General features: G+C 41.0%; 1 protein-coding gene across 1 annotated transcript; it reads right to left on the minus strand.

Moving 5' to 3' along the window:
- Window positions 1–3521: 3521 nt before the first annotated feature.
- Window positions 3522–33334, minus strand: abhd17c (abhydrolase domain containing 17C, depalmitoylase). Its single transcript, XM_056412848.1, has 3 exons — window positions 32480–33334; window positions 18283–18462; window positions 3522–6190 (listed from the first exon to the last, which is right to left on the minus strand). The coding sequence occupies exons 1-3, from the start codon at window positions 32962–32964 to the stop codon at window positions 5971–5973; spliced, it is 885 nt and encodes a 294-aa protein (XP_056268823.1). The 5' UTR covers window positions 32965–33334; the 3' UTR covers window positions 3522–5970.
- Between the last annotated feature and the right edge of the window lie 17736 nt (window positions 33335–51070).

Genomic DNA, 51070 nt, shown 5'->3' on the forward strand with positions numbered 1-51070 from the left:
GTTAGCATTAAGTTGAATCCACGTCGGACTTTGTGACACAGAGACATGTGAGCGTTAAGCCTCACCTGAGGCCAGCGGTAGGGATGAAGTAAACTGTTCTTTCATGTCGCTTTTCATGAACTTTATTCTACAAAGCCGCTCAGCTGGCTTTGTTGTTAAATGCACACGATGCCTATTGTCACTGCTCACCAGTAAGTGGGCGTTGCTGCTGGATCGAACGGGGAACACCGTTTGTTTTTGATGTTGATTTCGCAAAAAAAAAACTTGAACTATTTGGATCCAATTGTGTTGGAGGTAACTTGTGTACGCATTCGACTTGTGAAAAGTCATTATTGGTCGTACGAACAATGTTATGTTGTGTTCACGCCAAACAATTCAACATTTGCGTGCAATGCAACGACATCATTGCAAAGATGGGAATAGACTCGAGTCACGAAATTCACGTGACGCTGAAAGCCTGTTGAGCCTCTCTTGCAGATATGTGAAAAGCGGTTTGCTTATTGTCTTGTAAACACGCAGAGGCCTGTGGAACGGCATATGGGGGAAACTGTAAAACATGCAATACCATCATATGACACCAAGACAATAATTTAACACAAATATTGATTTGGCTAATGTCTTTGTTCCAGAAGTGTGAAGGTAGGTTACCTGGTCTAAAGATACCTGAGGGCCGAGCACCACAGCAGCCGCGAAACACACCAAAAGTATAATTGAATATTTCTGGTATCCATACGCATACTTGGACAATAACGCGGATTCAGATTAATTTTGGTTGAGTTATTTTATATACAATTTCTCTCTCGCTATATTGTCAATCAAAACATTCTTTTCAACATTTACAATATCCAAATACAGTTGATTTCTCGCTTCAAAGATTTGAGCTTTGCAGCTAAATAGTTGTAGAATATTGACATGCAGAATTGATTCAACCTCTCAACTCTGTTGATCACAAACCGATCTCTAAGCTTCCCTTCCTCTCCAAGATCCTTGAGAAAGTAGTCACAAATCAGATGTGAGACTTTCTACATTATAATAGTTTATTTGAGGCGTTTCAGTCAGGATTCCTGAGAGAGCACTGGGGGAAATTACAAATGACCTAATAGCATCAGATAAGGACTCATCTCTGCACTGGTCTTGTTGGACCGTAGTGCTGCATTCGACACCATTGACCATGACATCCTATTACAGAGACTGGAGCAGTCGATTGGCATCTCAGGCACCGCACTAAGTTGGTTTAAATCCTATTTATCAGATCTATCTCAGTTTGTATTTGTAAATGATGACGCCTCGATAACCACCAACGTTAATCATGGAGTTCCACAAGGTTCTGTGCTTGAACCAATTTTATTTACATCATACATGCTTTCTTTGGGCAATACTATCAGGAAACACTTCATAAACTTTTATTTTTACGCAGATGATACTCAATTATATCTATCAATCAAACCAGAGGAGACCAACCAGCTCAGTAAACTTCAAGCATGTCTTAAAGACATAAAAACATGGATGACCTGCAACTTCTTGATGTTAAACTCAGACAAAACTGAAGTAATTTTACTCGGTCTTGAACACTTCAGAGATCAATTATCTGGTGATGTGGTTTCTGTAGACGGCATCCAATACCGCTGTAAAGAATCTTGGCGTTATCTTTGATCGGGAGTCGAGACTTGGCCTTTAACTCCCACGTGAAGCAAATCTCAATGACTGCATTTTTTCATCTTTGTAACATTTAGAAAATGAGGCACATTTCATCTCAAAGCGATGCAGAAAAAATACTTCACGCGTTTGTTACTTCTACCTTATTGTCAGGCTGCTCTAATACGTCTCTTAGGTCCCTCCAGTTGATGCAGAATGCTGCAGCTCGTGTTCTCACTAAACTAAGCAAAGAGATCACATCACTCTTGTATTAGCTGCTCTGCACTGGCTCTCTGTAAAATAAAGAATCGCATTTAAAAATGACTCCTAACCTTCAAAGCCTTGATTGTTGATGCGCCATCATATCTTAAGGAGCTTGTAGTACCATGTTGCCCCACTAGTGAGCTGTGCTCACTAAATGTGGAGTTACTCGTGGTTCCTAAAGTCTTAAAAAGTAGGACGGGCGCCAGAGCCTTCAGTTATCAAGCTCCTCTTTTATGGAACCAGCTTCTACTTTCAACCCAGGAGACTACATTATGACTACACACAGTCACCTCATTTAAGACTTTCCTCTTTGACAGAGCTTATGGTGAGGGCTGAATCAGGTTCACCTGGTCCAGCCCCTGGAGTTGCTGCTATAGGCTTATAGCTGCTGGGGGACGTTTTAGAATACACTGAGCTCCTATCTCTCTCCTTATTGACACATCTACATCTATTAATTGCATATTACGAAATCTACTTCTTCCCTGGAGTCTTTGTGCCTTCTCACTTCTTAGTCCATTGGAATGGCCCGCGTCTGAAGCCGGTTCTACATCCAGACATTCCCTGCCTCCTTCGTGCCTCCTGCCTCTACGGCCTGGCCTCATTGGTCCAGCCTCTTTCTCGATGCATTCAGCCTGGTGGTCCGGCCTCCTGCCTCCTGCCTCCTGCCTCCGTGGTCCCTCCTCTCTTCCTCCTTCCGTTTCATGGATTGTGGCGGTCTGGATCATGGTCCATGCCGACTCCGAACTATTGCTTCCGTCCATCTGGGGAGAGGGATCCTCCTCTGTTCTCCTGAAGGTTTCTTCCCTTTTTGTCCCGTGAAAGTTTTTCCTCATCCGACGGCGAGGTCCTGGGACAGGAATGTCAGATTGTAAAGCCCTCTGAGACAAATTAGTCATTTGTGATTTTGAAAAAGAAAGGAATTTGTAAACTTCTCCACTGGCTGAGCGAATGCAGTCCTGAGGACAGAAGATTAAAAAAAACAGACGATAGAATATAGACAACATGAGGACAGAATAGATACCGATTGATCGTGTTCCTCATTCTTCATAAACTTCTCAGAAATGTCAATCTTTTTTTACATTTAACATTTGTTTTCAATGAGACATTACTTTCTATTGTGAACATAAAATCTGGAAAAAATATTTAGTTGTGTATTAAAATAACTTATAATCCTGTTCGGAATGCATTTGTTGTTAAAATATATCTTTTTAGATGATTTAGTCACGTAGAAGAACAGAGCATTGCAAAGAGTCGCTCTGGTAGGAATACAATTCTCCGACCTGCTTGGAAAGGGAGCAGACCCAAAACCACTAAATCATACACACTGGACCTTGAAGTGCTTTATAATGACCACAAAAACAAAAAAAATGCTAACAATATGCATACTAAAAAAGCAACTCGTTAATTAATGCGTTTACCTTCAGGGAATAGTTCAGGTTTTTTGACAACTGGTGGTATACGGTAGATATTTCTCCTCCAGATATATTAGCGCATGTGTTTTAGCACTGAAGAAATAAACATAAATACCTACCACTGGAGGGAGAGGTGCTTTTTAAGATAGTCACCCACCCTCCGTTTGGATCGTAGCAGGAGTGACACAGAATCAATCAGGGGCGACACACTGCCATGCATCCTTTATTCCATTATAAGCATTTAAAAACATCCATTTTGCTGCCTTCTTGCTACTACCACATGTATGACAATCAGTTCACGGCATGTTTAAGGCTCATTTCATCCGTTTTACACGTGATAATCGGATTCTACAGGATTCATCTGCCTACCATTTGCATATTGCGATTCCAGTGTTTAAGCAATGGGACTAGACGACCCTGTGTGAGGGCTAATATGTATAGAGAAGATATATACTATCACAGTGGGTTATTGTACAAACCAGCTTCAGAGACAGTGCACCCATCAACATTTAGACTGGAAAACCTCATAAAAATGTCAGTATCAAAACAATAATCAGCAGCACTAAAGCAGGATCTTCATTTCCTTGAAAAAGAGTCGCGAGAGGAAATATACTAGAGATGACCACGGGCTCTTCATCCCAAAACATCGACCCGACACTAGAATAAGAAAACACCAAATACGTAACTGACAAACCACTTCACAGCAACACACAGAGCGATCAAATGACCGCCACCAATCGCTATGCAAATACGCCTCGGACGCCATTCTCCTCTGAAGACGTGTTCTGCGTTTGCTGCAAACGGGATCGCGTTTCTCGTTTCGCGTTTCACTTTGCAAGGTAAAAGGACAAACGATCAAAATGCAGCGGCTACAGGTTTGAAATGTCTACGACTAGAAGAGGGGATTTGCATATCTTGCTTTCCCACAGCATTCCAATCCCCCGCCGCGGTTCTTTCGGACGACAGCAAACCGCCACAGGGCTCGGCCGACGTCGCGCTGGTCAGAGAGGACCCTCCGGCTGCCCGCAGGAGCACACGGCCGACTAAAAGGAATGACGGTGGACCCCGACCTGTCTGGCTTTCACAGCGATTGACTGACCGACTGATTTATCTGATGGTTAGCAGCAGCCCCCCCCCCCCCCCCTGCCGTCGTCAACAGCACTGGGTGAAATGTTTACGAACATAAGGCTTCGTTTGTAGCGTGAATGTACCAACACAAGAACCCAGCGGAGCGTCCTCCCCAGCACCGAGCTCCCGGCTTCAGTCCAGAGCACCGAGCCAAGTGTGTGTCTGTGAGAGTCTGATCCCTACATGATCTCCAGTTTATTGAAGTACGGGCCCGATGCCTGCTGCTCTCCCACTGAGGGACGCTCCCGTCGTCCATGGCAACGGTACGACGCACCTGGTGCGGTACACTAAGTGAGAATGTGTATGCGTACACAACATTAACACACCAATTAGACCCGTGTGTAACAGACCAATATTAATGTCTCCATCAATGGCTTCACTCGTGTTTTATATTGTGAAACACATCAGATTATATCAATGACCTGTAGAGAACCATTACATCATATTGAGAGCGTTCATCTTTACATCTCGATGATCCACCAATCACAACATATTCCAATGAACACTTGCTCTTTACTGCAGCCTTTTGTGGTGTTTATCATTATTAAAAAGCCAATTCTAAATGTTGGCTTTTTCATGACGCATGTGCTGACTGCTCAATTTACTAGTGGCTCTAAAGTATTCAAGTATTGAAGTAATAATCTCCCAGATTTGTATGGGTGCCAATGAGCAAGGCATATGATATTTCTAAATGAAGCTTGGCATTATTGTCTTCCTGTATGAGAGAGAAGCATGCGTCAGGAAAACAACGATCACAACGACAAAGGCCAGATGTGCACTGTTTAACAGCTTATAAAAACACACAACCCCAACTGAACAAAAGTGCTACCGGCATTAAAAACATGGAATGCAGATTACAAAAAAAGAATCAAATACACATCTTCCAAAAGGGAAAAATATTGACCTGGAAATATCTGCACAATAAAAGTGCAATCGTTTGGTAAACCCTGAATGGTAACTTAAAAATACAGAAAAAGTGTAACACTTCAATTGTATTTCATGGTGTAAAATTGATACTTCTTTACTTGGTATAAAAGAATATAAAAAAATCAACTTGAACACTGCAAAGACTCAGTTAAAAAAAAAAGGAAGAGGGAAAAACAAAGATGGGAGTAACAGCGGAAAGAAGAAGGAAATGTGACAGACTGAAGCTCACAGTGAGAGACACAGGAACACTCAGGGAGGCCGAGTGAGTAGAGGAAGGGAAGGAGAGCTGGAGTTGAGAAGGAATTCAGTCAAACACTGCCTTGGCCTGGGCTCATCGATGCGTGTCCACGTGTCGGAGCACCAGCCAGGTTTTTGGGCCAGTATACATTAACTCCTGGCCGGTACTGGCCTCTGACTCTCGCCTGGACCTCAACAATCTAAACCCTTTTTTCCCTCTTCCAGTCCACTACACATTCCTACCCTATAATGCCTCCAAGGTCAGGGGAGACCGGTGTGATCAGCCGACTCCAGTCCTGTTCCGATGCGAAGAAGAAGAAGAAGTGGGAGATGAGAAGGAGGCGGCTTCTTGAGTGCGGCGCTCTCCTCAGGATGTGGGAAGCTCAAAGGAGATGAACTGTTTGAGCCTCTCCAAGTACTGGGCGTACAGTTCAATGTCGTTGTGCCCGGCGCCCTCCACCCACAGCGGCTCGACGGCGCGGGGGCAGCGCTCGTACATGGCCAGGCCGTGGGAGAAGTCGATGACCTCGTCTTCCGTGCCGTGGATCACCAGCACTGGGGACGCCACCTTGGACATCTTGTCAATGCTGTGCAGCAAAAAGAGACAGAGGGATATACAGGTATCGGTAAGCGGTGACAATAGGCCATCGAGAAGAGAATTGACCAGATTCAAATGGAGGCCATGTTGCTCATGTTACATTTGGGGTGGAAGTAGGAAGTTCTCCAGAAACTAGTCAGACTGCCATATAGCTATGGTGAAGTGGTCCACATATTTGACTTGTGTACTCCAGCTAAGTATCGAGACAATGGAAACATGTTCTGTAAAGATCCCCAAGAGTCCACACAAAGGAATACAGTGACTGGATTGAAGGGAAGACCATCTACACCCGGCATGTTACAATTGGACAGTACTTGCATTCAGTTGGGGCGACTGTGGGTCAGTGGTTAGCAGGTCCGCCTTTCAATCAGGGGATTGGCGGTTCAAGACACTTGACCCTAAATTGCTCCCTGTAGCCGTGTCTACGGTGTATGGATGTAACACGATTGTAAGTCACTTTGGATAAAAGCTTCAGCTAAATGACATGTAATGCTGGAAAGTAGCTAACTTATTAGCTAAAGTTAGTATAAGGGATCAATGCCTCGACGGTGTAACATTCAATGATGTAATAAGAGACTTCTCCAGCGTTTAGGCCTGGTCTGATTTAGAAGTGACAGCAGGCTGCTACCCTCAACTGTGACCAAAACCAAGATTTTATACAGACGGTTTGAGCTGACAAACACTTCATCTGAGAGCTGAATGAGTCATTTCTCTGAGTCACATTTCTACCCTCAGTTTGAGTACACAAGTCAAATGTTGGGACCAATTTACCAGAGACATAAAGCAGTCCGACTACTTTCTGGGAGATTTCTTCCCACACCGAGGGTGACGCGAGGGCAAAATATCCACCATGTGAATCTGGTGAATCGGTTAAAGCATTCTCATCTTTTAACGGTCTGTTGGATTACATTGCTGATATTCAAACTGTTTTGACTCATTGTGGTAGAAAAGGGAATTCAAATTAAAACATGCAAGAACAGAAGAATGGAAGAAACCTGTACTTCTATAGCACTTTTCTAGTCTTCTGACACCATTCACCCATTCACAACCATTCATGCACAGCAGCAGCTAACATTCACATACACCGTAGGCAATTTGGGATTAAGCGTCTTGCCCAAGGACACATCGCCATGGGCTAGCGGAGCCAGGGATCGAACCGCCGACCCTCTGATTGAATGGTGACCCTGCTCACCTGAGCCACAGTCGCCCCATGCTATACATTTGAAATGCTTGGGAGACATCAGAGCCACTGGTAAATTACCAATAGGCTGCTGAGACCGGATTGTTTCTTCAGGTAACCATTTGTAATCTCTGGAGCTGGCCTGGTGCCGCCAAAGATGATGGATGGTTCTTGCTCGTCTAGCGTGCCCCTGCATGCCTAAAAGCATCATAGCAATGATTCTGATGACTAATTGTTTTAAGCAGTTAATTGATTGCTAAAAACAGAATAAAACTGCGGCCATCGTAAATTAACTTTGCGTTGTCAACGGAAGGAAAAACTGCTCAATTCTGAAAACTTGAATAAAAGATGATAAAAACAAACATTTCAACTCAAGCGGTTCTCTGATCGTGTACTCCAATATGACACGGTGGCCTTTGCAGCAGCTCTTTTTCCTTGTTGGAAATACCCTATTAAAATGTTTTTTCTTCCAACATTTTTATTATATAGATAAGCCGAGTGGGAAACTGTGTCTTGTTCAAAAGACAATAACATGATGTGTTAATGTATACTTCTATAAACATAGCAGCAATAATTGACATAAATAATCAGCTCTCTCTTGTGGCACTGGATGTAATCGTGTAAAGCTACAGTCCCTGCTGTGAATAGACATTATGTACTGGTCATCCTCGTCCATAACTAGGTGTGGGAGTTCAGCCTTCATGGGGCGCTGCTGTTAAAATAGAGGTTAGTTGGAAAATTAACAGAGAAATCATTGTGAGCTAATGTGGTTCCAGATGGAATATGCCATTACCATTCACTTCTTCAGCTGCGGTATACGGGCTGAATTATGGCAGATGTTTCTGTTCCACGTGCACATTATCTCTTAATATTACTATAAAAATTAGCTCAAAGCTGTACAGCGAAATCTCTTACACAGTAACAAATAATGCCTGTGACTGGCAAACATTTGGTTTGCAGATATTGACTATCTGGGATGGGGTTTTGTAGAATATTCATTAAAGTATACTTTACCCTTACAATGACCATTTGTACATCAATAACTCAGTGTGTTACCTTGAAATCTGATCCAGGTCTCATTTTTCGAGTAATATGCTCATGGTTTCAAAAACACTACACATTGTATAGTTTAAAAACAATTTCCATCACGCCATCTATCTGGAAATGTTTGTCAAATGTTAGGACCAGTTAGTTCTGCGTCTGTTGATTGTTCATTCCCTTCACCTGCCCTCAGCCTCCCTGATTGCTCATGCCCTACACCTGTGGGTTTCCCCCCTTTATATGTATATATACTTCCATCATTTCCCTTTTCACTTGTTAGATTGTTGTAGTTAATCTCTTGTGTGACTTTGCCTTCTAGCCTGAGTTTTTTGTTTGACTTTTCCTCAGTAAAAAGAGTTTTTGTTTTTACTTTACCTGGACTCCCACCCGTTTCCTCTGCGCCTGAGCTTTGCCCCACCACACCCTGTGATTGAATCCTGTACTATAGAGGAACGAGCTATTCATCCATTATTAAAACTAACAAAACCAAGTATAACATGTGGGAAGTGTTCTAAGATACCCGTCAACCTTGAACAACAACTCGAGCACTGGTGTGAGATACAGAAGACAAGAAATGGGCCAAACCTCAGCATCACACTTGATTGGGGAAGGGCTGGTTTATGACAACAGTGGGCTCCTGCTGGTTACCATAGAGGTCCAGCTGGGAAGCTTTGAAACCAGATATTTTATCATCCCACTCACACAGTTATAGTTCAGAACGGAAAACCTTGATTAAAGAACTGCAGCAGTCAAACATGCAATGGTAAAAGTGGCACCACTGACACTAGATGAGGGTTATAACTGAAAAATAAGCTATTATATCTCTGACAAATGACACCATACAAAAGCTAAATCAGGACTAAACCCAATATCCAGCTTGTAGAATTTTGGCTTATAACTGTATCCGAGGACAGGTTTCTTCCAGTATCAATGTGCACTGTATATAATTGTTGGTGTGGCAGTAGACTTGTGTTTTAGGGTTCCTTAAGAGAACTGCATAATTTTGAAGAAAATGTCTAATTGCAAGTTTTTTGACCAACACTGCGACAAGAAATAAAATTTGCCATTATCAACAAACCTTCATAGATTTAAACATGAACCACTTGTGCCAAGCACAACGTATCAGTGGCGGTTCGTCCATAGGGGGCGCTAGGGCGCCGCCCCTCTTAAAATTGAGATTTAAAAAAAAGAAGAAAAGAAAAAAAAATCTGTCAAAAAACATTATATGCCAAATCATTTAAATAGTAAATATACCGTGTTGACGCGCTAAATGTGTGTGGGAGACCGTAAGCCCCTGTCAACAATCACTTAAGTTAATGTGAAAAAATATAATATATCGCCATTATCACGGAGAGAAGCCCCTCCCCTTTTTCGAGGCGCTGGTCTAACGTGTGTGTACGGCATCGATACAACATTTCAGTCGTTTTGGCAATGACCGGCTTCACATTGGCGGATGAAACCGGGAATCTTGGGGCGCACAAATGTGCGCACGCGATTGGATTATTCGGCAGATCAGAGACCCGTATGTTCCCTCAGCCCCTAGAGCAGTGTTGCCAGGTCTGCGGTTTTCCTGCGGAATCGGGCCACTTTTGAAGTGTTGCGCGGGTTGAATTTGTTGTCCTTGGTTCGGGTAGACCTATTTTGCATGCAAATTACATGAATATCTTTCAATAAAAATCCATATTTTAAATGAAATAATTTATTCATACCCAAATCCTACCAAACTGACTCCAGATCAGCACGTACACACATTTTATTTATGATAATATACTGTATCTAATTACACAAGGCCATTTTAGGACCTAGGTGAAATAACTTGAGGGAAAACTGCTTTTAATGCTGGCAAACTAAACATATGTTACTTTGTAGATATTACAATACATTTGGCAATGATAGCAATGCTGTTGGACTTTAAAAGCAGTGTATATGGTTTGGCACGGGCATATTTTGAGTTCTGATATTGGGCTGGTTTTTGGGCTGGTTGTGTCACACAGACCTGGCAACCCTGCTGTCCAGAGCTCCACGGAGGTACGCGAGCAACATAGCTAGCAGAAGCTTTATGTTAGTATGGCGTCGGCGACTGAAAACTCTGGTATCTCTACACCAAACACCTTTCAATCGACGGTCAGATATTGACAAGAAGAGGCTGAAAGAGTTGGGACCCGAACATCCGGATTTAAAAATTCTGCAGCAAAGCGCTGACCGCGGGAGGACGTACACCCGGAGGTTCTCCTCAAGCCGATATGCTAACCGGAGCTGATTAGCTGAATGCTCCATGAGTAATTCGTTTTTTGTTTCCCCTGTCTGTTTTCCAAAGTCCTGGGACGGAAACTCTCTGGACTACAACGGGGTGAGGGATCTACAGAGCTTCAGACAAGTGTAACGCACGAATCTTGCCGAAGTTATCTAGCTAAGAACATGGAGCTAACTCGCTAACAGCATGAAGCCAACCCTGTTTGCAGACCGAACTGGCATCGAAAACACAACGAAGAAGTTCTGAAAAACAGACACATTCCCTCCAGAATAATGGAAACAGACTGGTTACAGACATGATTGACTTTAACCAGAGTTATTGAGAAGTTTGACCACTTTAAAGAGAGGAGGCTACTTTTCTTTACATATAGTGGGTCTACTCTGTCAAACAGTTAGAAATGCACTTTGTCATTTCTTGTTTTCAATGTATTGTATTTTATTTTTGTTTGTTGTTCAACGATATTATTGAGTGTTTGTGAATTTTATTTTAATGAGCTATTTTTATTTAGCGTTATTTTTAAAAATCTGTTTCCTGCGGAAATTGCTTTCCATCTGCACTTCCTGCTCCTGAGTCCGTCTTTCCGTCACAATGGTTTTATATTGCCGAGGGTGAGTTGAGTGAAAAACGATTTTGCACTATTTTGGCTATATTCTTTAATAAAAATTAACCGTTTATGTTACATACAGTAATGGAATGTTAATACGATCCCGGCGTCCAGCTGTCGTGTCATTTAGACTGTCAAAATATACGTTTGGTGGGGGTTTCATTGAGCCACTTTCTAGCTCATGTAGTTATTTATTTTGTCCATTAGGGGTCTCTGTTTTCCCCTTGTATGTTACATGTCATGGTTTTTGATGAGAATTGTTATTTAGATTTAATGTGGTCCTGTCTTCCATGGACAATGTTTTTTTATTGCTGAGGGAAGTGGAAGTGCAGAGACAAATCAGAAGGCAAATGTGTGTGTTCTGTTGTCTTCTGCAGAATAAATAAGTGCTGGGAAAATCCACCATCTGAGCCGACTTCTTCCATGCCCGTTCCACATCAGTTACATCTGCTCTGAACCTCTTTCATGTGAGGGTGAAACTCTTTTATTTTGCAAACCTCTGAAACCCAACCCAATGTTCCTTAAAGCTGCTCTGAACCTCTCATGCCCAAAGTTACAGTGTGTTGATAGTTGTTGTTGGACAGTGTTGAGCACGCTGTGTTCTTGAAATAAAGCTTTGTATTTTACAATATTCTACTCAAAACCTCTCTTCTTCTCATTGTTGAGTGATATTTAAACCACGTCGCCCAACTGCGCCCCCCCCAAAAAAAATTTCACCAGCCGCCACTGCAACGTATCATGTCACGACATAAACAGAATCTGATGAAATGCTGTTGCTTTTTGAAGATACATTTTTCAAACCAAGTAAGAAAAAGTGGATTTATAAATCGGTCTAGTTTTCTCGAGAAAAGAATGACCAATTTAGCTAAAGATTTACTTGACATCAAGTGTAAATGACCGACACTAGCATGCAGTGAGTATACGAAAACATTTGCTTTAGCTGAGTAAATCTATCAGTGACAGTATCGTCTTAAAAAATGCCAAGTTGGACACCCACATTTTTCACCCGACACGGTTAAGTAAAATATTTTTTAAATGACTGCACTTGTGATTTGGAAATAGCACCAATAAAATATTTCAATATAAAATAATAAATCGGATAGATATATGTACTCCTGAGTTTATAAGGAAAAACTAGCTCAATCTGATGCATTCCTGCCATAAATTAATTTCAATTTGAAACGGGTTTTGACATGTTTATTCAACTATATGGTCATTTGGGATGATGTCGTTTGTGGAGCGATGGAATGGTTTCACATTAGAAATCGAGGCGTTTCTGTTATTTAACTTATCAATGATACAAATGGGGGTTGACCAAATTATAGAAAGACCTGCTCTCTACATTAGAGCCTTCATGAGGGGAGCCCTTATTGCAGTACTGTTGTTTTACAACATTATTTGCATTAGCTTTAGCTCTTAGTAGATCTTACTTTTAATGGAAACGCAGTGCTTGCTTGAGACTGAAGATATAATGAAACCTGATGAAGATTATATAGAATAATAAATAGTATTATTCACTAGCTCTCCTCACAGTCCTGTCATCACACACAAACAATCATGTCCCAATGTGTCGTCCAATCTTAAAACACACCCTGAAATTCATGCTTGATATTCCTTACCATGCAACACTGCAGACTACAAATCTGCAGAGAGAAAGCACTCATTTCATTTTAACATCGCCTGCCTGTTCATAATTTTCTCACAGGCAGCGATCCCGTGTGTGATGAAATTATGAACCCAGTGAGGTGGCATGTTACTACAACACTGTCTTAATGAAGGGGCCTAAGCACCAGTTATCGATCAAAACAGGAGCGTAAAAACAGATTGATTTGTTTTTCTCGACAACCCAACAACAAAATAAGCGGAACAAACAAATTCCCCACAGAGATGGTTTCAAACCGGTGCCTAAGCTTTTGCACTGCTAATAAGGGCATTAACCAATCGTTTTGTGCATAATGGACACCAATAGTGAGGCTCCGTAGATCAAACTCAAAGCACGTGAGGAACTTTGGCTTCAGGGCTTTTGGCCAGAAATCTCCTCAGCTTCAGGAACAAAAAAAATGTGGTTGAGTTTACTTACTGATTGCCAGTTACAGAAACACTCCCGTGTGTAGTTTAAACCAAGTAATAACTTCTTTTAACCTTGACAAAGGCCAGAGACACTCTGTAACAAAGTCTCTGAGACAGACACTGCTCTGGGTTGATAGGATCTTGGTAGTTGGTTCTGCCTGCACAAATCTATTCCAACCTTTTATTGAAAAAGAGGAGCAATCTGCATCCTGGATATTTGCATTGCTGCAGGTATAAGTAGTTTTAATTCAAAATATTGTCAGGAGAGTATTTAGCATGATGATGAATGAACAGACATGCAAATGAAATAGCAGAGCCGACTTCGAATTCTAATGTTATGAATAAAGCTTTGAGCGCTTTTAACTATTTGGTATAACCCTGAAAATACTTCTGTGCTTGGTTCACTTGGTGCTCGTGTTATTTTGTGCTTGGTTCAACCAAAACAAATGCACGAAAAACAAATGCTAGCAAATGGCTGAATTATTTGCAGTTGGTTTCCCACAGACACCACATGGAGCCGTGTGTGATTTCTCAACTTGCAGATACAAGACAAACACAAGCACTCACTAGTCATTACTTGACTCATCAGTTAGATTACATAAACTAAGCTGACATATGGCTAGAGAGATCAAGAAGATGGCTCTCAATTTCATGTTTGATCAATTCCTGCCTGAGTTAATGACAGATTCATCATTTTTGCACAGCTTTATTTTCAATGTTGCGAAAATGGTAAAGTTTGACATCTCTCCTTTTACTGAGACTCTTCCTGAACCACATCTGGCAACTTATAACAGGACTCCTCTTTCAGCAGAGATAAGAATCTCCTGAAGGTTTCTTTCCTTTATCCCTGTGAAAAGTTTTTCGGGGAGTTTTTCCTGATCCGATGTGAGGACCTGGGACAGGGATGTCGTGTGTGTATGTGTTCAGCTTGTAACGCCCTCCGAGGCAAATTTGTAATTTTGGACTAAAGAATAATTTTTTTTGAACCCCAGAAATTAATTTAATTTAATCGGAATGACCAAGGTGAAGAAAGTTGATAAAATACTTTCACAGACAGATAGCCCCTCCTAATCAGGCGATTAACCGACAAGATTAAAACAGGTTGAATCCATAATTTAGCCCAACAGGAAAACAGAGTCTTGAGTTCACCTGTTCGGGAGAGTTAGCAGCCAAGATGTCGTGTGCATTGTCGCTCACATTAACACCGGGAGTGTAGTCAGGAACTGGTGTAAAGTCAAAAACTGATTGAGAACAATCTGTTATCAGCTCGGGTACGGACTTCGGTAGTTATTTCCGTGAAAAATAGGGAACGCTTTCCATCTGCATCGGAATGATGTAAAACCGCTTGAAGCTCTAAACCACACATGTCAAACTCAAGGCCCGCAGAATCATATCTAATTACTATAAGATTATGAAAAATCGTCGACCCGTATTTTTATATTCATATCATAAAAACATTCAGAGCTACCGGTAATTTTCATTGGGCATTGCAATGCACTACAGGAAGTGCTGAGGGCAGTATCGCAACCATTATCTAAAGTTACGCTCACCAAGACAAAGAAAAAGAATGTTTTTAAACAAGTATGGCAGAACGGGACGTGTGAGGCGCAAAAGGCGAGACCGAGAATTTCAAAAGTATGGGAGCATTTAGTCGCCAAACGAAACCGTAGAATGCCGCATCTGCAAAACGGTATTGACACAATTCCGAGAGATCTACTCACAATTGTATAACATAAAACAGATACTATAGGCTACATAGTGATCGGGAAAGCTTGGTGTGTTTTCCTCTCTTTTAGTACTCAGCAAAGGCGGGTGGACGAGTTTGTCCTGAGGGGAGGCTCATGCACCCCTCAGATGGCAGGAGTCTTGACAGAGCATCCTCAATGTGATGTGAATGACATGAGACCTTATCTAGTGGAACATCATGGACTATTTTTGCTATTGGACTTTGAATGTCACTTCCAGCCCAGTTATTCTTGAGTTATTTTGCACTTTCAGAGGCTTGATTGCTGTTTTGAGTTATTTAAAACTTTATTTGTACTTTCTTTACTTTTAAAGCATATTTGCACTTTAATTTGTATTTCTATTTAATTTATTTGTGATGATATTTATATCTTGTTATTCAAAGTTCAAATTCCAAGATCTTTAGTCATTTTAAATTACTATGGGAAATAGTCATTAGATTAGTCGACTAACTGAAAAAATAGTCAATAGATTTGTTGATTATGAAAATAATCGTTAGTTGCAGCCCTTATCCTTCATTAGAAATTACTCTGGAAAAGCTGCAGATAACAAATCAATGCAACTGATTTTTCAATTATTTAATGATGTTTTTATAGGCAATAACTTAAGCTTTGTGCGTTCCAGGTTCAATATGTGCAATGAGTTCATTTAAATACGTTTTGCAAAAAACATTGAACCAGCCCGGCCCTCGACTTTTATTTTGGCCCACTGTGTATTTGAGTTCGACACACCTGCTCTAAACCATCAATAAGAGCCATTGGTGCTGAAGGTGGTGAAGATAAGGCCAAAAGTATGAGTTGTTCCCCGTCAGCCAGGTATATGTCAATCAGACAGCTATCCTCTTTGCTTCGGGATTATGATGTCGAGACAGCGCTGATGAAATATTGAGCGGCATATTTGAGTTGGCTTATCTCTTTTCCAATTAAAAGTTGCTTATGGAATAGTTATGGCTCATTAACACCATTGCGCTCTAAATGTTTATGATAAAGTGGATCTTGCCTACACTTTATTGGAGGTGGTGATGTTTCCCTTTGTGAACTATAAGATACATGCTGACATTCATGCCTGTTCAGAAAGGAGTTCAGTTGGTTTATGTTCAATACAGAATGACCACTGCATTCTTTTTATTTTCGGGATTAATACGTTTTTTTCCCCCCCATCTTATCTTTCGTATTAGTATTTCTCATTTACAGCAACATGGTAAATGATGAATCATAATAATGAATCCTTTATTAATCCGGCAGTTGGGAAATTCTTCTGTGTTCAATCCATCCCTGGTAATTAAGGAGCAGTGGGCTGCGGTGAGGCGCCCGGGGATTCAGTGTATTGCTCAAGGACACTTTGGCATGCAAACCGTGGGGAGGACGTGGGGGTCGAACTGGCTACCTTGTGGTTTCAGGACAACCACTCTCCCCACAAGCTACAGCCACCAAAATGATTAGCAAGGCTGGCGTAACGTTAACGAGTGTGCACGTGTGATGATGACGAGTATTGGGATAGAAGTGCAGTGTGTGTAATGTGTGTCTTTTAGAGACAAGCCAAGCTCCTGTGTCTTGTTGCTACCTGCTGATGTAAGTGAGTGTTTGAAGGGAGTTAACCCCGACAAGATATGTTGACCAGCTATTCCTGAGTTATTCTGAACCGTCTTTTTTGTCTAAAATATTTATTTCAAGTTACAAATCTTAAAACCTTTATAATAATGATTAACATCCCTAGTTCAGTCGTGTTTGCACTGGCATCTCTCTTTGAGACGATGGCAAAGCAAACCACTGGGGGGTGAAAGCTAGAACTGATTCAACTGATAATGAACCTGAACTAGACAAACAAAAAGGAAAAGTCTTGGGAAAAGTAGTACCGTGGCATATTTGATCTGTATTTCTTTTTTTTTTATTGTAAAAAACTTCAATAAGTGACACATCAAGTTCATGCAGAACCACAGGGAAAGACCAGCACTGGAGCTCGAAGCAACACGAGGTGGAACTGGCACACCCATAGATGAAAACATTCACAATATTTCCATTATCAAGGTGACTTCACATATTTTGAGTTGGGCAACCAAAAGCTGATGCAAGCACATTTAACCCTGTGGAGCCCTGATGGGGCTAATTTCTGATTTATTTATTTTATAACTGTAATCTGATGGGCTCTGGGTTCACTGGGTTGCTGAAGCACCTCAACTAATTCAGTTAAAACCCTTCCCAACACAGCCCTGTGAGCAACAGAACCATACAGATGTTGTACTTCTTATGCTCCATTTCTTTTTAAAAAAAAACCTAATAATTTAAGTGATCTTTTTACTGATGTCATCAATTATCAATCATTGCAGATATTCTAATTTGAAATCACTCAATATGCAGACACGGAACACTACCTGCTGAGATGGACCATCTGCAGAGGGAAAGATGGATTTGATTGAATCTGTATATTAAAGCCATTACGTTTTAGTGGGAGTGCTGTAAATTCCATAACTTAAAAGATGGTGCCTTTTTCAGTCAACCGTTGAAAAAATAAATCCCCAGCCTGCAGTTTGAATAAAGTACAGTTATTTAACTTAACAGATCACAAACGTATTTCTGTTATCACCGTCACACTGACGTTAAAGGATGTATATGAATATAGTAACAGTTCTGAAAACAAGTTAGGATAAAACTGTGCACGGTGTGCTGGACATGCGTGGTTATGGAAGAAACCGAATAAACTATCAAAATATTTCAAATCATTGTGCGGCAAGCACATGCATGTATTCTCTGCACAGTTGCAATAAGGAGAATGTTGATTAGTCAGCTCCAAGAGAGTTTGAAAACAGGACGAGACAAGAAGCACATCAGGGGGGCGAGAGTGAAGGTTTGAGGACTTCTGCAATCTGCTGCTTCAGCATCAGAATGACTCCAGTAACTATGGCAACTCTACAAAACAGATGGCGACGGCTGTGGCCTCAACATTTTTAGCCGACAAATTCTAAAATACATGATGGAAACCAGGGTTAAACTAATTACAAATAGAACAAAAACACTTTTAAAGACCAAAGTTTAATCAAAACCAGGTGCCAAAATTAACATTGCTCGAGAATAAGACTGCATACCGACATCGCGAAGTGGCACGAGTCTGATTTCCAACAGTGGAAACGTTGTTTTTTTTACATTACGGTTGCTAGTTTCCCCGGATAACCGTTGTTATGGTGAGCCTCACCTGGGGAAGGCATCAAAGCAGTAAGTCTTCCGTGTGTCAGGGAAGGCCACCCGAAGCCCCGACATGAGCGGTGAGTGGAGGATGACAGCGGCACATTCATAGCGAGCAGCCAGGTCGATGGTCGGCACCGTGCCGATGCTCTGACCGTACAGGATGATGTTCTCCGGTGTTACACCGTACCTGTACAACACAGACAAGCCAGATTGTCAGGAATTCATTTCATTTTTCTTCTTTTTTTTTTTTTACATAGCAACACAATGTTTTCTGTACAATAAAACAGCACCGTGTTCTAGGTGTACGTTGAGTCTTTAGCAGAGATGCACCGGTTGATACCGGTTCTCACCTAAATTTGGTCATGACCAGTGAACGGCCAGTCGGTCACATATTTCGGATTGTTTAGCCAAACACATTTACGCTAAAGAGAACGCACACAAATGCAGCGATGTTAACCCATGACGAGCAGTCTGTGAATGCAGGTTCAGCAGTTTGTGTAGAAATTATACAACATCCCAATTTTGCATTTTATGATTCCTTAAAAAAATAATGATAAAAGAATATGTGAGTGCATCTGAAAAATTTGTGAATCTTGTTTTTATAAGGGAATTGTGGTTACTATCATTATCATGGTAACTATTTGTGTGCATTGAAAGCGTGAGAGGATAATTTAAATGTATATCACCAAATACAGTTTGTCTTCTATATGCATTCATAAATATTTAGACCGATATGACCCGATAGTTAATATGCTCAAATTAACTCTTCAGCGAGAACATAACAGATACGCTCCTCATGAAGACAGTGAGTTCGTCAAAAGGTCCAGAAAAACAAAGAGTTCAGATTATGTTGTCAAAGACAACAGCACGACTGATGAGCATTTATAAAAACTAATAAAATCACTAATATTTTGGGTAAATGTCGAAATTAATTGCTGGTCAATATTGGCAGATATAGTTCCCTTTGTCGTTCGATTATAGCAGCTTGTCTACAAGACTCGAGACGATGTATTGCCACTGTCCCACTGCATGACTTCAGCTCAGCGTTCAACACCATCATCCCGGAGGTTCTACAACACAAACTCTCCCAGCTCTGGTGCAGACTCCACCCGTCAGTGGAGCACTAACTTCCTGATGGAAAGGAAGCAGCAGGTGAGGCTGGGAAGAAGAAAAAAAATCAAGCATCCGGATCATCAGCACTGGCGGCCCCCAGGGATGTGTGCTCTCCCCACTGCTCTTCTCCCTCTACACCTCAGGGTACCCGTCTGTTTCCTCCTGAGGTTCGCTGGATGACACAGCGGTCATCGGCCTCATCGAGAACGGTGACGAGTCTGCAGACGGGAGGATGAACAGCTGGTCCTCTGGTGTGGTTACAACAGCCTGGAGCTGAACAAGCCCAAGACTCGTCTCTGCGGTGGAGACCTTCAGGTTTCTGGGAACCACAATCTCTCAGGACCTGAAGTGGGCCGCCAACATCATCAGGAAAAAGGCCAAGTAGAGGTTGTACTTCCTGCGCCAGCTCAGGAAGTACAACCTGCTGATCTTGTTCTACTCCGCCATCATCCAGTCTGTGCTCTGTCCCGCCATCACTGTGTGTTTTGGATCGGCCACCAAGCAAGACAGAGACGGACTCCAACGGGTGGTCAGGTCTGCAGCGAGAACTATTGGCTCCAGCCTGCCCTCCATCCTGGACTTGTACACCTCCAGTCAGAAAGCGGGCTGGAAACATCACTGCAGATCCTTCACATCCCGGACACAAGCGGTTCCAACTCCTCCCCTCTGGCTGGCGCTACAGAGCACGGTATGCCAAAAACCACCAGACACAGGAACAGCTTCTGCCCACTGGCCGTCACTCTGATGAACAGTTAATCATACACGTTCACAGAACTGCACCATCACCACTTTCTTCTGCACCAACATCCACATTCACTGTTCCTTTATATTATATACATATTTGTGTTGCTATTCTGTTGTCTCCAACTTCTTTTTGTATATTTATCCTGTTATTTGTAAATGTATAAATTACATGTATGTATGACAAGAGTGCAAGTAAAAGTCAAATTCCATGTATATGCACATATACATGGCCAATTAAGCTGATTCTGATTCAAATGTTACAATTCAAACGATATAAGATATAAAAAGATTGCATATTCATTCTTTAAAACAAATCTTGTGATTAGTAGTACATTTTTTATTATAAGATGCTCACAGCTTGTGGTAACATTGGGTAGACTGGGTGCACTGTGTGAGGAAACTATTTGGGAGGCCGTACTCTTTCAGGTGACGCGACTGAGCGGTTCAGCGGCAACATTTAGAAACAAAAAACTCAACTGAACAGAATCACTGGCCGACATCTGGGGGCGCTTGTAAAAACATTCCAGGGCCCCGGGGGAAGCCGGGCATCAGGTATGCACTGGGTGGTTGATGCTAAAGAAACATCTGATTATGTGAACTGGCCAGTGACATGTCTTCTCTTCCAAAGTAGGGCAGGGTGGAAGGCAGTGGTGACAGAAAACAGGCCAGTCAGGGAGAGAGGGGAGGAACCGGACGGCATGTTCCCCCGCCAGCACTCCCAATTTGGGGAGGAAGCCGTATCAAACATTCCCGACAGTGCTGGGCAGGCAGAGGAGAGACTGAGCAGAAATGTCCAGCAGCCGCCGGCCACAGCGGTCCCACAGAAGGATGAGACTCTTGCTTTAACAGACAACCACGACAAAGGGGTTGGCCAAGAAGTGATGGGTTGTAATGTGCGCTATGAAGCGTTGCCATCATAAAAGCTCTTCAGATAACAGCTTACGTGTGACTCATCTTCCGACAGCCAAGAGAAGCACAAGCTCTGATAAGCAGCAACCAACCTGAGCAGTCGTCTCTTGACAGAAGGCTATGATTAGACTGCAATAACTAACCGGCTCAAATCTAATTAAAAATGAGTTTCAAACTCATTTAACATAGATTAGTATGATCAATATTATGATGCTTCACACATCTGTGGTGTCAGTAACCATGCCAAACAAAAAAAAGAGGAATTAGACTCAAAGAAAAGCAGTAATGGTGAGAAAATTATGAAATATAATAAGAACCCATAAAGCCCAGTGTTGGACATAATTATGTGTGGAAATGTGTTGTGATTCAAAGATCAATTACATAAATTCCAAGTACATGCAATATCGTCAAACATTTCAATTAGATGGAAGTTATCAAAGCCAGGAAAATCCTCACCACAAATAACAGGAGCTGGATACATTCCCTACCAGAACTGACACGCTCTCATCGGCACAGCCAGAACAGAGAGGTCGTTACTGAAGTTAGCCAAAGATATGGTATGGTCACCGTAGGACAAGGGATTGATGCCGGGAAAGACAAACGGCTTTGCTTGCATTGTTCTAGATGTATCGTGCTAATATTATTCCATTAACTTTATTTTGTATCGCCCAGAATCACACATTTTCCTCAGAGGGCTTCACAAACGGTACATGTGTACCGCAGACCTTCAGATCGGTAGACAACCCGCTCAAACTCTTCCGCCCAAGACGTCGCGTGCATTGTCGTAGACACATGCAGCCACTTGCCCAATTTCTGGTGACAGTTGGTTAGCTGCTAGGTTGTCAGCCATGTATCTGCATGGAATACTTGGCAATACCCTTTGACTTGTAAAATGTCTTTAGAATTATCTGACAATTTCAATTTATCATACAAACAGGATAAAATAATGTTTTGCATTGACGACTGTACAATTCTTGTTTTCCAGAATGAGGTCTCATGGGAGACACGGGAAGTGCCGGGCGTTTGCCTAATCATTTGAATTGTACCGTTGACCAGTGGATGACAATAACAAGGTAAAAGGATAATATTTACACTGTCTACGGGAAATTGAAATGATGGTGGAGAAGAAGTGCCTGTAGCCTTGGATAGCAGCTGCTAAAACAAAATATTTGGACTGGCCAACATAGCTGCGGGGGAAAGTGCTTGCGGCAATAATAATAAAAGGACAATAAATGTTTCCCACGCAAACTCAGGCCAGACTAAAATGGCCTGCTCAAGCTACTTTGTAGATATTCCATGAAAACATTCCGACTGCACTGAAACCGTGTAGTCAAAGCCACGGTAGAACAGTTTCCAAATTCAAAATATTAGCATGATGGTTTCTCAGATTCAAAATGCTGTGTACATGTCACCCTTTGTAAAAACCAAGTAAGGGTTGGTAACTGGGAGCATGTCTAGGAAGTGCTTTGGAAAACCTAAGAGGTGGCATGTGATCAAGGCAGCGGATCACATGGCACAATCCCCAAAACAGACTGTTAAGACAGAAATGTTCCGTCTTCCTGTGTATGATTTTCATTCTTTGAGCCCAATCTTCATACAGACATAACATCTCACAAAAACAAACGGGTGCTTCAGATCTTTGATTGCCCGGGTAGGATCTTTATCAGACTTAAATCAAGAGCCTTTTCTATGAGGATATAAGTTTTTTTAGGTGAAAATTCCTTCAGCAGACATACGGAGCTGCGTTATGCAGCCTGGATCATGCTACCTCGGTGGAGCCATGTAGGGCGTTGCATATAAAGAAGGATACCAGCATTACAAACTACCTTTGATTAAAGTGAGAAACAGGCGTTGTTGGTGGGGACGCACAAACAAATAGAGGAGGCATTCAGGTGGATTGCCAGAGGCGACAGAATGAAAAAAATGGAAAAAAACACATTCTGAGATGTGCAGCCCAGTTAAATTGATTTGAAACTACCACGCTTAAAAATACAATTATAAGCTTTTTCCATTAAAATGATTACTTCAAAAAAAAAGACGTAAATGGTAACTATATCTGTACTTTTATAGCGCCTTTGTAGTCTTCAGGCCAATCAAAATGCTTTAACACTACATCGTTCCCCCATTCCATAGGCACAGCTACGGCAGCAGTGTTAGGGTCAAGTGCCTTGCTCAAGGACGCATCTAGATGGGCTAGCAGAGCCGGGGATTGAACCACTAATTGAAGGACGACTCTGCTGACCACTGAGCCACAGTCAGCCGCATTATGCAGACACTGCAACATTCTACAACTTTCTTTGATTGGCAGAAAAACTATCAAAAAAATGACTTATTTTTACTCCAATTTTATACATTCTTGTAGCCCCTCTTCTGTACAACATTCTACATTCACCGTCAAGACCCAGCTCACTAACATGTATTCAATGATTAAGATAAAGGAAACTACATTTTACACCAAGTTCTTCTTCCAAATCTATATATAGATTTATAGTCTATGAAAATGATCATACGTTTACAATTGTTGTGTTCATTAAACATTGACTGATACTGCAAAGCATGTACCTAATGAGGGAAGGGTCACTTGATCCACCGGTCCTAAAGCAAACAGCAAAGGGATGTACCATATTTATCAATAGGACAACTTAAATGTCTTTGTAAAAATGAGAAATGCAGGCAAAGAAATTAAACTCATAAAGCATCCAGTTAGCATATTTGGAATCTTTGCTTTGGCCATTTGGGAAATCACACGACATTAATGCAGGGCCACACCGCCTGTTGTGCCAACACTAGCCACATCAGACAGAGCGATGCCCGGCGGGAATAGAATGAAGCTCTGCGGGAAGAGATTTCCATGCTTCATTTTTTAAAAGCAGAGGACGCTTAGCCATTCCAGCCACCCACAAAGCCCACATCCACAACAACTTGATGACGCCTGGGGAACACTAATGAAACAAAATCATGCTCATTCATATGAATCGGTAATATTGGAATCTCTAACTCAGCCAGACAATCTTTATCCGCCCAAATGGTGATGGGGTAACAGATTACTCCACTTTCTTCTTTTAAGACAAGCTCCCACGAAAACACCACCATTTCATTCCGACCCATTGATTTTCTCAAGCTGCGACAGTTTAATCCGTTAGGGGTTTGGGGCACAACACCATCAGGAAGTGATTCTTTAAAGCCAGATTGGGGAGATGTAATTTCAAACAAGAACAACAAGTACAATAAACTCATTAAGCAATAAACAAAATGTCACGCCAACTAATCGTTGTGCATACAAATCTTTATCTTGAGTTTATCTGGCAGCATTAAAATTCAGCAAAGCCTTAAAGGCTAAGTAAAAGGTCTGCCACTGTGAAATGAAATTGCTGTTTAAGGGCATTGGCTTAATTATTTTCCACAATATGTAATTCGAAAGTTATTGAATAAACATAAACCTTGTCCTCCTCAGGTGCAGAGATCCCCTAGGGACAGCCTAATGATTAACTCTGTTTTATGCTTGGGCAGGTTGCTCTCCAAAGGGTCATGGAACAATGAAATGTTAATGCAATGCTCGGTAAGAAGAGATTCATTTGTTTTTCTTTCAGTAGCCTTGAGACTCTGTCAAATGGGACATTAATCTGAGGCATGTTCAAATTGAGAACTCAATAGGTCGACTTTATTTTAGATGAAGTAATGATCAGCCTTTAAACTACATGCGATAGCAAGGTGAAACAATAGGACAATAACACCTTCAGATCTCAACCAAATACATTTGAAAAAAATGAAAGGTTTTCAACCAGATATGACACCACAAATACAATACTGGTATATTATCTATAATCGTAATACATTAAACATCTCTTTGGTTCCTTTTTTTACCAGCTTGTTCCTGCCCAGCTTTTGGAACACTTTGTAAAAAAATGCATTATTAACATACAGCAAGATATTAATGAAAACTACATAGTGCCCACATAGCATTGATTATACACGGCTATGTAGACCTTTTGTCGTTTCTGAACAGATACATAGTTCCTTTCAGAAGTATGAGCAATTGTAGTTACATAATTGTACAGTTGTGTGTTTGAGGTGAAACCCCCTTGGTCTGTGTGGCTTTGAAACAAGTTTAGCAGACGGCTCTCTGTATGTCAGTGGGCTTTCCTTCACTGTCTGTATGTCAGTGGGCTTTCCTTCATTGTCTGTATGTCAGTGGGCTTTCCTTCACTGTCTGTATGTCAGTGGGCTTTCCTTCATTGTCTGTATGTCAGTGGGCTTTCCTTCACTGTCTGTATGTCAGTGGGCTTTCCTTCATTGTCTGTATGTCAGTGGGCTTTCCTTCACTGTCTGTATGTCAGTGGGCTTTCCTTCACTGTCTGCATGTCAGTGGGCTTTCCTTCACTGTCAGTATGTCAGTGGGCTTTCCTTCATTGTCTGCAATGTAGCCAAAGTACTTCCACATTTAACTTCCGGCATCTTCTTTTCTGTCTCCTGCACTTGATGCCACGTCTCCCCAGTGATGACTGAGCACTGCCTGTTGCGTGTGTGAGCACTGGGAAGCCCCGCCCCCTTGCAGTCAATGCGTGCAGGCACTATGACGAGCAGAACAGTGAGTGTGCTACTTTAAGTATAGGTTAAAAAAATATGCTAAATTGTATCGTTTTTAACATACAGGTACTTTTTTTAGTATAGATAGGGCTCGATCACACCAGACGCGACACTCAAAAATGCGTCGCCAGCAAAACCATTGATTCCCTATGGTACGGCGCACCTTTCAGATGCGCCTTTTAAATGCCACGCGGCGTGTTATTCTAGCGTTTTTCAGACGCGCTTAAAACAGGGTTCTTACGAATTTTGACCAATGGATTTCCAGGACTTTAAATCAAATTTCCATGACCAAACTGAAATCTCGGTATAAACATGAACAATTTAGAAAAGTGTGCCGGCTTATATTTTGAGCGTCTTTCTTTAAAAAAATGAATTATTTATCAATGTCACACTCGGCCAAGGCAGCCAATCGGATCAAGCAAGAGGCGGGCTTTCCTTCCTGTTTTCCCGACGAGACACTGGTATTTAATTACGAAATTCTAAATCGAAACACTACTCCAACTGACTCCTGCTCGGTCGGAAGTGCAACTGAAAGCGCTCGACATCGAGACACAATTCACGGAATAGATTGTGGTATTCGCCGTACTCTTTCCCTTCTTTTTTAAATATCGTGAACGTTGTTTTGCCCGGCACGTTTTTGCCAAGGCATTTTTGGTGCGGCTGCGCTTTTAAAAGTCTCGACTGGTGTGATCGCGCCCATACTGTGCAACATTATCAGTACTGTAACCAATACCAAACAGTAGCTATCATGGGTCATGTGTGATCCTTTATACAGGGGTATTGCAACATGTGGGCAACCCTGGTTGAAGTTTAATGATTTTTATTCATATTTTTTCATATTTTTTCTTCCGGCACAAAATGGGAGGAGATATGCAACAGCAGATATAGCGACACTAGAACTTTAAAAATACGCTCAGTGTTTCATCCAAAATTCTTCCACTCAAATAGATGTGTAGATCTGGGCACAAAACGGATTCATTGAAGGTATCGTTTCACTGGAAATGTTTCAATGCGATTTGGTAATGTTCAGGGGAAAAAATTCCGTAGTTGCATCGTGATTCTCTCGAACAATGCTGAAAACACAATCGAAATATAAAAATCATTATGAGTGTGTGTAACAGTTCTATAATACCGGTCTGTCCGTTCCTTACCATTGCCCCTGAACGCAACAGACGTAGTACACATGCTTCTCGTGCATGTTCCAAACTCGGCTAAATACTAGCAGAGTTTTGGTAAGGTGGCTGAGCTTCAACAGTCGAATGCGGATACAATCAGGGCACACCCTGGCTTAAAAGCTAACGTATGAAAGCATTCACTTCTTCCGCTAAATTCAGAGAGGGTAAAGTGAATCACAAAGTAGATTTCAACTTTTTTTGACAAAGATTTGCAATGTTGCACACGTTGTAACCGAGATACAACATTCATTTCCACGTTTCTATGGACAGTGAGTCTCTACAACAAAACCAAAGCAAAAGTCACTGAGGAAAGTTGGTATGATGGCCGTAACACACTACATCATATTGTTCCATATGTTTCAGAAAGCATTATATTATGAAAGCTAAATGTTAATTTGCCTATAACAGGAGGATTTGTTTGAAGAGGAGTCTATATCATATATTTGTGAATAAGAACAGCTTATGTCACGTCACATGACTTGGAATTTTATTTAGTTTCCTGTTGGTTCTCTGCTGGAAATGTAAGCTTCAACATCTTTTCTATTTGTTACTAATATTTAATTAAAAGATAATGGAAGTGAATTCATCTGCATTTTTATTATGAATCATTACAAATATGCAATGTTTTAAAAATAGCAGATAAACATCAACAAAACATGAAGACATAAATGGTGAAGCAACAAAATAAATCCAGTTTTATAAATCTCATTTCGAATCGAAAGGTGCCGAGAGATTCCTACCCCTAGGTTCTGGGTTATCAAGTACCCAGCCGCATTTGACGACATCAATTCGTTGGGTTTTCAGAGTGCAGCTGCTTAGTGCAATCAAGCAGCCCACTGCTGCTGATTGTTGGAAAAAGGTTTCTGCAGTGAAAAGTATAAAGCTTTGACATTTCCTCACTTGGCCTTTCCCTTTTAACGATTGTTAACATGCCATAGCCCATAGACGATAATGTAAGGTCTGAGACTTTGACATAAAATCTGGTGGCTCAAATGTCTTGGAGTGTCCTTTTACCCCACTCTAAATATCGTACAAAATACACAAAAATACACTTTTGCTTGACTTTCATTTTAGAGATCCTTTTCTTCTACTTCAGTATTCACAGTAAGAGTTGACTAGACAACACTTTGGCATACAACTGTTGGCATTTATTATCTCACACGCTTAACAGGAATATTGTGTCCAGGATGCCCCCCAATGTAGCTTTTTTATTCACCAACAACTAGACTACACACACTGCTACGTTGACAGCTGTAACATTACTACTACTTACTGGGAAAGTGGCTGCATTTGTCCACAATGCACGCAACGCCAGGGCTTCAAACTCTCCAGGACGGGTGAACTGGGGACTCAGTTTCCCCTTTTTCTCTCAGGCACTGCTGCTGCTCTTAAAACGAAGACTGTTGTCACGGCCGCCTAATAGCAGCCGGGTTGAGAAGTGAGCAGTGTTCTGGGTAATGCAGGATCACGAATTAGGAAGCCACTCTGTGCTAGTCAGCAGTGTATTGTAGAGCTTCCACAAAATGTAAACTGATTTAGACCATGTCAAGAATGAACTTCGTATTTCAGCCAATTAGAGGAGAAGTCCATAAAAGTGCAGCAAATAATATACATTTTTTAAATCTAAACTACCTCTGACCAACACTAGTGGATAATTGAGTGTTGGAGAAAAAACTGATATAAATTAAGAGACCAGTTATTGGCAGCAGCAAGATATACAGTCTAATATATGAGCTGAAACATAATAACTCTCATTAGCAGTCGGGTCTAGAGGAGGGCTGCAACAACGAATCGATAAAAATCGATTATTAAAATAGTTGGCATCGAATTTCATTATCGATTCGTTGTGTCGCGCGATTATTACGGCACTCAATAAGTCGCGGAGGATAAAAAAAAAAAAGTTGAGTTGAGCGCAGAGCGGCGCAGGAGAAACAAGAGCGGAGGGAGAGGACAGACAGAACGCTGTGTTGTGAGAGCCACTCAGCGCTGAGCTGCTCCTCCGTTAGTGAATCTAATTGGCTGCTGCTCTCGTGGCGCTGGATGCGGAAGTCATTCCCGTCGTCGGAGACATTCACGGAGCTGTGTGCGCCTCCGGGTGATGTCACCAGGACGCTAGATTTCCACAAAATGTATAACGTAGAAAAAGTGGTTATTTTTCTGTGGCGGATGGCGGACAATATTTTTCCACGGAGAAAGGCAACGGAGATAAGCCCCGCCCCTTCACCGACACGTATGACGCGTTTAGCCCACAAACAGTCAGCTGAGTAAACTCAGGAGAGTAAAGCGCTGTCAGTCTGTTTGTGACGGGTTCATCCACATGCTGACCAGTGGATCTCCATGACTTTAAACCAAATGTCCATGATTAAACATTTTGTGAAAACTCGATGTATACATGAACAAGTGAGAAGATGTTGTATTTAAACTAGCAATGAGAATTCCAAAGCATGCCGTATATATTCCGTTTAAATTAACATTTGAATATAAAAAATGTGCATTACTTTTCCAAAAAATGTAGGATTTTATTTATTTTTATTACTTTTCTAAGCCTAGAAATAGCCATTTAAAAACTATGACTTTTCCAGGTTTTCCATGACCGTACGAACCCAGTTTTGAATAAAGGGTTGAAAATTAGTTTTTTTTTTTTTATCGGATTAATCGAAAAAATAAACAGATTAATCGATTATCAGAATAATCGTGAGTTGCAGCCCTAGTCTAGAGTAAGGGTGGGTAAACTACGGCCCGTTGGTCTTTTTAATCCGGCCCGCCGAATATTATGAATTATTATAAATGATAGTAAAGACCGCTGTAACTTCTCCTTTTTGCTGGCGTATCACGCTCAATTCCAGCCTGCTGCTCTCTGCGCTGCTCACTTCCACCCCTTCCCTCACAGACAAGCTCAACTCAATTCAGTTTATTTTATATAGCCAAATAAACAAATTACAAATTAGCCTCAGAGGGCTTTACAATCTGTACACATCGGACAGCCCTGTCCCAGGACCTCACATCGGATCAGGGAAAACTCCCAAGAAATACAAAAATAAAAAGACTTTCACGTGGAAAAAAGGGAAGAAACCTTCAGGAGAGCAACAGAGGCGGATCCCTTTCCAGGGTGGACAGAAGCAAGAGATGTCATGTGCACAGAAGGAAGCGTAGAGTTATATAAACACATTCAAGCTTGCCTTGTTGTACGATTACCGCCATGTACCGCACAACACTGGAAAGCTACGCTTCCTAGCGTTCAGAATCCTTTGGAATTACATTGTAAAGCGCTAACTTTCGAAGAGTTACAGTAATTTGATTTCGGCATGTCACTTTCTGTCGCCGGAGACAGGGTTCGTACAACAAGAGTTTTAGAGTCGTAACATTAACTGACAGCTGGATTCAGAGTATTTTTCCTCGGCATTAACGAACACACATCAGACCCACGGGACTGCACCACACTGCGCGCTCATATGACATATAGGCTCCTGCCTGCCAGCCGGACCAAAGAAAAGAGAAGTTGACAGTGGGTGTGGAGTGTTTAATGAAGAGTGGAATGCTTTTTTCACCGAAGTACAATCAAAGGCTGTATGACTTATTTGCCAAGAAACCGTTGCGGTATTTAAGGAATAGAACATCAGCCGCCACTTTTACGTCAATCATGCTAACTATGCTAGCCAACAGGCAATGCCAGAACAGGGCGGCCACTGCTCAGAGGAAGGCAGCCAATTTAAAGACTCAGCTAAATATTTGTCTCAGACTATTCTTTTCAAGCACCAAGCAAAGTTATTTGCTCGCATTGAAATTAGCAAGGCCAACAAGCCAAGGGAATTTTTTGAAAGAATCCATCGTAGAGACACGTCTCCTTTGTTCAGAGAGCAAAAACTAATTAGAAAAATTTATTTATAACGCAGGACAGTGACTCAGCGTGAAGAACTAATTAACGAAGACTTTGCCAGCGAGTTGAACAAGAAAGCAGAGTCATTTAGGTTATATTCGTTCACACTGGAGAAAGGGAACAACGTAAAAGACACCACTCAGCTCTTGATTTTTATCAGAGGTTAGGGTTGCATGGTGTACCGACACTAAAAAGGTACCGCAGTACCCGTACGTTCAAAACTATACGGTTTTTTTTTTTTTTTTGCATGTAGTTTTCATTAATATCTTGCTGTAGGTCAATACTAATATTAACGACATTTGGTAAGGATTAAAAAAAGCTGGGCAGGAATAAGCTGTTAAAAAGGAAATCATACAGATGTTCCATTTATTACTATTATAGACAAATACACCAGTATTTGTGGTATTGTATCGTATGTATAGAATATCGTCATATTGATTGCAGGTATCGAATCAAAGTTAGAATGTGGGTATCGTGACAACCCTATCAGAGGTATTAATGAAGATTTTGAGATAACGGAGGAATTTTTGACCAAGGAATCTCTAAAGGGGACAACACGAGGAGAGGACTTGTATGACACGGTGTCTGGTGTCATCGAGAGGCTGAAGCTGCCTTGGTGTAAACTTGCCAATGTCTCCACGGATGGATCGCCAAGCTTAACTGGAAAAACCACTGAGCCTACACTGCATAATCCATCAGGAAGCCCTGTGTGATTCTGTATAGCAGATTGATTATGTAGTGAAGTCAGTCGGAAAACGTGTTGACTGTATACGAGCGGGGGGACTTCAGCATCGTCAATTTATTAGGTACCTTGAGGAAACTGACGCTGATCACCAGGACTTGCTGTATCACTCATGTCCACTGGTTAAGTTTTGGGAAAGTATGTGGATGAGTGTTGGAGCTCAAAAGGGGAGATTAGCTAATTTTTTTAGTAAATTAGGAAAACTGATGATTTTCCATAGCTGAGCGACACAGATCGACTTTGTGATTTTGCTGTGGACATACTGATACACATGAATGAGCTGCACATTAAATGTACACAAATGTGGGAGGCTTCAAAGCCAAGTTGACTTTAATCTCAAGACAAATTTCTAATAAATAATTTGCTCATTGCCCCACATTAACAACAATGAAATGTATTTATTCAACATGTGAAGGAATACAGAAAATCACTGGATGACCTGCACGAAGAATTCTGCTGTCTGATTTTTACAAAATGGACTTGTCACTCGAGCTGGTGTCATGTCCCCCGTCACAAGACTATGAAACGGCACTGCAGGAGTTGAAATTGGAACTCATTGATTTTCAATGTAACTGCATCTTAAAAGGAGAAATTCAAATCCCATAAACTGGATAAATTTTATGATTTACTAAGCGAAGCAAAGTTTCCAAACATCAGGAGGACGGCACAGAAGTGTACATGTGCGCGCGTGTGTGTGTGTGTGTGCGTGAGCAGGCGTTCAGCGTGATGAACATCAACAAATCACGCCACAGGTCCCAGTTATTGGATGAACACCGCAGATACATCCTGAGAATTACCACAACCAAGCAGACGCCACTTAGATTCACTGCCAAAAAAAGAGACCAACACTTTTGCCTTTAAATTTTTTCTTTCCTTTTTAGTTATTGGCATTGATTTGTCATTTATATTGGTTCACATAAACACTCCATCCGATACTGGCCCAGCCCGTCTGTCAAATCGTTCCCATCCCTGGTGGAGACCACAGGTGTCAATGTATGTGGATGACCCCCAACAACGAATAAAGTTAAGGAAAAAAAGCTAATTCCCAAATACTCACTTGTTCCTCAGGACCTGCCAGGCAGCCTCGATGTCCGCATACAGGTTCTTCTCGGAGGGCTTGCCAGTGCTGACCCCGTAGCCCGAGTAATCGTAGGAGAACACGTTGCAGTTGATCCTGGAGCCGAGGCCGATGTAAAAACTGCACATCTGCCCCAAGTCCACCGCGTTGCCGTGGGAAAACAACAGCGTGTACCGACTGTTCGGAGCGCAACGCACAAACATACAGCCGACCCGATTACCTCGACTGCTTCTGGTGCTAAACACTTCCACCGCATCGAGCTCGCGTTGAGAATACTGCCAGTCTGCCCGTTCAGTTAAATGTAAGCTAGTTACCCCATTCGCATCGCTGTGCATCGAGTACGTGGGCTCCGGCGGGAGGAAAGCTAGCTTGGCCGCGATCCGACTGGGGCAGGGCGGACAGCAGAACAGCCAGCATAGTTCGCCGAAAGAAAACCCATTCATCCCGGGTCCTTGTTCGGGCATGTGACAGGCGCGGGGTGACCCGAATGATTCACTTCTATTGAATCAACAGTCGTTTTTTCTCCAGGTATGAGGTCCTATTGTGTCCCCATTAAGATACTTTATCAAACAGTGTTGGATGACGGGTGGCTCGGCCTTAAGGCTTGGCAGCTAACGCACCAGCGGGCTGGCAGGTAGTTAGCTAGCTTGTTAGCTAACAACAAAACTAACACTAAGACGTAATAAAGATGAGAGAGTATCTAAAAACGCAACTTTCCAATTCCTATTATCTTGCAGGACAAAAACAATGCAGTGACAAATCGCGGCAGAAAAATTCTGCCCTCGAAACACATTACTTGCTATACGTCAAGATGTGTTGCTAATGTATTGTAAGAACGAGGACGGCCACTTCTCTAGAATCGATACAAGCCGGTTTTCCGGTACAACCGGATATCCTGTTTAGCTTTTATTGTCTTACGGTTGTAAGTATGTCAATTTATTATACTAATTTTTCAATTCAGATCACCTGATTGTATTTTTACCTTGGTTTTATCATCAGTATCGCATTTATTTTTTTTCTTGTTTATGTTTCATTTATTTTATTTTCATGTGTTTATTTATTTGAACTGGACCGTACAGATCAATCAACCCAGGGATACATACATGTGTCAGTCTTGGTGAAAGCTACATTTCAACCATAGTCCCTGTGGCCAGATATTACAAGATATCACTAAGGGAGAAAATGGTTATCACAAACACATCATAAAAAGCAAATAAACATACAGGTTACGATTCAATATAGGCCTCATAAGAAAATCATTAAAAAAACATCATAAAAAACAATAAAGATACACACAATCACTGAGGAGGGTCTTACGATTCATGCTCACATATCTGATTGCTAAAAATGCCAGTTCTTCAGGCCGTGTTTAAAAGAGTGATATGTTCTGCGAGTGCGTAATAGAGACAGGGCATTCCAGAGGTGTCCTGCTTTTACTGAGAATGCAGACTGGCTAAAGGAACTTTTCCTAAATGGGATGATACAGTCACCTCTCTCCACATATATAGTTTAAGCAGAGATGTCAAATGATTGTGATAAATGTATGTAAACAAGTTGTAAAGAGCTCTCAGTGAGCATGTTTAGTTGAAAATAAGATTATTACAACAACCATGGTCACGGGTGAAAAGACGTTCTAAACTGGTCGAGAAGTGAACAGTTTTTCACTGACTATTTGAAGACGTGGAATTGAGATAATATTTCATTGGGATTTGGAAAAAGGGAACATGTTTATCCTCTACATTGAACGAATAAAAGCACAGTATATTCATTTTTTAGCCTAACTAAAAAAGCACATCTAAATGTCTCATTTAAAAGCCAGTGCTGCAAATACCTGTGTTACTTCTGGAAAAGTAGCATGTTATAAATATAGGATTATATGTGGTTTTCTTGTGTGTCTATATACATTTGTATGTATTTAAAAAATTGCTGTCCTATGTTTTGTTAGCATATATATATGTAATGTAATGTGTGCACTCTAGTGTCTCTGCATCACAAGAAAGCTTATAATTGACTTATGGATATGATAAGAAACAGAAAGAAAAAAAAGCAACCTTTGTTCCCACTACAAATACCTCAATTCACATAAGCCTGTCTCAGTTTAAAACATTTGTATCAATTGATGTTTTTTATTGTGATATAATGTTTCATATTGGTGTCATTAGGCAAAGGCAAGCGATGACATACAGAGTACTAAGATAGGCGGTGACGGTTAGACAGAGGCCGTCTCTGGGAAGTTTGTTAGTCAGCCATATGAAAGAAAGATCCCTTTTTTATTTAGACTTAGTTAAAAAAAACAATAGAATATTTTTGCTTTTACAACCCTTAAGTTATTTATCTTTTCATTACCCATTATAGATTGTAGTAATTCGGCCACACCAGTATATTTGGTGTCCATTTAAGAAATTCCTCTTAAGATTTGTTTATGGTTATTCAAGGGAAAGCAGCAAATCTTCTCAAAGAAATTGCATTAAGAATGACTGAAACGACCATCAAATAGTTGATCACAACAGCTGTAATTGAATATATGTTTGGGTAGTTTAATATATCAACAAAGGATTGTATTATTTTTTTAATTCATATGCTTCTATGCAAAAATCAAAACATGCAAAGTGATTAGAACCTAAAGCAATCTAACATATTTAGTCAGGTAAAATGTACAGAAGTAAAAAGTTCCATGAAAAGGAAAGTACAGGTACTTCAGATCTGCTCTTAATTGCAGTGACATTGCACCACTGGTATCCAATGCGGTATAAAACAAACACAGGACCTTCAACCAGGAGACATTGTTATGCAACGCCGAAGAAAGACAGCTCAGACCAGTTGTAATTTATTTATATTGATATTTTTTATGTTATTTAAACACAAACCATAATCTTTTTTTCAAACCATTTTTCGAACCTATCTTCTCACAACGTTATAATCATGTGTCATTGTGCGTTTCTCTTAGCATGATACGCTGCTATGACACATACTGTCACGATTTCCCCACCTTCATAGTTATATTCATCCTGCCTACATGCTTAATTAACTCTCATGTCATTCCAGATCGTGTCCTCCTCACCTGATTGTCTCTCATTCCCTTCACCTGGTCCTCACGCCCTTCTCACCTGCCTCTGACCACCTCGTTAGTCCCTTATTCCCTTCACCTGGTCCTCACGCCCTTCTCACCTGCCTCTGACCACCTCGTTAGTCCCTTATTCCCTTCACCTGGTCCTCACGACCTTCTCACCTGCAGCCCATCCCCTCATTAGTCCCTCACTATTTAGTTCCCTCACTTCCACTTGTCTTCTGCCAGATTGTCTTGTGTGTCATTGCCAAGCTCTCCAGTGAACTCCAAAATACTAATTCTGATCTTCCCGTTATGACCCTGTTTGCCTGTTGACCCGACTTAAGATTTTGCCTGCCCCTTTTTGTATTTGTTGCGTTATTTGACGGACCACCCTGTTTTGACCCTGCCTGAATCACTAAGTAAAGATCCTCCTCCATTCCTGTTTTCGTATCGTGCTTTTGGGTTCTAGTTAGTGTTGTTACGAGATGTGCCGACGCTTCGAAGCCTGTGTCGAGTAATGGAGGGGGCGTTTCCTCGAAGCGCGTATCGAGGCTTGCTTCATTTAGGGGAGGAGCCAAAAATGATGACACCCGAAGCCTCGCTGCCCGGCTGTACCACGTGACTGCTTCGGGAAGTGGTTCAGATATTGCCGGGAGGTTTGACAGCAATATAAACCCCTCAGGCTCCATTCAAAATGTGGGTTGAGAGTTTGGAGAATTTAGAGAGAGAGAGATAGTTTGGACAGTTAGGAGAGTGAGGAGAGAAGGATAGGTGATAAGATGGAACTGTTGAGAAACTGTTATTTCTGAATAAAAATGAATAAAATGTCCCTTGTCCTGTACATCACTGTCAAAGTTACACACGCATATTCAGTCCCCTCTTCCTAGTTACACACGTTCACTGTCCTCTGCCTGCTTAAGCCCATGCCATTTTCCGAAAGTGACAAAATAACATTATTACACAACCTGCCATATCATATGATGCTACCATTTTGGGAACATTTACACACACAGAATACATTTTAAAAATATTTTATTATGCACATATGTGATAATTTATGTACATAAATGATTTGGTCATACATTTTTGTAATTCATAGTCATTCCCAACAGCCATAACAGACACACACATTCAATGCATCACATTATGTGGTTCAGATACAGCTGCCTGTGATTATACACTTGGCCAGGAGGTGGTTTTGTGAGCACAAGAAGCTTCGAGAAATGAACCCTTTCTCGAACCAATTGGCTGAAGTGGTTCGATGCCTCATGAGGCTTCATCTCACCATCACTAGTTCATGTAACCACGACACATACTTTGGGTTCAGAAACATTGACAACTAGAATGGGCACTCGGTAGAGTGCATACCTTCGCATATCACAAGATTGGGCGTTGAGTTATGAACATTTTGGCATTAGTTGCATGCCAATTGGATAAAAATTGACCGTGCTATGGTAAAAAAAAGATGTTGACCTTTCCATGACCTTGACCTTAACCTTTGACGCGATTGATCCCAAAATCTAATCAAATGGTCCCCGGATAATAACCAACCATCCCACCAAATTTCATGCAATTCGGTTTAAAACTTTTGTTGTTATGCGAATAACACGCATACAAATAAATAAATAAATAAATAAATACACGGCGATCAAAACATAACCTTCCGCATTTTCAATGCGAAGGTAATTAATGTTTTCTTCTGGCTACTAAAAACACACAATACTGTCAGTATTACTGCATGCTTCTTACAAACTAAATACTGTTACACCCTGTTCTGTTTCTCCTCTGTCTTGATTGGTTTATTCCCTTCACCAGCCCTCAGCCACTCCTCTGTCTCGATTGGTTAATTCTTTTCACCTCCCTGATTGTCTCATGCCATACACCTGTGTTTCCCCCCTATATATTGTGCCAGTCTTTCCCTTGGTCATGTCGGTTTGTTGTCTTTATCTCGGTCTTAGTGGCTCTGTTTCGATTGCTCAGTGTCTCAGTCTTTGTTCGCATGGAGATTCCTAGTGTTTTTTGTAGTTGCGTTCAAGTCAGAATTTTTCTGTTTTACCTTTTTCAGAAGTAAAGTGTTTTTTGTTTCATTCAAATCTGGAGTCCAGCCTGTCCCTCTGCACCTGAGCCTCACCCCGTGACAAATACAAATCAGTTGTCTGATTTTCTAATAAACGCATACACTTGTCAACTAACAGCAGACAGTAAAGTTACAACACAGAATGTCATCATTATGTTTTAGTGACACCAGAAGCTTGTGTCCACTTCAAACCCATCTGAGAAGCAGATGGGTTTGAACGGCCACTGCTTACCATATGGAAACATGAATTTTGCTGCATTTTTCACAGCCTGGAGGAGGGAAACCATAACTTGATATACTATGTGTTTAAATCCAACAGACTGCAGAGATATAATCAGTGCCAAGCTTCTAAAACAAATAAAGCAGAGTAAAGTGCCAATCACTCAACACCCCATATGGCTAATATCTCAAACCAGTTGGGTAAAATTATGTTTTTCCAAGCATATATCTGACAACCCGTGTCTCACCTGTGCAAGTGTATTCTGTAGAAATACAGACACTGCAGTCTGCATAGACAGAATTATCCACATAGAAAACAAAATAATACACGATCATGAATCTGCCAATGAAACATCTAAAGTCAAAATAATATAAACATTTCTCCTCACCTTGTGCATCAATTACGTGGAGCTTGTTAATAGCATTACTACTACTATTAGTACTATTAGTTACAATACTAATAATCTAACTTGTCAAAATATGGCTGTAAATTACTTATAAAAATGTAATATAATAGAACAGTAATACATTTTAAATAAATGAATACAAAAATAAACCAAAATACATGAACAATAATATAAAGAATCATTTAAAAACACACACGGTTCCTTCTGTCCTTCTTTACAGTGAGGTCATTCTAAAGTCTAGGAGCCCTGACAGCAGGTCACCATCGTTGTTGTAATTTAATCCATCCTAGAATGACAAAAAAAACTGTACACTGCTGTTAATTTGTCTTTTTCTTCTACAGGAACTTAACAACATTCAACCACTAATGGTTGTCCTGAGTGACTTACAACTTAAATATTCTTGATTTGATCAAATGGTCAATGGCCCTTTACTTTCTAGTCTTCCGAACACTCAAAGCGCTTCATGACATCATTCACCCATTCATACCAGCTATACACTGATGGATGAGGCCAGGCCCTTGAGGAGAATTATTTTTAATGTGATTCTTGATTTTATAGGGAGCCAGTCCAGAGCACCTAATACAGGAGTAATGTGATCTCTTTTCTTAGTTTTAGTGAGTACACGAGCTGCAGCATTCTGGATCAACTGGAGGGACTTGAAAGATTTATTAGAGCAGCCTGACAATAAGGAGTTGCAGTAATCTAGTCTAGAAGTAACAAATGCATGAACCAGTTTTTCTGCATCTTTTTGAGACAAGATGTGCCTGATTTTTTTAATGTTACGTAGATTAAAAAATGCAGGCCTTGAGATTTGTTTTACGTGAGAGTTAAAGGACAAGTCCCGATCAAATATAACGCTGAGTTTCTTCACAATGGTGTTGAATGCCATCGACAGAAACCACATCACCAGATAATTGATCCCAGGGCCGAGTAAAATTACTTCAGTTTTGGAAGTTGCAGGTTATCCAAGTTGGTATGTCTTTAACCCTTGTGTTGCCTTAGGGTCATTTTGACCCGAATCAATATTACACCCTCCCCCCGTTTTAGGATTAATTTGACCCCATTCAATGTTTAATGTCGGTGTTCTTTCGGTAGTCAACAAACAAACATAAAGTGCCTCACACTTAAACTTGGAAAACAATATTAATTCTAATAATTTTCTGGAGGTTTTAATTGCTGGCGTCAAATTGAACCCAAAGGGTAAAATATGTTAGTAAATATAAAGGTAACAGGAGGGTGAAACATTGAATCGGGTCAAAATGACCCATAGGCGGGGGGAGGGTGTAATATTGATTCGGGTCAAAATGACCCTAAGGCAACACAAGGGTTAAGACATGCTCGAAGTTTAGCTAACTGGCTGGTCTCTTCTGGCTTGATCAATAGATATAATTGATTATCATCTGCATAACAATAAAAGTTTATGCAGTGTTTCCTGATAATATTGCCCAAAGGAAGCATATAGAAAGATAAATAAATTTGGTCCAAGCACAGAACCTTGTGGAACTCTGTGATTAAAGTTGGCGGTCATCGAGGCTTCATCGTTTTGAAATACAAACAGAGATCGATCTGAGAAATAGGATTTAAACCAACTTAGTGCGGTGCCTGAAATGCCAATCGACTGCTCCTCTGTAATAGGATGTCATGGTCAATGGTGTCGAACGCAGCACTACGGTCTAACACCAGTACAGACATGAGTCCTCCTATGTCATTTGTAATTTGCACCAGTGCTGTCTCTGTGCTGTAGTGTTTTCTAAATCCTGACTGAACTTTTGGAGCCGCATACTTAATCTAACATAATACTTTTTTACATGGCAGCATTTGAATTCTGGTGCCTCACTCACCGACACAGCCAGTGTATTTGTGACTCTGGAGATTGAATCTGCAATTCAAACTCGCAGCAAGAATAAAAACATGTTGAATATAATGAACATCATCCACATATATTTATATTCTTCTATCAAACCCTTCCTCTCGATTCCGGAGGTGAAATTTTAGCAGTCCCATGGCACAGCTGAAGGATGCATTAACATAACTGTTTTTCATTTCAACCAATACACAAAGGATGCTTTGTATGACCACCCTGAGGCCAAACATCCTTCTGGTCTCAGAGGCGATCAAAGATATTTTCACATCGGAACTGCGAGTAAAGGGACAAAAGGTGTGGAAGAGTATATTGTAAGACTGTATATTCTTATGATCGGGTTATAATCTGCATAAAAACCATAACAACATAAAGGGATGTGAGACATTGTTAGTGTGAGACCGCATTTAATTCAGCATTTTTTTTAAATAAACCATGAGACAGTTTAGTAGCTTTCTACTCTCTGTGACAATCGTTTGGTTTTACTATTATATTCTTCTTTCATTTCTTTTACAAACTTGTTAATAAAGTGATTGAACTAGGATGTTAATAAAAAAATACTTTGAATCAGGTCGCAACACTGTATGAACACGGATAAAGTAATTTAGATTATCTTTTTTGTTGTCCATCTCCTAAACATTGTAGTTTCACTGCTGCAGATCAACGTCACTAACATGTGCCGGCCGTCGCCTCATAACTATACGTAGTTTAGTGAAAGTGGAGTCGGATTCTCTAAAAATCTTTCCCTAACTTCTTGTGAATTCTCCTTCCCATCTTTCCTTGATCCCGTGACATTTTCAACAGAGGTCAAGGAAAAGGGGCTAGGGTTAGAAAAAAAGAAATTAAATGTACACTTTTATTTTATTGATACCTTTGGGGAAATTCCTCTCTGCATTTGATCCATCCTTAATTATCAAATAGCAGCGCCTGGGAGCAACTCGGGATTCAGTGTCTTGCTCAAGGACATTTCAACATGCAACTATGGGGAGAGTGGGGATTGAACTGGGTACCTTGTGGTTACAGGACGACCACCCTTCCCCCTGACCCAGTTTTGGGAGGTCATATTTTTGACTATTCAACCACAGCCATGGTCTCATCAACCATGAAACAATATCATGGGTGAGGGTGTCTGCTGTTCAAAGACCTGAAACACCCAATGACTACAGGTTACATCACTGATGTGTTCAGGAGCACCCAAGAGATGTATTCTATCAATCAAAATGTAGGGAGTAGTGGTATTAAGAGAAATAGTTGGAGATTTAATTAATCAAGTTAAAAAACATAACACAATTGGTGTTAGATTTCCACATCTCCCAGTGAGATTTATTTGAAAGAAGACTGGTAACTGTGGCCACCATGAACATGTGGATTAACTTCTACAATACGAATGGTTTAGTTTGCCCTGTGAAGAAAAACTTTTATAAACCAAACCTCTTGTAAATATGATTATTAACATGGAGTAGTTCCCCAGGGAAAAGGTGTTCAACTGCTATCTTCATCAAGAAGACAAAGGACTTTCAAACTAAACCTGTCTAAACCTAACTAAGTGGTGTTGTCCACTTTACACCCCATCAACAGCCTCTTCAAACCAGACCATGACAATAGTAACTAGAACGGGCACTCGGTAGAGCGCATACCTTCGCATATCACAAGATTGGGCATTGAATTATGAACATGTTGGCATTAGTTGCATGCCAATTGGATATAAATTGACTCTGGTAAAAAGAAGATTATGACCTTGACCTTTCACCCGATCCATCCCAAAATCTAATCAAATGGTCCCCGGATAATAACCAATCATCCCACCAAATTCCATGTGATTCAAGAATATTTGACCTGTTCATGACCTTTGACCTTGACCTTTGACCCGATCGATCCCAAAATCTAATCAACTGGTCCCCGGATAATAAACAATCATCCCACCAAATTGCATGCGATTCGGTTCAATACTTTTTGAGTTTTGCGAATAACACGCATACAAATAAATAAATAAATAAATAAATACACGGCGATCAAAACATAACCTTACGGCATTTTCAATGCGAAGGTAAAAATGGCATCAGCACTGGCATTGGTGCTAAGATTACCTCTCAGTCGTTCAACAATGATACAAAAAGAGCGCTTCGCTCAGTAGAGTGCAGAACTTCACCAGGTGTGTCTGCAAAGACTCCTTCTGCACTGTGTCATTGAATGTACCCACAATTGGCTAAACCCTGTCCAGACACCAATTGGCTCTACAGCATTATCTGTAGCCAAACAAACCTCACACTGTGGGCTCAGGCTGGTGGCTGGAAGTCGGAGAAACAATCAGCTCTATTAGCGGCTCTACAGGCGGCCTGTTAAGAGTGGTGAGTGAGGAGTCATCATCAGGCTGTGGCAGAATGAAAGAGGTAAAGAAAGTTGTTGTTGAGAAAGTGTGAGTTACTGCAACCACGAGATGCTCTCAGACAGAACAGGACCCCCCCCCCCCCCCCACACACACACACACACACATTATTATTATTATGAAGTTTGCTGCAGCAGAATGAGAGATTAACCGTGATCAGACACAGAGGTGCACACTCAGGCGACTGATCACATGATTTTCCTGGCGAGATAACAACAACAACAACAACCACAACAACAAAACACATTCTAGCCAACTAACTTTCGCTGTTTCTTCTGTTGTCCGTGTGTGTCGGAGTAAGCACGGGTCTACAAAACTATCTAGAAATGCAATTGTGAAATAATTGCACATTATATATTTTTAATGTTTTAATGACAACATGTTTAGTGAATCGTACGTGGTGTTTATTTTGTCTTCATTTCCCTGCGGATGATAATGATAGTGTTTCCGCACATCAGAGTCCCTTTAGAAAACATCTCATTACACTGCAGCAAGGTGTGACAGTCTGCTCCAGTCAGTACTGGCTGGTTCTGGTTCGTCTGGGCCTTCTTCCCAAAAAGCCAATTTTCTTTCTGATGCACTTATTTATTACTTTTGTAGGTCATTTCGAGGCATCGGTATTAAATGGAGACTGTTTCATAAAGAGTTAAAGCTTTAAGAACTGAACTGTGAAGGAGTATACGTGTCTCCTGTTCAAGAGTAAAGGTAATACAAATAATGATCAACTCTATTTATGTCGCACTTTTCTTCACAATCTTACAAAATGCTTTAGAGAAAATAATAAGACCAGACAGTCAGTGTCTGAGTTCAGTAGGGAGAGCTCGGTAGGGCAGATACCAGGGCCCTGTTTAAGAAAGCTGGCTTAACAAATTCTGGGAGGGAAGCGCGGGAAGGTTGTGAGAACGGGAGAGAGGAAGAAGTTTTGTTGATCGGAATGAGACTACGTGTGCACTTTGTGGGTTTGTTCGACATTATTACCTTCGCATTGAAAATGCGAAAGGTTATGTTTTGATCGCCGTGTATTTATTTATTTATTTGTATGCGTGTTCCTCGCATAACAAAACATTTTTTAAACTGAATCGCATGAAATTTGGTGGGATGATTGGTTATTATCCGGGGACCATTTGATTAGATTTTGGGATCGATCAGGTCAAAGGTCAAGGTCATGAAAAGGTCAACATCTTCTTTTTACCATAGCAGTCAATTTGTATCCAATTGGCATGCAACTAATGCCAAAATGTTCATAATTCAATGCCCAATCTTGTGATATGCGAAGGTATGCGCTCTACCGAGTGCCCATTCTAGTTATGTATTGGTTTAATGAACCAGTTCATTCCAGAACTACACATGTATCTTTAATTAGAAAGCATGAGTCACTGTGTTGTCGTCCTCTAGGTGTTATGTATATGTATTGTCTTTTGTCTTGTAAACAAATTAAAAAAAAAAAAAAAAAAAAAGCATGAGTCCGAGAGGGGAAAAGAATCAATAAATTACCACAATTAGGTGACTTCGTTATTGATGATTAATTCATTGTTTTCCAGAATGCACTTTACATTTTAAATATAAATGTTAGCTTTAATCTGACGGCTACAAATCACACGGGCCACTGAAGATATAGTTTAAGATTTCAAAAACATATGTAGATCAATGGAGATAGGACACATGAGTGCAAGATTATAATCTGATCCAGTCATAATGTTTTAGGTGATTAAAAGGTTTTATAATACAGCATATTTAAAATGTTATACATTCTATTTGGATCTTTACTCAACAGAATTCTGTGGCTTTATTTCAGCTACTTCAACAAACAGCTGCACTGACATGCTGTTAAAACACTTTCACTGTACTATGAACTTTTACTGCCTATAAAACTCCCTTTAAAACTACATTCTACAGCCTCGCCACGATCCTGCTCATTCAGAAAAATTAAGATGTAATCTCTAGGAAAAATCTTTCGGCTGACTTTAACTATGTGCTCAGAGTCATAGGAGTTATATATTCATGGTTTTTAACAACTCCCACTGGCAAAAAGGACATGCAGAGGTTTTATTTTAAAGGCGAGGATGACTTGACCCTGATGTCTTTCTGAAAGTGAAAACCCAGAGTTTTCCTCAACCTGCTTTCTGTAACAGAGCCCAGGTAAATAAATCAAAGATGAATTCAGGAGCAAGAGAGTTTAAGGCCTTTAAAAATAAAGCCAGTGCAGGGAGGAAAGCACAGAGGTGATGTGATCATGCCTCTTTGTCCCGGTCATAAATCAAGCAGCAGCGTTCTGTACCAACTGGAGATGGTGGAAGGAGCCCAAGCTAATACTCGAGTAAAGTGCATTGCAATAATCAAGTCAAGAATCAATGAATGCTTGTACAACTTTTTGTTGATCAGATATTAATCAAAATTACCCTCTTTTTTAGATTCTTTCATACTGGAGGAAACCCAAATTGTTGTTGTGAGTTGGGTGCAGAGTCAAAGTAATAGTGTTTTCCCATAACTAGTAATTGATTATGGTGATGTTTTATATATCCAGGTATCTTCTCAATGTCTTCTCTCCTTAGATACTGTCTACCATGGAGCATCGAGGTTCATAACACATCTTAACCGACGCTCCTGTATGCTAGGGTTGGACTGCATTGTCTATAAGTAGACTAAATCATTGGCATGTCCTTATTTGTAAAGCCATTCTTAACACACTTCCATCTTATCTATGCAAGTTTATTCATCAGAAAAATCCTGGAAGCTACCGTCTTTGTTCTGTGACGTATGCGCAAGGCCTCCACTTGCTATCTTACACTAACGTCCATCTCAAAATGGGAAAAAAATAGAGGTTTTAGGTTGCTGCTCCTGCAGCTTGGAATTTGCTGCAGACTGATCTGGGTCGACGGGAACCGGTCTCTTTAAGTGTTTTTAAAAATAGATTGAAAGAGTTAGAGGAAGGTTCAACTGGTTGTAGATGTGTTTTTTTTACTGAGGTATGTGCCCCTGTGTGAACTGGGATATGATGACTTGAGTCTTAGTTTTGTTTTTATGAAAAAAATATTTTTCTTTTTTCTTCTCTTTCCGTTTTATGTTGTATGTTTGAAGCTTTGATTTAATGTGCTCACACAGAAGGCTGGTTGGTTCACCGATAATCAGGCTAGCGGGTTAAACAGGAACAGGCAGGGTCGGCAAGAGGAGATCAGTCTGAGAAAAAGTGCTAGACAGTCTGGCATATGAGAGAGAGCGAGAGAGCGCGAGAGAGAGAGAGAGCTCTAGCAAGGTGTGTCTGGAAGGCATGAGCCTAAACAGAGACTTGATTAGTGTTTAGAGGCAGGTGAGTGAACAGGTGAAGGGAGTTAGTCTAACGAGGTGGGGGTGACTGAAAAATAGAGTGAGGAGGGTGTGGAGCTGGACTGTGACAACTAGAAGCAACACAATGCAAAAGCTAAGCTAAATTAGGGATGTTTAAACACAAAAATTTAGGAACAGTTTTGGTCTCCATATATATAAATATCCACATTCATGATTTTACAGGTGGTTAATTTATCTGAAATTCTCCCACTTAAATTATATTAAGGCAACATTTTAGACAAATAAATAATAATTTTTCAAAACACCAACATTATATTACTAGATAAACACAGGGTTCATATTTTCCCAATAGTATTCAGAATGTACAGATACTGTAATAGTACTTGATGCACTTACTTGAGTTATTTTGCAAGACTTCCAATCAGCTGTCTTCTCTCATTCTCATATTCCTGACAGTGTAATATAACATTATTTCCTCTTGCCCATAATAGTCACACATGCCTGTTTCATGTTTCCCTCTCCAGATAGAAGTCTTGATATCACCGTTTCTTCTCTCCTGTTCCTTCCTGCCCATCTCCTTTCTTACACTTTCCTCTAAAATCTGAAAAACCATCGCCCTTTTGTGTCCTCCTCCCATTGCTTCTGCCACCTTTCCTTTAACCTCTTTTTATTAATACTTTTGGTTTCTGATTATCTGTAGTTGACTTCAACTTTTGTACAACAGTTTTTTTGTGCTTTGTCTGCCATTTCATTCCCCCTGATACCAACCATGTGCTAGTGTCAGAACCATCATTTGAATCCTGTATGAACTTTGTTGCATTTCAATAAGGAGGTCCGGTCTACTGTCTGAACTCTTGTGTTTCTTACCGCTCCTCCTTGTTTAAGATCACTTCCCTTCCTTCCTTTGAGTTTTCCCACCCCTTAGTGACCTGTGTCTAACCACCTACACATCCCCAGTGTATTTAAACCCTGTGATCTCTGTGCCAGTTCATCTTCGTCCTCGGTGTCAAGTTTTCCTGAGAGTTCTTTAAGTTCTTGTTCTTGGCTTTTGTGATCTTTCCCTGTTTTTCCTCAACCCTGTTTGTACCTGATCCCTGCCTGATTTGTTGGCCTGTTCTGACTGCCTACTGATTTGTTGGCCACCTCAGGCTGACTGACTGGGGTGCAGTGTTGCAGCCTCTGAAAGAGAAACTTTAAATCTCATTTGATTTGAAATGAAAGAAATATAAATGCATTACAAATGCAAGAGGCAGACAACAGTTTAAAATTCAAACCACATGTTATCATATGGAGGCTGAGATGTTGCACCAAGTAGAACATTTTAACTGGGAACTTTAGTTTCTAGAAAAATTATTTATTTTCTTGCTTTGAAATATATTCCCAAATTAATTCATGCAGGTTAACCAGAAACATTGCTCAGACCAGCTGGCAGAGACCATTACAAAGCTGATCCAGCTTCACTGCAGCCTTCGACCTGCAGTATATGCGATGCAGCAGGCTGTCAAGTAACTGCAATCTAAACTCATCCATGTCATCGTGAGATGCTTAGAGCAACTGCTTTGGTTGTCTGGTGATATAGTATAAAGTTTGATAAAGTCCGCTTTTACTAAACCTATTCGAGTCATTTCGATACCTAGACATAATCGAGCGTTTTTGTTTGAAGTCACAACATAATGTAGCATCACAGTGGGATACGTAGTGCTACCCAGTGCATTATAATGAGACCTAAGGGCTCAGGAGGTGAAACCAGGAAGGATAATGGGTTGGCAGCTTGTGGAAGACACGGTGGCACACAATGAGTGGATGAGTAAGTTAGACAGGTAGGGGTAGACTCCTAGGTAGGTAGGCATTCAGTCAGACAGACAGGTAGGGGTAGGCTGCTAAGTAGGTAGACATGTATGTAGACTGACAGACAGATATGTAGACAGACAGACATACAAACTGATATGTAGGTACACATACAGACAGGGTAGGCTGCTATGTAGGTAGATGGGTATTTAGATTCGATACGTACTTTATTCATCCCCAGGGGTACATTTCTTCAAGACAGACAGACAGGGAGGTAGATGGAGAGGTAGGATGACAGACAGACAGATATGTATACAGACAGACAGACGGGTAGACGGTCGGACAGATGCATATAGGGTAGGTCGACATACTGTATGTTTTCTTCTATTTCTCAGAGCATTTGATTTATTAGTTGCTGCCAAGATGGAATGAGAATATATCAAAATAGTTCTTAAAGATTTGGCGCTGTAGGTAGTGAATGCCGTAAGGATAGACTTTGTACACTGACCACTGGTGTGGGTACCAGATGTGCTCTGCCTGAAAGATCGGCTCAAAAACATCAACGTAAAGTTTCAAATAGAAGTTATTTAGATAAACTGATTATACATTGGGAATCTAAACGATTACTTTCTGGCTTAAAAAAATATCAATGTCATCGTGAGATGCTCAGAGCAACTGCTTTGGATAAAATGTGCACCTTTGTGTATAAATACACATTAGATATATTTTATTCATTCCTAGGGGGACATTTATTTGTTGAAGCATGTTTATAAAATATACAATAAAATAGCGGGGCATATTGCATTTAAGAATTTAAATAATATAGGAAAACTAATTAAATTAAAATGCAAAGTGTATATAAAGTATATAATTGATGTTGTTCAATTTGAGGAGGATCTGGCCAGAGGTGATTTCAATCAGGGAGAGAGCCGTTAGATGAAGAAAGGATAATGTTTACTGTTCACAGATGATATGAAATGATGAAGTCTCAGTCTTTGGCGCTTGGACTCTACGGAGAGATTTGTGATCGAGGGCCGACTGACCCGGTCAGCAACGAGATGGATCCCCCTCGAGGAGTCCAGACCTGGTGGAGCTGAAGAGCCGATGGGATGATGAGTTGAAGCTGATGGACCCGTGAGGACTGGGTGGAGATGGGGCGGCGGAGGGGTGCGTAGCGGCAACATGAAGGAACTGCAGGTAGAGATCCAGCCATATTAAAACGAGACGGCAGTAAGATAATAGGCTCGCCATGTCATTGTTTCCCCGTGCTGATTGGAGAGAGGGGACCAGCTGATCTGCGCAGCTGGTGTCATGATTGACGGCGCCGAGCGACGACAGCGAGTAAACAATGAGTGAGCATGGGTGAGAAATGATTAGCAGACATATGAGGGACACATGGCTTGAGGGGTTTGTGCTTCCTGTCTGAACTTGCACTGAAGCTCCATTTATTGTAGCCTACAGTCTAATCGCAGTGGGCAGGAATGTTCTCTTGTTTCAGGAATGTTCTCCCGTAGCCTATCAGGAATGTTCTCTTGTTTCAGGAATGTTCTCCTGTATCTGTCCTTGTGACAGCGGAGCTGAAGCAGTCTGTTGGAGAACGTGCTCCGCCGTCCCTGCAGTAGGTGGTGGAGAGGCTGGTTCGGGTTATCCAATATGGACAATAATCTCTTCAGTGTCCTCCTCTCCACCACCTGTTCCTGATAGTCCTCTTTGCAGCAATGATGGAGCGGCCTTCCTCACCAGTTTAGTGAATTGGTTGGTGTCTCCGGCTCCAACGCTGCTCCCCAAGCAGAGTAGGGAGGAGTCCAGAGCACTGGTCCAACAGACTGGGAGAACATCTCCAACATCTTCATCTTGCTGCACACATCGAAGAATCCAAGTTTCCTCAAGAAACCCATCTAGAAACTCTTCCCCTTCTTGTACACAGCGTTGATGTTTGCCTTCCAGTTCAGTCTGCTGCCGATGGATACACCCAGGAACTTATACTCCTCCAATATATATATATATATATATATACATATATCAATGTATCACAGCACCTGGTCTCCAGAGGGCATATGCACACTGCGCTGCCAAGATATGATGGAAGGGAGAATGGAGCAGGGCGGAAATAATCAAGTTGTGTTGAGTGTCTGCAGGTAAACAGAATTCTCTCTCTCTCTCTCTCTCTGCCTCAGCCTCTGCCAACCACAATACTTACAGCAACAACTCAACATGTCAGTGGCTTATGCAAATCAAATCCTATCTCACACACAGCAGGGCGCTGTAAAGACACCAGATGCCATTCGAACGCTATTTACAACACCTGAAATGTAAACTGTCTTCACATGAACAGTCGTGTTATCAGCTCACGACAATCAGGCCGGAGATGAGGATTGCAGCCAGGCGACAGCAGAATGTAGATGATGTAAATGAAGACGTCCGGGGGAATTCGATGTTCCCTCTTTCGTTCCTGCCGGTCCGTCACAAAGTGCCGGAGAGCTTCGTGAATGGCAGAGGCGAGTCGGAGTGCATGTCGTGTCAGGAAGTTGTTTCAAGAACCGAGGCTGAAGAAAGGTGTGGAATCACCAAACGGGAGATGCCAAGAGCTGCCAGTTTGAGTTTGGGAGAAAAAGAAATTATCCGAGCGTTGGAATTTCACACGCACTTGACAGGCTTCAGAAAGTTTTCACGACTCATGAAACTATACAAGACATTCAATATATATGTATATGAGCTGCTTCTAGAACATAACTGATAGATAAGAACTAATATATAGCCTCTCAAAAACTGTTTTCCCATTTCCTCATCTTATCTTTATGGTGCCACTCGGCGCTGTTGGTCTTTTCATCGTTGTCACGTGCTTCATCATAACCATGCAAAGTATATACAGTCATGGAAATATTACTGAATAGACCTGTGGATGTTGGAGGACCTCCCTTTGCAGTCAGATTGTGATATAATTATTTAACCAACTATGTTCCCTCAGCATCTTCCTTGGCCCATGTTAAAACCTGGCTTTTACCTTTTTTAATTAGCGGGCTAATAATATTCAAAAATGGAAAGGGAAAACAATTCCAAATGTATATATAGAAAAATACAGATATAAAAGAGCAGTGCTAGAACAGGGAATATTGAATACAAATGTAGAACATTTTGTTCTCTAACTGCAGGATGTGTACTGTAAGTAACATGTGATATGTCTGCGTTGTCTTATTGTTATTATTATTATAAGTTTCAAGTAGTGTATGCCGACAGAGGCGATAAACATGACACCCATCAGGTTACCGTTCTGAATGCGAGATCCTTATCTAATGTTTTTTCTCACATCAACTTGGCTAAACACACATTATTATTCCACTTGTAGAAGCCACACCTCCAGATTATGCATATCATGTATCGGTGGTTGAGCAAGAGGAGGACAGTGCAACAACAAGTGTGCAGATTCCACAGTTGTTGTTGCACTGTCCTCCTCTTGCTCAACCACTGACGCATGAATATACTCTTCTGTGTTTTCTA

The sequence above is a fragment of the Pseudoliparis swirei genome, chromosome 4 (genome assembly GCF_029220125.1).
Source record: "Pseudoliparis swirei isolate HS2019 ecotype Mariana Trench chromosome 4, NWPU_hadal_v1, whole genome shotgun sequence".
Lineage (NCBI taxonomy): Eukaryota > Metazoa > Chordata > Actinopteri > Perciformes > Liparidae > Pseudoliparis > Pseudoliparis swirei.

Excerpts from the sequence above, each read along its gene's own strand:
- abhd17c (XM_056412848.1), bottom strand. The coding sequence starts at position 32,964 with ATGCCCGAACAAGGACCCGGGATGAATGGGTTTTCTTTCGGCGAACTA. Across the intron at positions 18,463-32,479 it reads TGGCAGGTCCTGAGGAACAA|GTACGGTGTAACACCGGAGA; the intron begins GTGAGTATTTGG and ends TGTGTTGTACAG. Across the intron at positions 6,191-18,282 it reads TGCTTTGATGCCTTCCCCAG|CATTGACAAGATGTCCAAGG; the intron begins GTGAGGCTCACC and ends TTTGCTGCACAG.